At 43.0% G+C, this 60,948-nt stretch overlaps 4 protein-coding genes and 1 long non-coding RNA gene across 6 annotated transcripts in view; 2 read left to right on the top strand and 3 right to left on the bottom strand.

Moving 5' to 3' along the window:
* Positions 1-11,128: 11,128 nt before the first annotated feature.
* On the bottom strand, positions 11,129-13,228 carry LOC130125568 (uncharacterized). Its single transcript, XR_008811457.1, has 3 exons — positions 13,039-13,228; positions 12,202-12,381; positions 11,129-11,825 (listed from the first exon to the last, which is right to left on the bottom strand). It is a non-coding gene; the product is annotated as an uncharacterized LOC130125568 (long non-coding RNA).
* A 1,035-nt stretch (positions 13,229-14,263) lies between these two features.
* On the bottom strand, positions 14,264-29,479 carry LOC130125028 (jun dimerization protein 2-like). 2 transcript variants are annotated; one of them, XM_056294452.1, is made up of 5 exons: positions 29,335-29,479; positions 28,438-28,490; positions 19,089-19,306; positions 17,396-17,500; positions 14,264-15,834 (listed from the first exon to the last, which is right to left on the bottom strand). In XM_056294452.1, exons 3-5 carry the CDS (start codon positions 19,281-19,283, stop codon positions 15,643-15,645), a joined length of 492 nt encoding a protein of 163 aa, XP_056150427.1. In that variant the 5' UTR covers positions 19,284-19,306; positions 28,438-28,490; positions 29,335-29,479; the 3' UTR covers positions 14,264-15,642. The 2 variants fall into 2 exon arrangements, with proteins under 2 accessions (XP_056150427.1, XP_056150428.1); XM_056294453.1 differs by lacking the exon at positions 28,438-28,490.
* A 13,629-nt stretch (positions 29,480-43,108) lies between these two features.
* On the bottom strand, positions 43,109-45,441 carry LOC130125412 (protein c-Fos-like). The gene is made up of 4 exons (XM_056294981.1): positions 45,236-45,441; positions 44,446-44,658; positions 43,997-44,104; positions 43,109-43,804 (listed from the first exon to the last, which is right to left on the bottom strand). Exons 1-4 carry the CDS (start codon positions 45,371-45,373, stop codon positions 43,112-43,114), a joined length of 1,152 nt encoding a protein of 383 aa, XP_056150956.1. The 5' UTR covers positions 45,374-45,441; the 3' UTR covers positions 43,109-43,111.
* Positions 45,442-48,865: 3,424 nt separating this feature from the next.
* On the top strand, positions 48,866-51,329 carry fosab (v-fos FBJ murine osteosarcoma viral oncogene homolog Ab). Its single transcript, XM_056294402.1, has 4 exons — positions 48,866-49,162; positions 49,541-49,762; positions 49,905-50,012; positions 50,129-51,329. The coding sequence occupies exons 1-4, from the start codon at positions 49,028-49,030 to the stop codon at positions 50,795-50,797; spliced, it is 1,134 nt and encodes a 377-aa protein (XP_056150377.1). The 5' UTR covers positions 48,866-49,027; the 3' UTR covers positions 50,798-51,329.
* A 6,151-nt stretch (positions 51,330-57,480) lies between these two features.
* tmed10 (transmembrane p24 trafficking protein 10) overlaps positions 57,481-60,948 on the top strand; it is a 6,798-nt gene continuing 3,330 nt past the window's right edge. The window contains exons 1-3 of the mRNA XM_056294467.1: positions 57,481-57,699; positions 58,573-58,693; positions 59,507-59,580. Coding sequence (XP_056150442.1) covers positions 57,523-57,699; positions 58,573-58,693; positions 59,507-59,580 — 372 coding nt within the window. The 5' untranslated portion in view covers positions 57,481-57,522. The remainder of the gene's footprint in view (positions 57,700-58,572; positions 58,694-59,506; positions 59,581-60,948) is intronic.

Raw genomic sequence — 60,948 nt, 5'->3', positions numbered from 1 at the left:
CCCCTCAGTCATTCTGTCGATCTTTCTACAGGAGATAGGATATTTTCTCGGCTTCCTGGCTGGCCTTCACTGACCCATCTATAGCTCAAGAAAACGTCCTGGGCTTTGAGGACCAGATGGCACTATCAAACAGTCAATAACACATAGGCTCTAAGGATTCTTATACTTTTGGTCATAAACTACATAAATGAAGCAGCAGGACAACTGAAACGCTCTGACAGCTTGCAGTATGACGATTAACATGAGCATACTCGCTTCAAACTGACTTGTGGTTTTAAAAAGTGTTAAAGCTGTCAGTGTGCCAGGTCAACACTGTTTGAAATTGACAAATGACATAAGAAATGTTACTTTTGAAATCTGAAAACTATTTTCAGCAAGTTGTGACAGTGACATCAGCCAACTATGACAAAGATCAGAGGGCATAAAGGACATTTGGATCGGAAGAACTCCAGCATGACAATAGGACCCGGCTTGTCTCTGGCTCTGGAAGCATCTACTGATATAAAAAAAAAAGCTTGTCCTGTATGATATCATACCTTGAAAGACTGTTAATCAACACACCCATAATAATCCTACCTTGTGCATAAGTAATGTGCACATGCATATGCATGATGGTGCCATTTCCTTTACAGGCCATCTCATACAAAGCGAACCACTGTAGCAAAAAACAACTACCTTGCATCTGGCCCTATTCTTTCTCTCCTCCGGGTCCTTTGATATGGAGGCTGGCTCTCTTTTTCTTCTGCCTCTCGCTCTGTTGTCATACCAGAAGATTAATTTTGGATGGAGAGAATGGGGCAAGGGACCCCCTTGGCCTGGCTATGGGCGCAGCTGGCGGTGCTGATGTGGGTGCAGCTGGCTGAGGTCAGAGGTTAAAGTATTCACCGTGAAATGAATCGTGCAAAACCAAGAACTGCCATAGAACGAAAAGGGAAGGTGGAGTCATGGACATCATAGGAGAGTGCGCTAAAGGTGCGGCTCTCATTGGCCCATGACGGCGGTGGGGGTGTGGTGTCATTTTGCTTGTCCACTTGGCTTGAGGAAGCTGCTTCATTGTGTGCACTCAAAAAAGTTACCATTGGGGTGAAATATGCAGTTTATTTGTGTTCATGTTAAAAGGGAACGTTTAAGCTACACCAGTGAGGGACTGGTTAAAGCGTAATACAGTTATAATACAACACGTGGAGTGTCATACCAGTTTAATGCAAAAGCAAACTGACAGTGCTCATGTGGTCCTCAGTGTTATTCAAACGCCACTGCATGCAAGCAACAGACATCATTTGCCTTTATTCACCGGTTTCTCGTCTGTTGTCCTCATCCCCTTTGTCTTCTTTATTTGTGCAAAAAAAGAGACATGGTAAAATTGCAAAAAGATATATTTGGATTTCAGCCATAATGGTGATGGAGTTGTTCTCAAACTACCAGTTTCCGGTTGACTTAGGACAAATAAAATGTATTTTTACCACACTTGGTGAATTGGTTTATGCCTTAACTGGAACTAAACTGAATCAAAAATCCTTCAGATTGTATTCAGTAGGACACAATACCTAGGTCATTGTCCAGATGTTGTAAACAGGATTTTGTAAACAAACCAATCCCGGAAATGCACTCTTCAGTCGAGCATTTGCATTGAGGTGGTATATAAAGTAAGTTAACAACCACAACTTAAATTTTGATTCATATCAAAGATTAAAAACAAAAGAAAACTGCTCTCTTTTTGACAAGTCAAATGTCGTTGCAGTGCCTTTCAATGCCCCTACCTGGACGATTTGGGGGGACAGCCTCATGGTCCTGGTGGAGTCCAAAACACCGCGGTGTTCGGCATTCAGAGCCCAGCGGTGGACACAGGCTGCCAACAGCAGCTCCAGGTTAAGGCCTTGTTCACAAACACTCTACACCAGGGGTCTCAAACTCAACTTACCTGGGGGCCGCTGGAGGTAGAGTTTGTGTGAGGCTGGGCCGCAAGTATTCCAAAAAAAAAAGTACAACCGATCCAATGTTCTCAATCTTTTTTTAAATTTTTTTTAAATTTATATATACAGGTGATCAAAACAAGACAGGTAACAGTACAAGTGCAGGAACAAAAACGAACAGTGTGAGACAAAAAGGGGACACCAGGTTCTGTTATGACAAGATGGAATACTAATAAGCTAATAAGCTAAAAAAAAAAAAACAAAAAAAAAAAAAAACAAACAAGCTATCAAATAAGCTCATTGACCTGCAGGTCAATGAGCTCCATTTGAAGCACAGGAGGGGCATCTTGCACATCAAAGGAGAAGGGGTCAGCAAAAATTTGAAAAGTGGCTCTGTGTGTCTTGAACTCTGCAAACCTGTGATCAAATTGCTCCTGTAGCTTCACAATGGCATCAGCATACTTCTCACCACTGAATGGTGTGCCTGCATCCATGAGTGCCTTGCATGCTGGGAAATGGCAGAGGTTTGTCTGAGAGAGCTGGGCTTTCCACAACACAAGTTTTGTGGAAAATGATCTCACGTTGTCATAGGCAGCACTGACAAGCTGCCCCTGGTTTTGTAATTTCTTGTTCAGTACATTCAGCTCATGTGTGATGTCAACAAGGAAAGCTAAGTCCATGAGCCATTTTGGATCACTTAGCACAGGAACAGCCATCCCAGCCTTCTCCATGAAGGCTTTCACTTCTGCTCTCAACTCAAAAAACCTCTTCAAGACGTTTCCCCTGCTGAGCCAACGTACCCCAGTGAAGTAGAGCACATCCTCATATGCTGACTCTATTTCCTCCAAAAAGGCGCGGAACTCCCGGTGCTTTAAACCCCTGGATCTGATATGGTTGATGCATTTCACAACGACAGACATCACATTGTCAAACTTCAGGCATTTGCTGCAAAGGGCCTGCTGATGGATAATGCAGTGCAGAGCAATGGCCCCCTCCACACCCTCCTCTTCCAGTTTTTTTTTGAACAAGTGCAACCACTCCATTTCTCCTCCCTGTCATTGATGGCGCTCCGTCGGTTGTTATTCCAGCAAACCTCTTCCATGGCAAACCCGCATCCACAATGGCATCACACAGCTGGCGGAATATCTCCTGAGAGGTGGTCTGGCCATGCATTGGAATCACTGTGAGCAACTCCTCCATCACTTCAAAACTGTCGTCAACACCACGGACATAGGTTGCGAGCTGCGCAGTGTCAATGATGTCTGTGCTCTCATCAAGAGCGACTGAGTATGCACAGAAACGTTTGGCTTTCTCACGCAGTTGATCATATATGTTACCTGACAGGTCAGAAATGCGCTCTGCCACTGTGTTGGCTGAAAGGCCGATGTTGCTAAACTGACCCTTCTTTTCCGGACAGACTGTACTTGCAGCCTGTAACATGCACTTTTTAACAAACTCCCCTTCTTTGAATGGCTTTCCCGACTTAGCAATCATCTCCCTCTCCACGTAGCTAGCTTCGACTGCTGCATCATTATCTTTGCTAGCTTTCTTGAAGAAATCTTGTCGCTTCAGTAAACATGTTTTAAGATTGGCGACCCGTTTCTCTCTCTCATCTCCCTGGTATTTTGTATACTCATCAGCATGTCTAGTCGAGTAATGACGTCTGCTGTTGTATTCCTTGTGCACCGTAACTTTCTCGGTGCATATAAGACACGTCGGGCTGCCTCCTCTGTGCTCAACAAAAACATATGCCGTCTCCCACTTTTCCTGAAATTGTCTGTGCTCGTCACCAACTTTTCTCTTCACGGCAGGTTTTGAGAAAGACATAACTGGGGCTTGCTGACAGGATGTATTTTCCTTCCACTTGGTGTCGCTCCGGAATCAAGTTTCAACCAAGTTTCAACCGTTGCTACTTCGCGCTGCCCATTATGGTGCGTTCAAGTTGTGCTCGGAAGTAGGACTTTCTGAGCTCCGAGTTGGACATTTCAACTGGAAGTCTGAAATCCGAGTCGTTCCAATTTACAACTTCCAACGTAACGGGAACGCACCATGACTTGACAACAAACGCGACACCGGAAGCTGTCATGAGCCTGCGCTATGGTAGCTCATAAGTGAAAAATAAAAGCCCAGGGCAAGCGCGGGCCGCACTAACACTAAACTTTGATGTCAAGTAGGGGGCCACAAAATAACGCCCCGCGGGCCGCAAGTTTGAGACCCATGCTCTACACAAACACACACACACAGCACAGGAGTATCACTGCAGACAGACATAAATATAGCTTTGGATGTACAACACACATCAGTCATTCACAAAATGGTCACTATATTCTGGGGTAAAACATGATTTTGGTTTACTTAACAAATATTGATCTCCTCCAGTACTGACTTTGGGCTGTGTCTGAATGCGTTAAGCAGTGCCAGAACCCCGGTGTGCGTCAAGGGATTATGGGACAGCTGGGCAAGCCATACACACACACACACACACACACATTATATATATATATATATATATATATATATATAAGATAGATGTAGGATTTTTTCCCTTCCTATATCTGTCTTAATATTCCGCTCCTCATTTGTTGAGCACATTTATTAACACCATTGATGGGTCATATATACAGTTAGGTCTATAAGTATTTGAACAGTGACACAATATTTGTAATTTTGCCCCTGTGCACCACCACAGTGGATTTGAAATGAAGTAACCAATATGTGATTGAAGTGTGGACTTTCAGCTTTAATTTAAGGGGTTGGACAAAAATATTGCATTAACCGTTCAGGAATTACAGCCAGTTTTATATATGGTCACCCCATTTTGAGAGGATCAAAAGTAATTGGACACTTGACTAACAAGTGGTTTTATGGGCAAGTAAGACCTTTTCCAGCGTTATTCCATGACAAATTAAGCAGATAAAAGGTCTGGAGTTAATTCCAAGTATTTACATTTGCATTTGGTAGCTGTTCATCGGAACTCTCAACATGAAGTCCATAAAGGTGTCAATACAAGTGACGGAGGCCATCATTAGGCTGAAAAAGCAAAGGAAATCTATCAGATGGATAGTCAACATTTCAGGAGCGGCCAAATCAACATTTTGATACATTCTTAAAAAGAAAGAATGCACTGGCAAGCTCAGCAACACCAAAAGGCTTGGAAGACCACAGAACACATCTACAGTGGATGATCGCAGAATTCTTTCCCTAGTGAAGACAAACACATTCACAACATCTAGTGAAGTCAAAAACACTCTTGAGAGGTAGGGGTATCATTGTCCAAGTCTACAATCAAGAGATGTCTGCATGAAAATAAATACAGAGGGTTTACGACAAGGTGAAAACCACTGGTGTCACTTAAGAATAGGAAGGCCAGATTAGACTCTGTTTAAAAACATCTAAAAACCTACCCAGTTCTGAAACAAGGTTCTTTGGACAGATGAAGCAATGATTAACTTGTACCAGGAGGATGGGAAGAGAGAAGTGTGGAGAACAAAAGGAACAGCTCATGATTCTCAGCATACCATATCATCTGTCAAACATGGTGGAGGTGGTGTTATGAAATGGGCATGTATGGTTGCCAATGGAACTTGGTCATTGGTGTTTATTGATGATGTGACTACTGACAGAAGTAGCAGGATGGATTGTGATGTTTATAAGGATATACCATTTGCTCAGATTTAGCCAAATGTCACAAAACTGAGAGGACGGCGCTTCACACTGCAGATGGATAATGACACAAAAGCCAAGAAAGCAACCCAAGAGTCTCTCAAGGCAGAAAAGTGGAATATTCATCAGTGACCAAGTCAGTCACCTGACCTCAACCCAACTGAGCATGCTTTTCACTTGCTGAAGATCAAACTAATGGCCCAAAGACCCACAAACAACCAGCAACTGAAGGCAGCTGTCGTTAAGTGTTGGCAGAGCATTTCAAAGGAGGAAACTCAGAATCTGAAGATGTCGATGGGTTCCAGACTTCAGACAGTCATTGACTGCAAAGGATTTTCCTCCAAACATTAAATATAATTGTTATAATCATAGTTATGTTTGTTTGTCCAATTACTTTTGAGCCTCTGAAAATGGGGTGACCCTGTATATCCATGACTGTAGTTCCTGAACAGTTAATGCCATATTTTTATCCAACCCCTTAAATTAAAACTGAAAGTCTACTCTTCAATCACATCTCAAATACTTCATGTCAAATCCACTGTGGCGGGGTACAGGGTCAAAATTACAAATATTGTGTAACTGTCCAAATACTTATGGACTTAACTGTATATATATATATATATATATATATATATATATATATATATATATATAGTGTTGTTATAAGTGCTCAACTAATGAGGAGTAGAATATCAATACAGATACAGGGGAAAAAAGTTTTAATACATAGCAGTATAATTCAGGTGTTTCATTCAGACACATTGCCACAGATGTATAAAATCCAGCAGCTAGCTATACAGTCTGCATTTACAAACGTGTGAAAGAAGGGGTCGTCCTGAAGAGCTCAGTGAATTCAAGCGTGGTACTGTCATAGGATGCCACCTTTGCAATAAGTCAGTTTGTGAAATTTCGTCCCTGCTAGATAGTCCATGGTCAATTGTAGGTGGTATTATTGAAAGTGGAAGCGTTTAGGAACAACAGCAACTCAGCCACGGAGTGGCAGACCACGTAAAGTCACACAGCGGGGTCAACGAGTGCTGAGGCGCATCGTGCGTAAAAGTCTCCAACGCTCTGTTGACTCAGTAACTGCAGAGTTCCAGACTTCCTCTGGCATTAACATCAGGACAGAAACTGTGCACCGGGAGCTTCATGGAATGGGTTTCCATGGCCGAGCAGCCGCATGCAAGCCTTACATCACCAAGCACAATGCCAAGCATGGGATGGAGTGGTGTAAAGCACGCTGCCACTGGACTCTGGAGCAGTGGAAACGTGTTCTGTGGAGTGATGAATCACACTTCTCTGTCTGGCAGTCTGATGGACGAGTCTGGGTTTGGCGGATGCCAGGAGAACGTTACCTGCCTGACTGCATTGTGCCAACTGTAAAGTTTGGTGGAGGAGGGATAATGGTATGGGGTTGTTATTCAGGGGTTGGGCTAGGCCCCTTAGTTCCAGTGAAGGGAAATCTTAATGCTTCAGCATACCAAGACATATTGGACAATTCTATGCTTCCACCTTTGCGGAAACAGTTTGGGGAGGGCCGTTTTCTGTTCCAGCATGACTGTGTCCCAGTGCACAAAGCAAGGTTCATTAAGACATGGTTGGGTGAGTTTGGTGTGGAAGAAGTTGACTGGCCCACACAGAGCCCTGACCTCAACCCCGTCGAACACCTTTGGAATGAACTGGAACGGAGATGGCGAGCCAGGTTTTCTCATCCAACATCAGTGCCTGACCTCACAAATGCTCTTCTAGATGAATAGGCAAAGATTCCCACAGACACACTCCAAAATCTTGTGGAAAGCCTTCCCAGAAGAGTGCAAGCTATTATAGCTGCAAAGGGAGGACCAACTCCATGTTAATGTCTATGGATTTAAAATGGGATGTCATAAAAGCTGCTGTAGGTGGAATGGCTAGGTGCCCCAATACTTTTGTACATATAGTGTGTGTGTGTGTGTGTGTGTGTGTGTGTGTGTGTGTGTGTGTGTGTGTGTGTGTGTGTATGTATATATATATACATACACACACACCCCATACAACCGTACAAACAAACATTTCTTCAGTTTAACACAGTTTTTTCAGAGCAGTAACATGCCTCGGACTACCTTTTTTGACATGAACATGATGGATTACCAAACGGGCTTACTGGCTACGAGCCCAGAGACCCAAGAGGTCAGGGGGAGCCCTAAACCAGAGTCACAGTCTGAAGTCGCTGTTATTAATTTTCCATTTCTGTCTGCAGTGTTTGAGGATTTAGTCATTCATGTCAATAACATCTTGTTGTCAATGTTTTGTTTTTCTTTTTTTACAGTATGACTTTGGAGGGGGGCGGGGGGATCGGCATCTTTACCCATTAGGGTATCTGGGCCCATTATATACAGGTACAGTATTAGGTATACCATGGTATACCAAATGCTGTACTGTATGGTATAGTGTATTGTACCATAGTATACCATGTAGAGTATATATTATACCATAAACAATATATGGTTTGTGGTATAGTAAAACCATAAATATCTGACTGTATCTGTCCAGGCCCAATAAACATACTTGTCTATTGTGCAGAACGAGGAGCTGTTGTTGACAGCCCTGACCTACAGCAGCTATTGGAGGCCCTGTCTGACACTGAACCCACAACGATGACAAAACATCTACAAGGCTGCGACCACACTACCACCCATCTCTTACTAGGCTTGGGGGCAGATATCATGCCCGCTGCCCCAGCCCCCCCCCCTTACCTTGAGGGCCTTGAGGCTGTCATTTATGGCCAGGCCCTGACAGAGCAGGGCAGGGTGGCGGCCCCGTTGTCTATGCGGTTGTGGCTGAGGTCCAGCAGCAGCAGGCTGTTGTTGGGTTGCAGAGCTTCACCCATGGCTTGGGCCCCGACACCGCCAAAGTGATTCCATGACAGGTCCAGCTGTGTCAGAGTCACACTCAGCTGGAGGGACAGCAGGGGAGATCAGATGATATGAGAATCTAACAATCCTTTTTGGGCAAATAAATCTGGAAACGGTGGAAAATTTTGGATACGGATAAAACCATCAGAAACAACATGTGAACTGCGCATGAATATGCAGTCAAATAGATGGTTCTGCCCCGTGTTACCTCCGGCTTGGTCGGGCATCCCTACAGACACAATTGGCTGTGTCTGGGGGTGGGAAGCCGGATGTGGGTATGTGTCCTGGTCGCTGCACTAGCGCCTCCTCTGGCCGGTCAGGGCACCTGGTCGGGGGGATGGGGGAACTGGGGGGAATAGCATGATCCTCCCACATGCTATGATCCCCTGGTGAAACTCCTCACTGTCAGGTGAAAAGAAGCGGCTGGCGACTCCACATGTATCAGGAGGCATGTGGTAGTCTGCAGCCCTCGGATCGGCAGAGGGAGTGGCGCAGCGACCGGGATGGCTCAGGAGAGTGGGGTAATTGGCCGGATGCAATTGAGGAGAAAAAGGGGGAACAAATTTTTAAAAAAAGATAAAATAAGATAGATGGTTCTGAAGAAGATGAAAGCACTGGATGAATGTGTCGTGAAATGAAACAGACTTCCACATACTCAGATTGTGTGTGTATGTGTTTCAGCCCACCACACAGAGATGCTACGCCATTCATCCGAAGGTGATTCCAGCTCAGATTTAGGACCTCGATTCCTCTATTAGTGGCTTAGAGGAAAGAAAAAAGTAAAAATCTCCAACCTCAGTTCACCCAGATCGCCACTAGATAGGGCTACATGACAAACAACAAGTTTTTTTCCACACTGGCATAAAAGACTTTAACACTCTCAAATAACTAAATGAAGGAATTTGCAGCGGTGTGTTGTCTGCAATTGGTTCAAGCTTGTGAGATGAATTATTTGATTTAATTATGAAAGTTATGCTTCTTTGCCTTGACACAGTCCAAGGCGTTGAATGATGATTCAGGTCAGTTGTCTCCCTAGAAAAAGAATTGAACTACCTAGCAGCTGTCCCAGGTGCTCTCCACCCATCTCACTGAACTTGTGACTGAGGTCCAGCTCCTTCAGCACACTGTTACTCTGACAACGAGAGAAAGGAGCGCAGTTAAACCCTGCTAGAGAGCTTCAGACCTGCCTGCTTCCTACAAGAAAGGCCTAAAACGTTCCTTTTCCAGGCCTACGTTAAATCCTTAGTCTCTAAGCACGACTCAAACTTGATTTGTGGCATTAGTCCTGTATGAATTTCTTTTTTTGACCCCCCCCCTTTTTTTCCAATTGTACTTGGCCAATTACCCCACTCTTCCAAGCCGTCCCAATCTCTGCTCCACCCCCTCTGACGATCCGGGGAGGGCTGCAGACTACCACATGCTTCCGCCGATACATGTGGAGTCACCAGCTGCTTATTTTCACCTGACAGTGAGGAGTTTCGCCAGGGGGACGTAGCGTGTGGGAGGATCACACTATTGCCCCCAGTCCCCCCCGAACAGGTGCCCCGAACAGGTGCCCCGAATGACCAGAGGAGGCGCTAGTGCAGCGACCAGGACACACACCCACATCCGGCTTCCCACCCACAGACAGAGCCAATTGTGTCTGTAGGGATGCCCGACCAAGCCGGAGGTAACATGGGGATTCAAACCAGCGATCCCCATGTTGGTAGGCAACGGACTAGATTGCCACGCCACCCAGACGCCCCCTGCATGAGTATGTTACTACGGTTACTGGTGTCTGCTACCTGGACTTGTAATGATTTGCACTGTCAGCTGTGATAGTTATATGGGGCATTGTCCACCTGCTTTGTAATTTGAATCTCCTATCGTTCTTGATGATGTGAGACGCACACTAAACGCACTTGACATGACATGCACCCTTGGCAATGACATGATTGCTATTATGTGCCCTATGACGCCTGCTGAAGACCAACCCGAAGACACACAAATTCAACCCCTCATTTGTGACTCCCTTGCTTTGCATAAAATCATCCGTTAAATGTGTGAATGTAAATGTAACCCAGATGAAAGGGGCAGAGTGGAGAGCGGGTCAAAATAGTGAGAACTAAACCGCTGTTTTGACTGCTTTTTGACAGATTCACAGTGAAAACTTGGGCCTTACCGCTAAAGCATCTGCAAAGTATTTGGCAGCAGCATCGCCAAACTCATTTCCTGATGGACAACAAGGTAAAAAGTTTCTCATTTCATTAGGAATAAGGAACAGTCACAAAGAAAGCCTTGTTCTCTACCCAATCCAGGGCCATGAGAGGCTGAAATCTATCCTAATAGAAGCTGGGCGCGGGATGTGAAGACGACCTGGACAGAGCGCCATAGAATAGAAACAGGCGATTTAGTCTCCAGTTCGCCTAACCTGCATGTCAATGGTCTGTAGGAGGAAACTGGACTGTACAGAGGACACACATACATACGCATGCACACACTCACACAGGGGAGACATATGAGCCCCCCCCCACCCCGTCCATACATGTCAAATTAGGTTTCGTTTTATAGCCTTAAACCACGGACAAAATCTCACTAGATGATATATAAAGAGGCCTATTGTGCAGACTTTGCAAAGCATTCATCTGCTACTCTCTGTGTTAATGTATGTGTTAACTTTATTTCTCTTGTTTGTTTTCTCCTCAGTCATTCAGCAGGGTACCTGAGAGTTTGATGGATTTGAGGAAACTGTTGTGCAGAAGCATTTTGGAGACGCTGTCAGCTCCTGGCAGCCGCAGGTGATTGTCGGACAGATTCTGCAGCAAACTGATTCACACAGTCAACTAATGGGCACACACAGTCAACTAATGGGTAGAGATTGAAAAAAAACTGCTCAGGTTTTGGGATTTATCACCACTACTAAAAAAAAATTTTTATGACAAAATCCACATAAAGTGAAGCAATAGATGTTGAGATGAAAAATCATCAGTGTAGCCAGGATGTACTTCAATTAATAGTATAAGAAAGCATGTTGTTTGTATTGTTTATATCGTAATGTAAAATCAGAAATACTTTATTCATTCCCCAGGGGAAACTGAATAAAAATCAAAATTAAATAAATGAAAATATAAAATAATAATATTTAAAATAAAAGAAATAAAAGCTTTATGCATGAGCTGTCATAGACTAACTGGAATCATAAATACCACAAAGTTTCTGCAGCAACACAAATGTTACTGCGTTCTGCAAAATCATAGAAATATGGTGTTCCCAGGCTGATGATGCTACGGTTCTGTTTGAGCATCTGCATCAGGTGACGTGTCCCCTCCGCCAGAAGACAGCTATCTGCTAGCTCAAGGCTGGTGAGCCCATAGTTATTCTGCACAAAGGGAAGAAAAAGAACAAAAAAAACAAATGGCAAGAAATGCTGGATATATTTTGCACACAGAAGTATTAAATTTATTACCACGCTCTACTTCAAATTTAGCCACAATGACCTGAGAAAAAGGGGGGAAACTTCCTCAAACAGGAAGCAAGGCGGTTACTTTTTGGCCAGGTTGCAAAGCTATGCTATGGAATAATTAGCCCTAGAAATTTTGACTTTTAAACCTAACGGTCAACTTTACCCAAACTAAACTTAACCCAAACTATTATGTCTAACTCAGACCTTAGATGGTCGTGATGAATGATCAATCAACCAATCAACCGATTAATTAATCAGTCATTCATTCTAGAGAAAGAGTTTGGGCACCCACCTCCAGCGCCATGGCCATGGCCAAGGCTTTGGCACCGCGGGGTCCCAGGCCATAGTGGTTCACAGTGAGCGTGGCTTCGTCCAGCTGACATGGTGGAGGAGCAGGGGCCCACGGCCGTCTGGAGACACGCCTGGAGGCAAAGCTGTGGGGAGGAGGCACCACCACGTCGCTGCCTGTCGCCTGAAGGAGAGGAGACACAGAGGGAGGCAAACAGTCACACAGGACGAGGGGGATGGAAAGAAGTGATAGGGAGAAAAGTGAGAAAGAAGTGATATGACAGAATCAGAAATTCATGGGCAGAAAAGGTAAAAAAAAAAAAAAAGAAAAGAAAAAACTCATCTTGGCCTCCGTTGAACCTCTTATGAAAATAGCTTCCTTTTAACCACAGTCTAAGTTTGGTCACTTTTCACTTGACCGTTACGCTTCCTTTCAAAAAGGATAATTATTCCTCACTTTGTATTCATAACCGAGTTAATTTTATGCTTGTTAAGTCATTATCCGCCTCCTGTTTTCCATTTTGTAACCCATGTTGTTCACTTGGGAAACAACTTGTTCTATGTCGTAAGGGCTCGTGCAATTAACTTTTCCTTTATTCTGTTTTAGCTGTAGCGCTCTTTCTTTTTGACCTTGTGCAAAAGTCGACTCAAAACAAACCAAGTAGTATTTAAAGAGCCGAATAAATGTGCAATTATGTGGTAATAGATCAGTTTGAAGGTGCAACTTTAAGGTTATTTATGGTTGCGCTTTTCTTTTCACCAGGATAACTCACATTCGCTCCTTACTCCTTCCGTACACAATTCACATAATAGGCCATAATCTACTCTTGCTGAAACTCACCGTGGTTTTCCAGATCAGTCATATTCATCATCTCCGCTCTCCTCCTCTTGTCTCCCCCGGGTGGCCATCCTGCTCTCCTCCAGGTTCACATGGCTCTGTTGCAGAACGGATGGAGCAGATGACTCGCTCTGAGACGTCATTCGAGGAAAGCCCAAAGAGCGACACCTGATGCAAAGGCTGAGACAACGATAAGGTCTGAAGAGGGGAGGGGACGATACCTTCACAATGTACTCACAGAGGACTTAACATATGTCTGTATGTTCAGTACAGTGTGAGATCTGACATCTGAAAACAAACTCCTCCTATGTGTCAAAGCACACTCGGCCAGTAAAGCCTGATTCTGAATCTGATCCTGATTCTGAATCTGATCCTAATTCTGAATCTGATTCTGAATCTGATTCTGAATCTTGATTCTGATTTTTCTTTGGGAATGGCGTCTTTCAAATAGCTAACATATCATCATGAGTCTCGTATTGTGAAGAGCTTTAAGAGGGTTAGTTGTTTTTCCATTAACAATGACAACGGCCAGTTGGCAGCTGGGACACTGGCTTAAAGGTTTGCCAGTAGATTGAGGGCAGCGATGACTGAATCCATCAGCTATAATGTTCCTCATAGTCCAAAATAAAAAGAGTAAAATATTTAAGAAACCCAAACTGCCTTCCTCCCTGAGTCACAGAGAAGAGTAATCATTTGTGACAGACAAAACTATACAACATTTTGAATTTCCAAAGCCATCGGGAGACTTTGTTGCTTCTAATTTTACACTGTGGTCTTGTTCAACACTGTTGATAAAATAGTAAAACTCTATTTCGGTATTAACCTTGACAATAACCGAATGTTTGCTCATATACATCAGTAAGTTTCGAAGCCAGCTATCTCTATGGCCCGTGTATGCGCACTGTTGGTCATGAAGTTCTTCCAAGTCTCCACTAGATGGCAATGTTGGCTCTCAATACGGAACGTTGCACACTAGCTCTACATAGAAGTCTATAGGAGCGTTAATACGAGGTTGTTTCCTCGCTCGGAGTTGTATCCTCTCAACTGCAACAGTTTTATTTCAGTCATCAGCATTTTTCTTTCAGTCTATGCAATGAATTTTTTTTTTGTGGATTACACTCATTCTACCAATATTCTGTCTTTTTTTAGACAATCTGTGAAGTATTGTGTGGGATTATCTTAATTATCAATAATTAAAGAAAGGCTCTGGAAGGTAGGAAATGTGAAAGAGTTTGTTTATTGATTTGTTTAACCAAGCTGTCCAAATATTAGCTATGCTTATAAGTATGTGTATTTGTGCGTGTTACGTTTCGACAATGATGACATTCAAGGCACAAAACCCTAAACCAACAGTGAACAATAGGATGCTATAATGACAAAAAAAAAAACTGTTGACTATCTACAAAAAAAAATGCTCCAGCAGAAAAACATTACTTCAGAATGGCTGTTGTCATTGGAAAACAACAAAATACCACCAGAATCTGCTTTTCTTTTGTCTCCCTATCTCTGCCATTTTTCCCATCAGGACAAATCAAATGTGTGGGTAAAAAGAGGTTACAGCTTATTCTTCTGCCACCACCTCGAGTTGCATATCATGTTTATGTGGCGTGAATCAAGACATGCTAGTGCCGTAGTTAGAAAATAGAATTTAATCTACGCAGGGTACCGAAGTCGTACATGGTAGGTGCAGGTCCAAAAACAGGAAACAGAAATACTGCTAGGCTGAGAAGACCTCTGCTTATTTTCACAGCTCTTTGACAGCGCAAAATCGACAAAGTAGTAAGAGGAGACAGACTTAAGAAAGTTAAAACAAAATCACATCAAGTGATGAACAAGCATTTCATATATATATTTTATGTATAAAGCAGTATAAAAACCAGTACGATATTGGACAGACAACATGGCAAAAACAAACAAACAAACAAACAACAAGATTGTAAACATTTTCTGTATATGTGCTTTCATGACGCCAGCGTCACCACAGATCGGATCAACCGGTAATTGCCATCGTCGAGGCAGGGTATAAAAATCAACGTTACAAAAACTCTGGTGTACATGTGTCGAGTATCGAATCCTAACAAAAAAAAAACAAAAACCACTACACCTGTATATTTCGACTAGTAATACAAAGGAAAACACTACGAACAGGTGCCTTTGTGGCCCTCTACAAAACAATGCCACACAGCCTAGTCAGGGCCTTTGTAACAGCACCATATTGATACTAGCATGCTTCCTCAACATCGTTTTCCAGTCGCGTGTTACCTTTTCCAACGGTCCCTTTACGTCAAGATGGTCGCAGCAACGACGAGGCACAGTGGGTGTCAACGAAACATCAACAGTTTATGTAGCGATGAAACTGGGGTTCCCCCCCTCCTCCCCCAGTCTTACAACGGACAGAGCCAGCTCGTGTAGTAGAAGTAGTAGTAATAATAATAATAATAATACTGAGGATCCCTACAACCCCAGGTCTTTGGGCAGAGTCTCCGAAAGTCTCCAGCTCGGAGCTCAAGTGCTTTTTCAGAAATGTAACTGCCAAGTTTGTTGTTTTTCGAATGGCTGGTTTGGGTTCCAGAGTTTCTAGACTCCCGTTTTTTGTTTTGCTGGTTTTCACTTGGAGTCGGTGGCCAGCTCCTCCAGCAAGGGGTTGGCCTCGCTCTCCGGCGTCTTGACGCTGTCTGTCCTCACGATGCAGGTGGGCCGGTGGAGGTTGAGCATGACCATCAGCTGCTGCCTCTCCAAGCGGAGCTCCTCGATCTGGGCCTTCAGCTCGGAGTTCACCATTTCCAGACGCTCCGATTCCTGCAGAGAGTTAGTGTGGAGGGGTGAAAATCCTTCATCCGAACCAGTGGCATAGCAATAATAATTCAAATACAACCAAAACCACATCTTTGTTTGATTAGACTTCTGTTATATCCAGAGGGAAGAAACAAAGGACCACGGGTAGAGCAGGCAAGTTTGCAGGACGTGGAGGGGATCGGATAACATGAAGCTAGCAAATATCACTGGGAAGGGGGTGCGTTTGGTTTGTCTAAACAAGATCACTTTGCTGCATTTGCAGATTTACCCAAGAACTACTTTATTTAAGATGAAATCTGTGACTTTTCTCCATTAATAAGTGGTTATTTTATCCATCTGGAGCATGGAGCTAGGTTACATAATACTGACTGGCATCGTTACCATGGTTGGACACCCTCTCCAGTCTCCGTACACCGCTGTCGAAACTTTTTGACCGGGTCATATGAACACTGGTGCAAAGGCAAACATGTACATCTTGGAAAACAACTCCAGCGGGGGGGGGGGGGGGGACTGAAATGTGATGCTGATATGTCGATGTTGCTGTCGGACAACCAATCAATATTACTGTAGACCAATGTTGCGAAGTAGTTCGATGAAGTTTGTAATACTTTAGATTGCATGCGTTAGCTTTGGTCCAAGGATGCCATTTTTACAAGTGTGACCTGTTTACTGCTGAACTGATGGCACACAAGCGACAATGGCTGTTACACCTTGTTTGTTGTCTGAAAAAACTCAATTGCACCAGGTCTACTTCTCACAGCAAACCAGACCTCTGTTCTACTGTAATATTGATTGTCTGTCGAACAGAATTGCCACATCATCAGTTTTACATGGATACAATAACGACATTAATAGAGAAAAGTCACGGATTGCAGCTTTAACTTTTAACTAGAAAACGATTGGGAAATGTTGCAAGGAAAGTTTGTATTTCAAGCTATTTGGACGGAGACCAAACACGTCACAGCATTTACTTGATTTATTTTCTACAGTAGTGCTGAAGGGGTGAAACTTAAATCATCTTGGCTGATGGGAGAGTCCATTCTCAACAAAGTGAGACATTCACATCAAACAGAGTCAAGTGCAGGACACGCTACAAATGTACTGCAGTCACTGAGCCTCTTTGAGGAGATACTGGTCAAGTTCCTACTTGCGTGATATAGTCTGCAATAAATTTGCAAACAGTGCCCCCATCTCTCTTGCATGAGGCTATAGTTCTGTCAAAACAACTAAATTCCACAGTAGCAAGGAACAAATAATATTGTCACATGTTATTGTTACCTGGCTCTCTCCATCTGGCCACCTAATCATCCCCCCATGTAATTCGCTCAATGATTCCCCCCCTCTCCACCTCAAGCTGATGTGTGTTGTGAACGTTCTGGCGCAAAATGGTTGCTGTGCATGCATCACCCAGGTGGGTGCTACACATTGGTGGTGGTTGAGGTGAGTTTCCACCCTTCACTTGTGAAGCACTTTGGGTATCAAGATAAAGCGCTATATATATGTAATATATTATTATTATTATTATTATTATTATTATTATATGCTGGGCCTGCCATCAACCCACCCTTTGAAGGAAGTCGGTCCTCTCCTTCTTTTTGTTCCGGCACCGTGCAGCTGCCACTTTGTTTTTCTCTCTTCTTCGTTTCCTCCTCTCCTCATCCTCATCCATCTGCAAAGAGAAAACATTCTTAGCTACCTGAAGATAAAAAGACTGGTATAGGACTTTTTACAGCATGGACATCAACTACATGTAACAGATAACCTGTCCTGATCTGTACCTGGCAGATGTTACATACATGTACAATAATGGTCATTATAGAACACAGCTTGTTGTGCAGCTGTGTTTAAAAAAGAAATGAATGTAACTGTCATCTCAGCCATGTCAACCTGAAAATCAGTGGTAGTGATCAAACGAAGTTGGAAAGGCAAATCCTGCTACGGAAAGTCATGGTTTAACGCCTGAAGTGATTCCTTTATCCAACACTAGAGGTCGCTAAAGATAAATGGAATTTAAATTCAGCCCTTTTTTCAGGCGCTGACAAGAATCCCTGAAGAAATTCATACCCATGAGACCAAACTCAACAGTTGTAGCTCACGTAGTGTGACTTATTTACGTGAACTTAGAACACAGAAAAGATTTTAATAGTCAGGCCACAAGCTAACTGACTCATTACCTAAACTGAGCAGTGTATCCAGAATGACACTAGAGATGCACTGTGTTATCCTCCCCATAAGGGCTTTTTGGGGGTCATACTGATGTCTGATCCAACCCTCAGCAGAAGATTCAAGAAAGCTTTACTGCTTTTGTTTTGTTTTGTTTTTTGGCACCGGGGCAGTTTTTAATTTGTCGCCATGCAAGTCTGTTTCCCTCAGAATCACACAGAAGTCCTTCCCAAAAGATGTATTGCTCATTTATATTGATTTAGCCAATGGAATGAAATTGGATAAAGGTTGATTTTAAGACGAATGGAGTGAAACCCCAATGACGTACACTCGCCTCACTGGCAAATCGATGCAAACACCCCCCCCCCCCAAAAAAAACTTTCCATGCATGTCTTTAGAAGGGGCTTGTTAAAGACAACGTGAAACAGCATTTAGAGCATAACTCGGTGACGTAATGTGACGTGTTTCAAAGTAAAATAAGATATTAGGGCAGGAAAAACATATAGGGAGGGATGTGATTTGATCCTTCACAGGATTTGATTGGCTTATGAAAAAAATTTCATGATATTATTGGTTGGAATGTTGCTCGCCCACCCGCTCGGACTTGATGACACAATCATAAAAACTTCTCTGTTTTGGGGGAAATTGAGGAGATTAAATTTCGATGTAACAAGTAAAAAGTGGAATTTTTGTGATTTTTTTTTTTGCCTTAAGTTTTCAATAGGTACATAATATGACCGGGGAAATGAGCTGACAAGGTGAAAAAGTAAACTCTCATCTTCTCTCTCATGGCTGACTCAATGCCTACTTTTTTTCTGGACATTTTCTGCCTTTATTGGATAGTGATAGTCGAGAGAGAGAGACCAGAGGGGAGAGAAAGGGGATGACATGCAGCAAGGGGCCTGGGCTGGATTTGAACAGGCCGCTGCGGTAAGGACTCAGCCTTATGTGATGCACGCTCTACCAGGTGAGCCACTGGGGCACTCCTAAACCTCGATGCCTACTTTTAACAGATTTGTTTTTTACATCAAAACAACCACTCCCCCCACAAAAACCAGAGTTATACCTGTTTCCTCTGACCACCTCCTTCTCACCTCTGTCTTGATGGCCAGCGGTCTCTTCCCCAGCCTCCCCAGGAAGTGCAGCGGGGACAGCATGGCGCCAAGCTGCTGGAAGTCAGCCAGTTTGAGCTGGTCGGTGAGCGTGGTGGCCGAGATGCCCACCAGTGGGCCCAGGCCAGGCAGGGAGCCCGCCGCCAGCGATGGGTCAGGGATCTGTCCCGGCATCATGTCCGACACGGCATCCACCGCCGCTATGGGGAGAGGTGGAGGAAGAGAGGAGAAGAGAGGGAAAAGGGAGGAAGGAAGGCAGGAGACCAGGGAGAGAGGAAGAAAATGAAGGAGTAGGCAAGAGAGAATGATTAATAACAATGTGATGAAACTTAACAATGTGACTTTGCATGGTCATACTCAACCAATATCACATACAGTATATGTACAACTCATGCCTGTGTGTTTATGCTTTATTGTCTTTTAAAAAAAAGACTACAATCATTCTGTACAGTATCACATTGTAGAAATAAGGTGTATTCTGTACCCGTCTATCAGAATAGAAAAGAATAACCCTTAAAACAGTGATCAATTGATATAATCCATCTGTGTATAGCTGCTCTTTTGCAACCTCATATTTCACCTTAGATCAGCAATACACAAGTGATAGCACGAGATTCGCTCACTACCTGTTTTTCCAGTCGCCCCATATCATTTTAACCACCGCTTGTTAAATCAAATAGAGCAGTCAAGTTTTGACAGCTTTAACAGCTGTTATTTTCCTAAATTTGCAACCAAAACAAAATCCATACTATGCAGAGCCCGACACTTATTCCCGTGGCTTGAAATGCAGCGGGAGGCCATGAAAGTCTTCATAGGTCATTACCAACGTCCCCAGATTTTTCTGTGAGCTATTCATCATGACTATTCATTTATTTTTTTGTAAGCTAAATCTAAGAGACCAATTTAGATATCAAAAGCATTTATCTTCAAATGCAGAGAATTAGACTCATACGTTCCACCAACACCACCCTCTTTCAACAATTTTGGGCAGTTTGGACGAATTGACCGCAGTTCTCTTTAATGTAATCAGGGAGGAATGAGAGCGAGAGTGAGAGAGAGAGAGAGAGAGAGAGAGAGAGAGAGAGAGAGAGAGAGAGAGAGAGAGAGAGAGAGAGAGAGAGAGAGAGAGAGAGAGAGAGAGAGAGAGAGAGAGAGAGAGAGAGAGAGCAAAAAAAAAAAGAAAAGAAGGAGAGCTTGTGCAGGCCTAAAGGAAGTGGCGAGAGAATTAAGACGTCTCTCTAATTACTGTAAAACCGAGACTTGGAAAACTTCTGATGGCCAAATAAAAAACAAATGTTACAGATGGGAAGAGTGCAACTTGAGCCGTTTCTCTCCCCCTGCCCATCCCTGCGATCCGCGAGCAGAGACCACCGGCAGGCCACACGGTTACAGCACTGTTTACGAAAATACACACATTGAAACACGCACCATGCATGCGGAGTATTTAAAAAAAAAAAAAAGAGTTTTATAGAGGCAATCATCAGCAACCGCATCAAATTTCTGACATCGACAGAACTTGTTTTTGAGGAGACCCTCGTGTGTCCGATACAATAAAAACACTGATCCGGATAAAATGATGGCTAGGATTACCGGGGAAAATGCCTTTGGACATCACGATGGAGCATTTTTATAATAATAATAATAAAAATTTAAAAAAAAACAAAACAGATTGATAACATCAATTTGTCTGTTAGATTCATAGCACAACTTCTGCAGGTCGGGCACAAAGCCCCTCTCATGTGGGACCAACAAAGGCATCTATTGTGAGGTGGTGCAAGACAGCTGACTTTGCTGGTGGGTGACCAGCTGACAGGCCGACTGTATTACTGGACCGATTTTTGCTTCCTTCCTCGGCAATATTTTTTCTTAGGCACCAAAAGTCCTGATCTGTTACAAAAGACACAGAAGAGGTAATGACAAATGCAGGAGTTATGTAACTGCTTTCTAGTGTACTCCACCCTGCTTATGGCTAGTGTCGCAGTGTTTCTTCATGGCTCAGCACAAAAAACCACCCAGACAGTCCAGCTTTGGGGTTGAATCTCTCTTCTTTTTTTTTTTTTAAGTTGGGACGGTGTGATTCGGTAACTGCAACAGTCTCGGGATGAGGACAGCGCTGTCTGATTTGGTCTGAAATTTGTTCGTTTGTTGCACAAACATGGAATTTGACTCCGGTTTCGTGGCTCTCACGGTGTACTTAACATAGAATAACAACACAACAATCTTCAGATATAGACATAAGGATTGACTATATATGGATGGCGTGGTGGTCTATTCCATTGCCTACCAACACGAGGATCTCCAGTTCGAATCCCCGTGTTACCTCTGGCTTGGTCGGGCGCTTGGTCCCTACAGACACAATTGGCCGTGTCTGTGGCTAGGAAGCCGGATGTGGGTATATGTCCTGGTCGCTGCACTAGTGCCTCCTCCGGTTGGTCGGGCTGCCTGTTCAGGAGGGAGGAGGAACAGTGTGATCCTCCCATGCGCTACGTCCCCCTGGCGAAACTCCTCACTGTCAGGTGAAAAGACGCGGCTGGCGACTCCACATGTATCGGAGGAAGCATGTGGTAGTCTGCAGCCCTCCCTGGATCGGCAGGTGGAGGTGGAGCAGCAACTGGGACGGCTCGGAAGAGTGGGGTAATTGGCCGGGTACAACTGGGGAGAAAAACGGGGGGAAATCCAAAAAAAAAAAAAAAGGATTGACTATATACAGGTGAAATAAGGGGTGATAGAGTGAAGTGGTGCAGAGAATATATCAGAGATGCTGAAATAGATGTCAGCAGGTTACTTACATACATGCCTGAGGTAGATGGACATGACAGAGCATACCAGTATCCATACAATGTACAGTACAGTACATGCAAAATGATTGGATTTATTTGGCAGTGTTAAGCGTTCATTTGAATGACAGCCCGCGGAAAGAAACTTTTTTTTTTTGAGTGAAAGGAATGACAACATGAGATATCCACTTACTAAAAAAGGGATCATGCAGGAATGAGTGTTGGGAAAACTATATCGGCACAAAAGAGTACAGCTAAACCTCGAGATCGACGTTCAGCATTGAGACAGATGGTGTCAAGGCCATTGTGTTAGATGAGCAATTTTGCTAGCAATTTGGAGAGCCTTCGACATCAAATAACTAATATCATTGCTCACAGAGATTACAATGCCTCTAGATCGAAGATATTCGCATGAATCTATGGTCAAAGACCTCTCAGTTCATCTCCAGACCTGTCGTCTGCCACCTTCCACCGACATGATTTATTGGCTCCGAGGAGAGGCTGGTGTGTGGAGCCAGTCTCAAACGAGGCATTTTATTATTTAATTCCTCATCTCTCTCTCCCTCCCCCAACCCCCCCCCTCCTCCGCCCCCGGTCTCTTTCCTCCTCCGCCTCTCTCCATCTGTATGTATACTCCCATTTACACTGCACTTGGCAGCGGTCGGTTGTTTTTTCTGGAGAGGGGAAGAACAAGAGAGCCCTGGTGAAAATCTGTCTCGAAACTCCCTCAAAACTCAACTCCCGGGGGAGGTTTGCAATTGGAGAGTGCCAGCGTCTACCCATTCTCAAGAACAACTGTCTAAGAACAAGGCAAACCATATGTGGGCTAATGCCGGGCTGAGCAGACTGGAAAGCCATTAGATGAGTCGGACATGGCCACTGCAGTGCTGCTATTAGACGAGTGCAGTGGATTAGCCTGCAGACATTCTGGGGCACGCTGACCCTCAGGACTTCACTACAGACTTGACATGACCTCAATTAATTTACAGTTACCACACCAAATACATCACAACTGCAACGTAGTGTAAATTTCTGTACTCAGGATATGAGCAGATAATGGAGATGTTTGGCAACCTGTTTTTTTTGGGGTTTTTTTTTTGCAACCTCCTAAAGTGAGCGAGTGATTAAGTGCTTACTAGGTGCACTCAACTTTAATTCAAATGTGGAATTTCAAGTTTCATGTACATTTCAAAGAACTTCAGTGCACCCTGTCAGTGGATCCCATGCACGAACCACCCGGGCACACATACAAATAGTAATCAATTCGAATGCTGACAAAATGAGTCAGGAGTGTGCCATGCTCGCTCTTCCGTTGTTCTCTGGTGACCCAGAACTGCAGTGGAATTCAAAAGATGGAATCTAACCTTGCCTCTGAGCCAGAGGTACAGCCGCAAAAACTTAAAGCCCATTAGGAATGACTGAGAAGAAGGCTCCGGGAGCCAAAATGGAGTCTGATAACCGAGTTGGCCAGACACCGACCGCCGATTTACAGACATGGAATTGAATCTGCCTTGAACAAACACCATTTTTCAAAGGCAATTGACGTTAAGAAAACAAAGTAGTTGTGGACTAAGCTTATTTCATGTCTATTAATCTGGTCCATATGCATTATAACACAGCCCACAATGTTCTCAGTCAGGCATATTGCAAGGAAAGCCCCTGTTCATAGGTATGACTTGTTCCAACATGCTAGCTCATTTGAGCCCAACTCTGCTGCTATCACACACACACACACACACACACACACACACACACACACACACACACACACACACACACACACACACACACACACACACACAATGTACATAAACAGTGAAACCTGACATCTAGTATATCATCTCTCATGTGTCTGGTATCTGATGCGTGAGATGAGCTCACAAAACTAAAACTAAAATGCACAGAGCTTGCATGGAAGGGAACACACTAAGTATATAGCATCACTCCTTTCAATTATGAGACATAAAAGTGAAGCACACACACGCCATTTCAGGCAACTTATAATACTCTGGGCCCGCCGCTCCACACTGGCCTGTGACAAGGCTTGCTTTGGAGTCCAAATTGACTTTTTTTTTTATTTTTGTTTTCTATTTAGCGTGTAAATGTGCTTTCAACTTGCAATCAAAGTGTTTACGTATCCCAGCTGCACAGTTGCACAGCTTCAATATCCAATAGAAAGCAGTCAAGTATGAAGCCCCAAAGGACCCAGCTGACACATTTGCTGAACTTCAAAAGTGATACCCCAAACCATGAGTCAAAAAGAATTTACACTTTTCCAAAGGAAGGGGTATTTTTTTGCCCCCTTTTTCTCCTTTTTTTTTTGTCACTGGAAGTCTGCTGCACAGGATTAGTGGTCAGCGTTTGATGATGCAACACCACTACTGTGTTTTTGCAGTGAAGCATAAAAGCCAATGCCACAGCTTTGGTACAGTCTGCCTTTAAACAAAGACACCTTCTACAGTCCAGCAGTGGTGTGGGCACCGCTGCTCCTTAGAAAGACGGGGAGGGGAGGGGCTGGAGCCGTGAGCACCGAGGGTGGGGAGCGGAAACGTCATGTATTAGTTATGAAATATAGGATCGCCCTCAAAATCTGATCCTGGCTAGAGCCGAGGACCGATCTAATGCATGTTGAACTGAGGCTCATTGGTGGTGTGCTTTTATATATATGTGTGTGTGTGTGTGTGTGTGTGTGTGTGTGTGTGTGTGTGTGTGTGTGTGTGTGTTAGCATAGGTCAGTAAATATAATGTGAACGTAGACGTATGTGCCACTGTGACACACTGTGTGTGTGTGTGTGTGTGTGTATATCTATCTATATATACACACACACACACACACACACACACACACACACACACACACATATACAATCCTCTCCTTTCTCCACTCACATACTCGATCTGTCTTCAGTTCAACCAAATGGGTCCATTTCCTGAGCCATTCCTGAGAGCAATTAGCAGCTCCAGCGTTGTGGAATTCAGCCCCTTACCAATAGCCAACAGCACAAGTCTACTGGAGGCCCTATTATCCCCAACCCCTATAGAGAAGGTGCATGTGGGCATCTGTGTGCATGTGTGCGTGTGTGTGTATGTGTGCGTGTGTGTGTGTGTATATATATAAACTGAGAGACAGCCAGAAAAAAGGAAAAAAGAGAGGAGAGCCACCAAGGCTTGGCAGAAGCCAATAATTACCTTGTACACTTGTTTTTCAACAAGGGCCAAAGTGGTAACATAAAATGAGAAATTCACAGAAACCTCCACCAATGCATTTCTTACTGTGGCTAAAAGAAGGTGTCAAGGTTTTTTTTTGTTTTTTTTTTGCTGTCAGCATCCTAGCTAGCTAAATCTGGGGGTTAATTTTGCTGTGCTTTGGCAAACAAAGGGGATAAAATAAAGGCTCAGAGTTTAACTAAAGCTGTGTGCTCCCGTGCTGCCTCGTTTCATACTTTAAAGAGTCGCGGTGTTACAGGGAAGACACGAGATACACTTTCCAGAAGGCTTTCGGAGCACTTTATTTATTTTGGACTTCGCCACTGCTCACCTCACGCCCAAGCATCTTGCAAAACCCTCCATGACTTACGATGAACCTTTTGGGGCTCTATCTCAATGAGAGCGCTGAAAATGAACAATGAGAATGCAGCCCGGGCCAAGTCACGTTCTCTCAATCTCGGGCCAAGGTCTGAGCGATCATCATTACCGTCTGTACTCAGTCAGGCTATGTGTTGAGTTACAGCCTTTCGCAATTCTCAAAAGAGGCCAGGGAATTTGGCACAGTTTTTCCACAAGGACAGTACAGTCCAGCTATACAGTATCAGCATTCCTCCGAGCCCTCATTACATTTAAATGGAGGCACAAGATGAGACGCAGGCACGAGAAGAGACACCCCAAAATCAGGTTTTTGTTTTGATTACACTACGGTCATCTCTGGTCATTAAACTCAAGGCTTTCTGTGTGTGTGTGTGCATGTGTGTGTGTGTGACTTCGCATGCATGAGTGTGTGTGTGTGTGCGTGCAAGCAAGTCACATCACAAAACAGGATCTTTTTCACAGCTTTCATTTCTCGTTCATCCATTCTCATGGAATAAGCAGGCACTGCATGCATGCACCTATCAGCACAGGCGGAAACGGGAACCTTTTCCAATTCTGCTTGTGATGATGACTAAGCTCTAAACACCATTCAAGTGCAAACAAGAGTGTTTGATCTCCCAGTACCATCAAATGATGATAAGACCCCCCAGGTACAAATGTGATTAGAGAGCTTAATTCACCCCCTTAATTATGGTTATGGTGCTCCAGCAGCAGCCAAACTGAACTACAATAACTGGCTACATTATCTTTTTTTTACTGTGAAATTGCTCGAGGCTGCAAAGAGTTTAAATATTGCGTATGGACCTATTGTTGGCACTTTCCAAATCAGTGTATATTTTAGTCAAGGGCAAACACGGAAAACCTCCAGACGGGCACAAAGGCATGAGCACTGTGGTTACCTACATTCAAACAATGTCAAGTAATCATTGGCTATCTTCCTGCATGGCTTGTGCCGGTGCCATGCAAAAAAAGTCACACATTTAAAATTCCTCACTCACATGCACCATCCAGGTTAACTTTTAAAAGATTTTTTTCCCAAGCAGTAAATCAGGACTAACTTGTGTATGAAGCAGATATGGTTACACTTTGCAAGGGATTCAATGACTTGTGATACTAATACAGATGAAAAAAGGGGCATTTTGCAGTGTATGGAGTTTCACTCCATGACAAAGTCATGACAAAACTTTGTGCAATCATAGACATCAACAGATTGGTCAACCAAGGACAGAAAATGAAATTTAATGGCCGGTGTATGTTGAAGCAATCAGCATTGTTATGTAACATGTGGTTGTCGCTTCAGTGGTGTTTCATACTTTGTCCTCTGACGTTTCCTCATCTATCCCACGACAAACGAACATTTGCTCTGATTAAACAACTGCTGATAACTAGAACTAGAAGCCTTTTTTCCCCCCTCTATACTTAAGCAAACCAGAGGTGAAAATATAAGTTGACATTATGCAACATCATGTGTTCTTTGTGCGAGGACAGCAAATTGGTTTCACTTCCAACAAGTCAATACAACAAAGAGATTCAGTAAATCTGGAAGTCATGAATACTTCAATGCATTTTTTTTCTTAAAATGGAACCTTCTCTATGTCCTTTCATTTTTTCCAAAAACATGTTTTTCTAACATGGGGCCTACAAAATGTCTCTTCTCTGGGTTACACCCTGGGACTTCTGGGTGTTGACACCCACGATGTACGTCCAGGCTGCTTCAGTACGGTGTTTTTACATGCCATGTGGATCAGCTTATGGGGACTCTGAAACAACAATGTAATGGCCACAGAAGTGAATGGCTGCTCTTCCAGCATTAATATTAGTATCACTGTGCTAGCTGTTGCGTGGTTGGCTGGCCTGCCTGCAATGCGTCTACTGTCTATTCAACATACTGGGGTGCAGCTTGGCAATCCATGCTCTCCAGAGAGGCACTGGAAGGCATTTCTACTTAAAATAAACCCTGTGCGCCCACATCCACCCTCTCAGCCCTGACGGCCCTGTGCTGCCTGCCTCTCGGCTCGCCAGCCCTTCCCCATTAATCCATTGCAGCGTTCCATTTATGCGGAAACCATCCCACCGATGTGCCCGGGCAGGCGCTTGGGCATTTAAACCCCCTGCAACACACGCTTGTTTGCTTAGACACACACAAACACTCATCCAAACACAGACAAGGATACACATGGACATACAAACACACACATACACAGAGGCAAATGAATAAAAACACACTAGCGTCTGCGTTGTGTGGCTTGCACATCTAAAATGCAAACACTGCACCAGATGGAAAGCATGCAAATAGTCTATTGGAAGGCACTGAACATACCTACTCACCAGTTATCACAACAACATAACAACACATACAAACCCACATGACGCAAACTGCCTCTCCTAACATTATGCTTCCCATTCCATGACTGGTCTATAGCCTTTGGGCCACTAAGGGCAGAGAACTGAAGCTACCTTTGGCCTAGATAGAGTTACTGTTACAGCATGTGCAAGTCTTTCTGAAGCTCCTGATGTGGACATGATATTTACCAGCACTTTCATGGGGGAAGCAAATAAAATGTTACTGCAGAGATCTAGCAGATATGTTTGTAATAATATGTCTGGTTCTAATGTCCCTTATGAATAATAGAAATGCAAAAGCATGTATGCACCTGCACTGACATGCACACGCAATTTGCTTTCCATTGCTGAGGATATGCAGTGAAACATAGCTGAGTGTGTAGGCTGTGTGGCCAACACAAAAATTGTGAATATGCGCCAGTCCAGGCATATGTCCAGCAAGACTAGGTTGTACTCACATGTGCCAGAAAACCTTCAAGTTCACTTTTATTCAACGTTTCAAGATGAGCTAGCAAAGCCAGGGAAAGTTGTTTTCAGTGCAGAAGATGATCAATGCAAGACTATTTCTGCACTGGCATCTCAAAATAATCTTAACATGTACCAATTTCCAAAGTCATAATACTTACTCAGAAAATAGTTGGCAATCCTCTTCTAGCAATGGTGCAAATGTGTTTGGACGCTGTTGAGAAACATGAGCGTTTATTGCTATGATTGTGATTATCGTTATTATCATATATCTGTTGTAATTTGTCAAAATGGCAGTTCAAGGCAGTTCTAAAGACGGTTTTTATAAAATCATATTTACCAGTAGTTTACAAAAGAAGTTTTGTTTAAAGTACAAATGGTGCAACATGATCCGATCCAGACTATGAACTCATACAATTTGATGGATAGGACTAGACTGCACATTGCAGACTATCCAGCGTGTTTGCTGAAAAGCCATAATGTGGCGTTACATAACTGTTGAATGTGGGAAAATAACACTTGGCGTATTTAGTAACGTGAAGTTTCCCCGCCTCGAGCGTTAAGCGACTCGGACTTCTGTAACGTGTAACTTAGCGAGCGGTTAAATAGAGCCTTCTTGTAAGCCAACGGATGTTACAACAGTTGCAAAAACAACGCATAGTAAAGCTGTGACAGAGACATTTTGAACTCTACGTTAACGTGGAAGACTAACTAACAAACGGCTTAAATGTGTTTGAATCATTACGAATCATTCTATAGATAGATAGATATATAGATAGATAGATAGATAGCGTTTGTGTGTGTGTGTGTGTGTGTGTGTGTGTGTGTGTGTGTGATATCGGCTACGAATAGGTTCGCGCACTTTAACTGCACCACATCAGTTTTCAGCTACTGAATAATTCAACAATGACAAACGTGGTGGAAACGAAACAAACAACACGTACAATATATATCTACACTGTAGATATATATGCCACACAATGCCAGCGCCACCACTTACCGTCGCCAAAATACAACAGAGGGGGGTTAAGAATCGCATATCGAAGGTAGATTTTTACCTGTTAAGCGTCCAAATTCCGGCGTGTAGTGTGTGCGGAGGGGCTGACGACGGCGGCTCTGGATGCTGGTTGGGGGACTGGGACAGCGGTTGCATCAGCCCGCTTAAGTACCGCCGAACGCCTGGTAGAGCGCAGGAATGCGGAACCGTCCTGCCAGACGTGCAGTTAAAAAAAAAAGGAAAGAAAAAAAAGGTTTGTTTCGCTCCGCCCCTAGCAACCGGGAGAAAAAAAAACAACACACACACACACACACACACACACACACACACACACACACACACACACACACACACACACACACACACACACACACACACACACACACAAACACACGCAGAGAGGAAAGTTTCAAGAGAAAGACCTGGGAGGCAAAACAAGTTGATAATAATAAATAAACACACACGTTCTGCCGATGTGAACAATGAATTATATTCAGATGACAAAGCTTCATTCATACTCTGATGTTAATTCATCGTTGATTCCCCGCGCGCTCCCTAGCGTGTGTGTGTGTGTGCGTGTGCGTGTGCGTGTGTGTGTGTGTGTGTGTGTGTGTGTGTGTGTGTGTGTGTGTGTGTGTGTGTGTGTGTGTGTGTGTGTCCTAAATCAGTGGAATATACCAAGTGTCAGAGGGAGACCATGGAATAAAACATAGTATACCAGTGAAAGTATTGCCACCATGGTTTAATTTTACAGAAGTGACAGTAAAAGTATTTGACCGACAAAGGCATTTTTCATTGTCCTACTTGAGACAAAACAGCCTTTACATTAAAATGCAAGTTCACCTCCAAACATCAATCAACACAAGTTGACCGTCATTCATATCCTATTACTTGTAAACCTTCCATATACATATACATCCATACATTTAGACAAGGTTACATTGATACTATCAAATATATACAAATGTGTAAGACATATAATTAGACACGGGTACACATGGATCCTGCTAAAGCTCACCAAGTGTGACAATACTAAGGTTTTTTTTCCTCACAGCTTTGCGAAATACTCTGTACTTTCAAGTTATTGTGCATGTTACAGAAATATTTGGCATTACTATCCTAATACTATACATTACTATACTACTGTACAATACTATACTATACATTATTTTACTGTTATATTATACTATATATTACTATACTATTATATTATACTATATATTACTATGTTATTATACTATACTATATATTACTTTACTATACTATGCTGTACTATATTATACTATACTATACTGTACAACACTACTATACTATACTAAATATCTGGCATTACTATTATCAGGTTGTTAACTTTTAGTGGGTCCTTCAAACGGATCATATCAGTGCAGCATTTTAGAAGGATCTCCCTCATACCACCATATCACCATCACTTCTGAGAGGTGAGACTCACAATTATTTTACTTCTTTATTTTTGAAGTGCCTCATTCACGACTGTTGCAATAACTTACTTTAAATGGGTGAAACTGGAACTTGGGTGAAACTGGAAGTACACAAGTCTAAAAAAGAAGTGTGTAAAATAACCAAACTATCCTCTGGATATACCATCTCACACAAATTAGTCATTTAGAGTATGAATGTGATTTTAACTCCCTAAATTTGACTTTGGCACAGAAATAACTATGACAGAAGACTGTACCACTAGCTGGTTGCTCTTCCTGTTCTCAACACTGTGATGCATATGCACAATTTGGTGACAATGAAAATCCAGTACCATCGAAAAATATGTTTTTGTTCTCTCTTTACCTCATTTCATCCTGTGGATAATATCTCAGGCGAATTGATATGGGCCCCCTAGACTGCCCCCAAAAGTTGTCCATGTATGCACTCATACAATCGAGATTTTGAATATAATTATTATCAGTGTCCCTTCAAGACTAAGGTGGAAAACCAGTCATTGTTTTTTGTATTTTTTCCCCAATTCATTTCATGGGAATCCAAATCTCAAACCTCCAGGAATTTTAATGCCTAGATAATACAAGACATTTGTAAATTACTGAGGTAGTTTTTTTTTCTTTCGTGGAGGTTCCAGAAAATTCCAGAAAACAGGAAGTATGAATACTTGGTGGTGGTCTTACAGCTGTCTCCATCTAGTGTGGTGAAGTTGCAACTACGTGTATTTAGGGTTCCTCTCCAAGTATAACACGTCCTCCCAAAGCACTTTTATTATGAAGAACAGCATCAAGCGCCACCGAAGTGCACGCGATGAAAATGATCCAAAACCAGGAGGCCACGAAAAGATGCTTGTGGCAAAGCAGCTGATTGTTTCGGCTCCTCTCCTCGGTGGCTTATTGACAGTTAGTGAGTGGCAATCCCATTTGCATGAACGGCATGCTTCAAATTTTGAGCGACAACCTTCTTTTAAATGAAATAGATTGTTGTATTTTTTTTTAGATTGTTAGAGACTACAGGTGCTAACGTTTGAGCAGAATCCATTCCGTAGGGTTGCAGTACTTGTGTCTGGATTGAACTCGGTCTTGACCAGTCTGGAGTCCAGCGTTGGGGAGGTTACCTTTGGAATGCAATAGGTTACAAATTACTGGATACTCTTTTAAAATGTAACATGTAATGTAACTATTTTAATTACTTCATCAAAGTAATGTAACTCATTACATTTCATTACTTTTTGATTACTTTTCTAATAAATGTTATAAACTGGGCAATAAAGCTGAAAAGTCCTAAAAGCGGAAGTTTAAACCGGACAGTGTAGACCTTGCAACAGCTATCAACACTGATTACTGTCAAACTTATATTTAAAGTTTTTCAATATAACGGCGTCCGGGTGGCATGGTGGTCTATTCTGTCGCTTACCAACATGGGGATCGCCGGTTCGAATCCCCGTGTTACCTCCGGCTTGGTCGGGCGTCCCTACAGACACAATTGGCTGTGTCTGTGGGTGGGAAGCCGGATGTGGTGGACTAACGCCTCCTCTGGTCGGTCGGGGCGCCTGTTCGGGGGGGGGGGAATAGTGTGATCGTCCCATGCGCCATGTCCCCCTGGCGAAACTCCTCACTGTCAGGTGAAAATAAGCGTCTGGCAACTCCACATGTATCGGAGGAGGCATGTGGTAGTCTGCAGCCCTCCCCGCATCGGCAGAGGGGGTGGAGCAGTGACTGGGACAGCTCGGAAGAGTGGAGTAATTGGCCGGGTACAATAGGGGAGAAAAGGGGGGGTACGTTTTTCAATATAAATTGAATTAAGTTTGGAAGTTTTCATTTTAAAAGCACAACCACCAAACCAAATAAGCTTTCTACCGAAAAGAATAAATTCAGATGCAAACTTCTTTGTAATCACCAACATTCTGATTAATAACTGTAATGTAATTACATATGTTTTATCAGTAACTGTAACAGATTACAATTACATTTATTTTGTAATTTAATTACATAACACCATTACATGTAACTAGTTACTCCCCAACACTCCTGGGGTCCACATAGCAAAGGTCTCGGTTCTTGTCTTGGACTTCACAGCATAATGACTCAGACTTGAACTGGTCACGGAGAGTGTGGACTCGTCATAATTTTTCAAGACCGGTCAAGTGCTAGACTTTGATTTACTTTTTTTTTAAATGAATATCAAACCTCCCCTGAGGAGATCAACAAAGTTCAATCTAATCTAATTTGTTTATTTTTTTATAAATCATTATTAAACTATGTCTTTGAAACACTGGAAAATTGGAATCTGAAACATAGCAGAGGGAAAAAAAGCCGAAATAAATACCGAAGTGTGGTGAAATTTTGACTTTTATGACTAACAGTGGACTGTCATGGTGTTCAGTTGGACGTGCACTGTTCTGGTGTCAGTCTTTACAGAAGTTTTGGCCCCATTGGTCTTGAGTTGGACTCACCACCTTAAAATCCTGGAATTGACTCGGACTTGAAAAGCTTGGGTCTCTGACTTGACATGGACTCGCCCGCCCTCTAAAGATTTGGTCTGGACTTGAATACAAGGCTGCCATGCAGCGTCACTTCTATTTTCTGATGCATTTCAGTTTGATCCCATGGAAATCTTTAATCTCTGGCAGGTTCAAGGATCAATAGCAAACCTATGAGTCAACCGTTTCGCGTGATGCCACCTCAACCCTTCCACCTGGCTCAAACAGCTGAGCTATCAGAAGCCCACCAAAATACTCCCCTTCCTTTTTTTAGATTCTAATTTAGTTCTTCTGTGATTTATGTCCTGCATCTGAGATGTGGTAGTGGTGCTGGTGCTGGTGATGGTGTGTGTGTGTGTGTGGGGGGGGGGGAGTATATGCGTCACAATCTCTTAACATAGATGACAAGTCTCAGGGTGGCACTTCAGGATATCATGGGGGGAAAAAAGCAGAACCAAAGCTGCTAGCCGACAAATTTCAAATTAAAAAAGGGGCGCTTCTGAACATTAATATCTGAGACAAGACAAAGACGTTGACTTTTAAATAAAGCCGCCCTGCACTCCTTACTGCCTGTCAAGGGAGAGATGCCAGAGACGTCACTCAGTACAGGAGCACACATGGGGCCAGCCCGGTTGGATCTCTCGGGCTTTAAAGGAAAGTGGGCCTGCCAAGAAAAATAAACTTTTAGTGAAAGACGACCGGTATGGATGTGAAATCCACACACACACACACACACACACACACACACACACACACACACACACACACACACACACACACACACACACACACACACATATATATATATGGACTTCAAATGGCAGATGAAGACGTACCTGGCCAGCAGCAGATTCGTGGGGACGTAGGACTGAGGGAGGCAGTGGTGAGATGTAGGGATCGGAGCGAAAGTGTTGGCACCGTCCCGGGCCACAGCCCGATGAGAAGCTACAGACCAGGGGGCCACGGAATCCGGGAGAAACTCCCCCGGGACACGCAGCGACTGGCCGTAAACCAGCTCGGCAGACAAGGACTGGAGGTCTTCCTTGGGGGCGGAGCAAAAGCCGAGCATGACCCACGGGAGGCGGTTGACCCAGTTGCTGTCCGTGAGGCTGGCATGAAGAGTGGCCTTCATAGACCGATGAAACTGCTCACAAAGTCCACTGCCCTGCGGGTTGTATGCCGTGGAGTGGTGGAGCTTCACCCCCAGCCCCTTCGCGACTGCAGTCCAGAGCTTGGACATGAACTGCAGGCCCCTGTCGGAGGTGAGGTCAGCAAGCGTGCCAAAACGGGCCACCCAGGGCCCGATGAACACCCAGGCCACCTCAGTATATGTGGTCGATGACAGGGGAACAGCTTCCGGCCACCTGGTGGTCCTGTCCACCATGGTGATAAGGTGAGTGAACCCGTGGGAGGGGGGCAGGGGGCCCACCAGGTCCACATTCTCATGGTCAAAACGCCTCTCGGGCACCAGGAATGGTGCCAAGGGGGCTTTGGTATGACAGTGTACCTTGGAACGCTGGCGCGACATGCAGGAGTCAGCCCAGGCCTTGTCGTCCTTCCTGACATCAAGACCTGGGCTGACATTAGCAGCTGATGAGTGCATGACGCACGAAACAGGCCTGTACTGCAATGTATTTAAACTTTTTTCCTGTATCTGTGTTGATATTCCACTCCTCATTAGCTGAGCACTTATAACACCATTGACGGTTTCGGAATATATATATATATATACACACGTATATACTGCATATTAATTCATCATACAGGCGACATGGTGGCGCGTGGTCGCCTCACAGCAAGAAGGTCCTGGGTTTGAGCCCTGGGATAGTCCAACCTTGGGGGTCATCCCAGGTCGTCCTCTGTGTGGAGTTTGCATGTTCTCCCCGTGTCTGCATGGGTTTTCTCTGGGTGCTCCGGTTCCCTCCCACAGTCCAAAGACATGTAGGTCAGGTGAATCGGCTGTACTAAATTGTCCCCCTGTGTGTGTGTGTGTGTGTGTGTGTGTGTGTGTGTGTGTGTGTGTGTGTGTGTGTGTGTGTGTGTGTGTTGGCCCTGTGATGGACTGGCGGCCTGTCCAGGGTGTCTCCCCACCTGCCGCCCAATGACTGCTGGGATAGGCTCCAGCATCCTCGTGACCCAAAGCAAGGATATGCAGTTGAATAATGAATGAATGAATGTATTCATCATACATAGGCAAATTAAAGTAATGAGGCCATGTGGTCTTTTACATTGTCTTGTTTTTGTTGAGTATCTCCCATGCCAGAAGAATAGGTTTGGCCATTGGATTTCAGGAAATCAATGAGAAGATAGCATCTGAGTGGAGCAGGCACTGAACAATGAAAAATGATTGTTTATAGACGTATTTCCCGACATGACAATTCTCCACATTCACTTTGGGGCGAGGCCTTTACTGCACTCCACGTCAGTGGTCCAACATAAGTCCTGTAGTTTAAACATGAGGTTAGATGCACTTGCCAACAGCTGCCCAAATGATGAATGGAGGGGGAGTGCAGTTAGTGGTTATGCAGCTTTGCCAAATTCACAGTTTTCTCTCTGAGTAGCTGTCAACACTCAAGGCAAGAGCAATTAAATGGCCATTTTTTTCAGGGCAAGCTTTGCATTGTGCTATAGTTATATCTAAATATACTCATTCTCCAGACACATGTTAACAAATCTTGATGCTAAAAAAAAAAAGCGAACTTCTAGACATGCAATAAGCCGCATTCCTAAACACTGAAACCTAAACCAGTGAGAATTTTTGGTGTGTTTTCAGCTATTTCAAAGGGTCAACCTAAATGATTTCCTTAATCAGTGATGGATTGTCTTCGCTAAGTCAACGGGTATCTACAGTGTCATGACACGATCCACCATCTCGTCAAGGGGGAAGTACTCAGACACGTCCCCCCAGACACTGTTCTGACTCATCGTCCATCAGCATACTGCAGACGTTATAGACGGCCTTTATTTTTACAACCAGTCCACTTATTTTTCCTTCTTCCTTTTTTTTTCATTCAAAATAATCTCAGACAGTTGTAAAGCACGTCAATGTATGTCTACAATGTGCAACGAGGAACATTTTCAGAGAGGTTATTTTAAAACTGCAAAACAGAAGTTCTACATTTCACGATTTTGGAAACCACATCTGGAAAAAAAGGCATTACCGCAGAACAATAGCTTGCATTTGATGACAAGGAGACATACTCAACTGAAGTATGTTTAAGGGAAGTTACCAAATTAAGTAATAATCATGTCAATGTATATCGAGTTGGCGTCAAAATGCCAACAAACCCATCATTTTACTTTTCTCCCAGCTGTTTATGTGTGCTTATATGCACAAAACCAAATACACACAAATCCTGCATGCATGTACATATACCCTCACTCATTCACTCACATACACATATATGCATACACACACACACACACACACACACACACACACACACACACACACACACACATGCATCATGTACAATACAGACACATGTACATACAGTTTCAACATCTGAAAAGATCTGTTTCTTTGTAACGTTGCACCAATTTATGGATTATGCAACATCCTCCTTCCCAACATGTGATAAAACACAGTCACACTAACATGCACTCAAATGCACCAGCACACCAAAGGCATGCAAGCACCCAGGTCTAGACCCTCCTTGTCCATCTTCCCAAACACAATGGCTGTCATCACTGAAGCCCACATAATAGTTTTCCCACTCAGTAAATACTTAACGTTCCTATTGCGCTCCTGAGAAAAAAGACTTACAACAACGTATTTGCATGTGTGCCTATACCATCCATCCATCCATCCATCCATCCATTATCCAAGCCGCTTATTCCAATCAGGGTCACAGGGATGCTGAATTCTATCCCAGAGGTCATTGGGTGGCAGGCGGGGAGACACCCTGGACAGGCCGCCAGTCCAGCATAGGGCCCACACACACACACACACACACACACACACACACACACACACACACACACACACACACACACACACACACACACACACACACACACACACACACACACACACCTAGGGACAATTTAGCATGGCCGATTCACCTGACCTACATGTCTTTGGACTGTGGGAGGAAACCGGAGCACCCGGAGAAAACCCACGCAGACACGGGGAGAACATGCAAACTCCACACAGAGGATGCCCCGGGATGACCCCCCAAGGATGGACAACCCCAGGGCTCGAACCCAGGACCTTCTTGCTGTGAGGCAACCGCGCTAACCACTGTGCCACCGTGCCGTGCCTATACCTACAGTATCATTTACAGCATCAACGTGCATTCATAGCACAATGCTTTGCAAGAAGAACTGCAACGTTTAGGTTCCTCAGCTATGCTAGTTTACAGGTACAAAATGTTATCTAGTGAAGGAATAGCATTTAAGTAAAACAAGGATACAGAACAGTCAGAAATCATCTGATTTCATATACAAGAGCCCCCTCCCCTTTGTGTGTGTGTATGCGTGTGTGTGTGTGTGTGTGTGTGTGTGTGTGTGTGTGTGTGTGTGTGTGTGTGTGTGTCAGTGCCGGCATAGTCTTAAATTAGAACTGGACAATGTTATGATTATTAATTTCCATATAGGCTACATGTTGATTCCAGCATCGGCAGCAGTACAAGTTCACTCTCTCCATGGCATCACCCTCGTCAGACAACCCAGTCTTGCCAAGTCCATATGACTCTGATTTATCCATGTAAATATAGCACGTCCTTGAGGATATCACAGGGAGGAGAAAACCAGGTGATCATGAGGCATATAAAGATGAGAGATGATATTTTGGAAAAAAAAAAGCATGCACAAAATACCTGATAGATAATGATATGTAAGTCAGCAATGTGAGAAATATTGCAGAGTGCTGTAAGAGTAAATCACATGCTGTGCTCATAGGGTAGCAGGTAGTAATTAAGGGGAATAACCCGTCAACTGTAAGAAATAGCTTCAAGCCCCTGACTAGGCAAGCATCTGTACTGATGAAGTTTACTTGAGTTAACGTGTGTGTGTGTGTGTGTGTGTGTGTGTGTGTGTGTGTGTGTGTGTGTGTGTGTGTGTGTGTGTGTGTGTGTGTGTGTGTGTGTGTGTGTGTGTGTGTGGGAAACCTCAGCTCACATGCTCAGAAAGTCAGGCTGTGGCTTGATGATTGGTTGTTAATAAAAGTATGAGAAGAATTTAGTTTTCCTGCTGAAATTTGAGCAGGCAAAATCTGAATCTGAGTTTGAGTTATTTATAGGCCTATCCCAGCCATGCTAAAATATACATTTATGACAACCATGTTTGCTTGTTTTTTTTATTGCCATTCCCTCCAGCCTCATTGACCATTCTGTAGCTCCCTCTACTGATGACGAATGAGGGGTTTATGGAAGGAACCAACAGAAATATATTGTTTTTATTTCCCCAATTTCCCAAAGTATTTCTGATTTCTGATTTATATATACCGTGGCTTCAGAAAGTATTCAGGCTCCCTCACTTTTTGCAAACTTTGTGTTGTAGATTTAATTTAGATGGATAAAATTGCCATTTTTACCCATCAATCTGCACTCAATATCCCATAATGACAAAGTGAAAATGTGTTTTTAGAAGTTTTTGCATATGTATTAGAAATAAAAAAAACTAAAATCCCTCATTTATATAAGTTCAGATCCTTAATTCAATACTTTGTAGAAGCTCCTTTGGCAGCAATTACAGTTTCGAGTCTTCTCGGGTAAGTCTCTACAAGCTTTGCACACCTGGATTTGGGCAGTTTATCCCCATTCTTCCTGGCAGATCCTCCCAACCGCTTTCAGATTGGATGGGAAACATCTGTGCCATCTTCAGCTCAATCAGGAGAGACAGTGAAAGAAGTAAAGATTATTGTTTATTATAACAGATGATTTAGTGGAAATTAATTCATGTCGAGAAAGTCTTTGGCACATAGACTCAAAAGGGAGATTTTAATCAGCCCTGAGCAGCAGCATAATAAATCCCCCCATGGAGTCCAGACACTGGAGGTGGTGGCTGATGACTTCTGCTGACATTGGTGAGGCTGATGAAGAGATGAAACTTATGAATCTGTGAGGACTAGGCAGTGACAGGGAGTTGGAGGGGTGCACATAACAGCAACACAAACACACTAAATGCAGAGAGAAACATATTTGAAAAGACAGCAGCAAGATGATAGGCTAACAATGCAGGTGTGTCGCTGTGCTATTGGATAGATGCAAAACAAGTGATGTGAACAGCTGGTTGCTCAACTAACAGCCCCAGAAAATGACAGCAAGGGAAAATATGAGTGAGCATGCATGAGCGATGACAATGGCAGGATAAAATAAGAAATATAACTACAGCCCTATGCATGCAAATCTAGTCTTCCTGACTGAACTTTCGCTTAAGCTCCATGTCTCTTCCTAGATGTTCTACGGAATTTAAGTTTGGGCCACTCAAGAAGTCAGACTTGTCCCAAAGCCACTCCAGCATTGTCTTGGCTGTATGCTTCGGGTTATTGTCATGCACAAAGGTGAACCATTGCCCCAGTCTGAGGTTGCATGCACTCTGGAGCAAGTTTTCTTCAAGGACCTCTCTGGATTTGGCTGCATTCATCCTTCCCCCAATTCTGAACAGTCTCCCTGTCTCTGCCGCTGAGAAGCACCCCGATAGCATGATGCTGCCACCACCATGTTTGACCCTAGGGATAGTATTAGCCATGTGATGAGCATTATTTGTGTTCATCAGACATAAGGCTTTAGAGTTCTGCCTAAAGAGTTCAATTTTTGTCTCATCAGACCAGAGAATCTCTACCATAAAGGCTTGATTGATGGACTGCTGTTGAGATGGTCATCCTTCCAGTAGGTTCTCCCAGCTCTGAGGAGGACTTCTGAAGCTCAGCTAGAATGACTTTTGGGTTCTTAGTCACCTCCCTATCAATGGCCCTTCTTGCCCAGTTACTCTGTTTGGCCTGATGGTCAACTCTAGGAAAAATCCTGGTGGGTCCAAACTTGTTCCATTTCACAATTATCGAGGCCACTGTGCTCCTGGGAACACTCAAATCTTTAGAAATAGTTTTATACCCTTGCCCTAAGCTATGCCTCGACACAATTTCATTGCATGGTCAATAGAGAGTTCCTTGAACTTCATGGCTTAGTTTTTGGCCTGACATGCAATGTGAATTGTGGGACTTTATATACTCTGGAGTGTGCCTTTCTAAACTATGTCCAGCAGCACCCTGGCCCAGTGGTTAGCACTGTTGCCTCACAGCAAGAAGGTCCCGGGTTCGAACCTCAGGCTGTTCCAGGTCCTTTCTGTGTGGAGTTTGCATGTTCACTCCATATCTGTGTGGGTTTCCTCCCACTATCAAAGACATGCATGTTAGGGTTAATACTCCTGTCTGTGTCCCTAACCAAGGCAATGGAAAGAAGAACTAGAGTTGGTCCCTGGGCACTGCACCGTGGCTGCTCACTGTCCTAGCATAGGATGGGTTAAATGCAGAGAATTAATTTTGTTGTATGTATGCATAATGACAAAATAGTTTCTTCTTCAATCAATTCAATTTACCACAGGTGGACTTCAGTCAAGTTCTAGACACATCCCAAGGACAATTAAAGCAAACAGGATGCGCCTGACCACAATTCGGAGTGCCACAGCAAAGGGCCTGAATACTTACGTATGTAAATGAGAGATTTCAGTTTTTGATTTTTAGTAAATTTGCAAAAACATGTTTTTATTTTGTCATTATGGGTTATTGAGTGAAGATTGGTGGGGGAAAATGGCACTTTTATCCATTTAAATTAAATCTACAACAAAATAAAGTGTGCAAAAAGCGGAGGGGTCTGAATACTTTCTGATAGATAGATAGATAGATAGATAGATAGATAGATAGATAGATAGATAGATAGATAGATAGATAGATAGATAGATAGATAGATAGATAGATAGATATGCGTCTTCCATTTCTTATAGGCAATATATCTTCCATATATATGTGTGTCTTCCGTTTTTTATGTGCAAAGTGATAATTGTCACATATTTTACAGCAATTTAGTAACATTGATAGTTGGATAAAATTCCTCAGTGGGATTTTATTCAGTGCACACCCTCTTAACTGCTTTTGGCTGTTCGTAATGAAATGCTGCAGATCCTTTGGATAATTATTTCATTTCTAATGAGCACAACTCAATAGAATGCCATTAGACCATGGCGTTTTCAGACCATTGCCGTGATTAGATTACGTAACAGGCCTATTATCGTTCTTGGCAGACACTGGACGGTTTCGTCCATTTGACTGTAACAATGCGGCATTTGAGGGCTCACTTTGCCTCTCGCTCTTTTTTCCGGTAAAATCTTCAGGCTGAAAATATGACACTGTCTCCATAGAAACAAAACAACCGAACTTTCCAAATATGGTTATAGGAAACGAAACGTCCTGACGTACGCAAAGGCGTCATGCACGTACGGTACGTGCAACCGTTTTTTCCCACCCGCATTTAGCGAAGACCCGCCCTACTCTGTATCTGATTGGCTACTACCCGCTGCCTCTGTTGGTTAGGTTGGTTAAGGTCAGGGTAGGGTGGGGTTAGGGTTAACCAACCAGAGGCAGAGTAGAGGCAGGTCTTCCCGGATTGCGGATGGGAAAAAAAAAAAAAAAAAAAAACCTTGAGCCGGATTCCCTAGGCCGTGAGAATCAACCTGGTGGAAAACTGAACTATAGATAAATGTTTAACTTACAAGCGTTTCTTCACCCGATCTTTACAGCTCTTGATGACACTATTTTATATGTTTATGTAAAGCGCTTTGCAACTTGATTGATTGATTGATATTTTAAAGCATATCATGCAAGTCCACTTCTACAAAGTCATAGTTTGAATACAAATCACAGAAAGGTGAATCAGTTCATCTGGACACAACGTTTAGTGGGAGAAACGTTTCACTTTCATCACTCACGGTTGAGACTTCGTCAGTCTCAACTGACTGCAGGTAGCAGTCTGTGAACTGAAGATAGCAGTTCACAGACGCTTCCCATCCAGTCTGATAAGAGTTTGGGAGGATCTGCCAGGAAGAATAGGATAAACTGCCCAAATCCAGGCGTGCGAAGCTTGTAGAGACTTACTAATGGTCACGCCTATTTGCATAAGAAACCAATCGTTGGTTTCGGGCGTTATGCAACTGTGCTGTTTATAAGGTTTGGGGATACCAAGTCAGTTGGATGAGTGATGAAACGTTTCTCTCCCAATAAACGTCGTGTCCAGATGAACTGATTCAACTTTCTGTGATTTCCTTATTGAGCATGCATAAAGATACTTGAATACAAATGTTCCTGATTTAATAATGACAGAAGGAGTTAGCATGTGGTTGATATCTCTTTATTTTCACCGTTATATTTTTGGCATCTGCTCAACAACTTGTTTTAAAAAAATAAACTATGTCATAAAATACATCATAATAAAATTCATAACACGATGTTTTCATGGAAAACTTTAAAAGAAATGTTAAGTCCGTGGACACCACACAGTAAAATGATACTATGTATGCTACACATTTAATAAACCTCTTATTTTCACTTGCTGCAACATAACATCTTAACATTATTCACATATTAAGCAGTTTATTTTCACATTACATTTAGGGATAAACATACTGAACGATACAGCATCCTTACATCTGTATGCATGCATTTTAATACCGCCACAAAGTCTCATTTCAGAAAATTGAACAGCACTCACTGCTATTGCACCATAATTGTGGAAGAGTTCAACCCTCTTACAGTCACAGAAAACATGTTTATCTACATAATCCTTGATGTTAAGATTGACACAACATCAAAACTTACACAACAAAACACCATTGGAAATAGACCATAGCTTGTTGGCTGGTTATGAACCATAAACAGTTATGTCCAATCAGCTGCATAACTCGTCAGTATTCACAAGGCCAAGAGTGTTGGAGAATTAAGACTATCTTTCATGAACTCCGATGCACCCATGCCTCCTTTGAGGCTCTCACAACTGTCAGCAAAGGAATCAATCTCAGAGCAACTGAAGGAAAACACTGAGCGGTGATTGCTACATGTGGGGCTGGAAGACATGACGGGTGTGCTCAAAGACTCAAGGTCATTTGCCACTGACTTGTACAAGGTCTCCCAGTCTGAGAGACAGAAGGGGCCATCAAGATCTATGTCAGGGACTGATGCAGCCGTTTCATCAGTCACTGCCATCTCTAGGCTAGGGACCAAATCATCCAGGTCGTCTCCTTTTAAGTCCTCCAGAGGCTCCTCTTCTACATTTGAACACAGAAGGATGTTGGAGTTCCCCAAAATGGCTGCTGCTGAAATGCATGGCATGTTGTCTATGTCTTGTTGTCCATGGCCATCTGCGATTGCCAAGCTGCTCTCATGGGTTTTGCCATTTTCTATCATGGAGAGGAGCTGGGGGGAGGCTGGGGAGACCTGTAACATACTGTTCACATCATCTTCATCCTCATCCTCGTTGTCACCTTCAGGTAGTTTGCAGGTTGGTTTGTGGGAGGCTAAGATCTGCTCAAGCCTCTCTTTCTCTTTAAGCAGATCGGCTATCTCAGTCTGTAGAGCTGTCTTCTCTTCTTCAAGCGTGTCAGTTTCCTGGAGTGAGGAAGTAAACCCATGAAATTAAAGACTTGGCATAAGGAGGCGTTAAAATACTTTTTGTCATGCCCTGTTTTATGACATTCTCAGCTAAACGTACTATAGCCTAATTTTCAACAGAATTGCTTTGGATGAGACCGGTCAAGGGGGAGCACTCAAGTGGGAATCATTACATTCAACAGTACTCACAGCTTGCAGGGTGTCTGTGAGCTCCCTCCGTCTGTTACGACACTTTGCTGCAGCTATTTTATTCCTTTCCCTTCTGATCCTTCTCCTTTCCTCTTCCTCTTTGGAGGGCTAAAATCAATCACAAAAGAAAGCTATTTAAAAAGCGCATCCTATAGAGATTCTTGTAACATCAGCATCTGGCTTTAGAAGACTAATTCGCTTGCCAAGAAAACAATCTTCCTTCCGTTGCAGTGTGCTGAGTGTACTTATCTGCTCGGTGCAGACCACCCTCAATTTATAATCGAGTACGTGAGCTCAACGCCAAGTCGTTCAATGCATGCGTAAAAATGCTGCACCACTGGCACCGTCTCACTGACTAGTCACGTGTGAACGATGTTTTTTTTTTCGTGCATTGATCAGAGACGCTACTGAAGACATAAAAATGGACAAAAACAGACGTTGCATAATACCTGGTCTTTCTGCCCTTTCCTGTTGGAGGGTTGGGCCTTGTTTGCACTGGCTGTGGAAGACGATTGGACTGCGCCTCGAGTTTTAGCTTTAGCTCGGCCGGGGGAGGGGGAGACAGATGTGATGACTGTCGGCTGCACCATCCACTTCAGATCCGGGGAGGTAGAGACTGCAGTCACAGTCGGAACAAAGGAGTCTGGCGCATTTGTTTCAGCCTCCTGCAATAAACCCAGCATACAAAAAATGCACGCTTCGGCCACTGAGCAATCTCTCAGTTCATATGAATGAGCAACGCCGATGTAGGGTCTGACCGTGAATGAGCAAAACGTTCTCAGCCATTTTCGAGAGAGAAATTCCAAAAAGACAAGATCAACACTGAAGTCTGCGCATTCATGAAAATCCCCCCCCACACTCATAACTCATTTTCATCATTAGCAGCGGCATTATCGTCTTCATCATCTTCATCATCATCATCATAATCATCATGCATTTAAAGGTCACGTCCAAGACATCTATCTGGAAATGGGGACAAAAAGAGGTTGAAAGACACTGCACTTACAGCTTCACTTCCAAATTGCAATATCAGGGCTTCAGTTCTGCCCAATTCTCTCCAAATGGAGCCACGCAGAGTGAGGGGCAAAATGATGTCAAGGTAGCTACATCTAAAGCAAGTGTCTCCTCCGTATGTGTCGAGAATTTTGCAAATAATAGCACTAAATGAGTTAGTCTTGCTAGAGTTGCCGTCACATTGGTTACCTGTGTTTTTCTATTACGCAAAGTCTCCGTTTATACCTTGGTGGTGCTGTCCATTGATGATGAGCTACAAAGCGAGGCAGGAGAATGCTGGCTGCATGCGGGGGTGTCCCCGCCAGGCGATGCTGTGCTACAGCTGGACGACGAGTCGTATTCAGAGCTGCAATCTGGATGCATGTTTTTACAACAACAAAAAAAGAACTACAACATAAAAAGGCAGAATAATATATCTATGAAAAATTGAACGCCTATATCAGCCACTTGCACATCCCATTTACTGCGTTCATAAATGGTAACTGTGCAGAAAGTGGAGAGGCCCTCCTTTTATAGTGAGCTGAAATTTTATGAATGAAATCTGTGTGGTAAGACCAAACCATCTCAGGAAACGAGAGGTTGTAAAAGGGGTAAAAGGAGAAGGCAGATGTTTGTCTGGTTTTGTTTTATTTTTATTTAACACTTAAAATGATTTACACCTTTAAACAAATATTATATTGAGCAGGCTCGAGATACGCTTCTTCTCTGTAATATGACAAAAATCCTATGCATGTATATACGAAGTGCACTCCCTCCCCTTCAAGAGGTGCCCACTACCACATGAATGAACAACGTCATTTCATGTATGCAGCATCTGCATCATGGATTACATTCCTTTGTGTCGACATAGTTTCATAATATGTGGCCTATCATATTTTAATTGATATCCATCTCAATCAATGTCGCTATAAATGTGCAGCTAAAAACAGAGATAGCTAGTGCATTTGTTGTGACAGAAGATAGGCTAGCTATATCTTTATACCTCATGTCCTCTCTGAAAAGCCCAGTCTAATAATATTGCTGTTGTAAAAGCAAAACACAAATATGTTCAATTTTGGGCTACGGTTTATTTATTAGCCCTATGATTGTCCCAGAATTATGATTTCACTGATTCGCACGAGCTGCATGACGAAACCCATACATGCATATTCCGTTATGTCATCTGACATCACACAATAGTTTGTGAGCAGATAGAAATGCTTTTAATGCGTGATATGATTTATCGCCTGGTTGTCTCCGCTCATATGGACAGCGCTTCGGTAACGGTCCCCGCCGTAAATCGCCGAGTAGACTGCTCGAGCCATTTATGGTGTTTCCGGTTAACATGGGCTCAATTTGCCGCACATAGTGCAGACAGTCTCCGCAGCACACTCCATATGGCCCCTCCAACACAAAAGGATACATGCGGTAAAAGAATACCCCTCCCTGTATTATATCTATTGATAGCGCCCACGGTGTCGCCCGGATTGCTGACGTTTATGTGGACACGTTAATCAATTTGGTTCATGTATAATTCCTCGGACGTGGGACTGTAGGCAGGGGCTATTGTCGAAGGTTTATTCCCACGCCCATGTCGGCTTCTTGGATAAGGACTATTCTAAATTTAGCGTTCAGATGACCTCACATATCCTCTCAAGTGAAAGTGATGGAATGTGAATGGAGGGGCCTGCCTCCCTTTAGAGTGAGAGGAGGAGGAGGGGGGCTGTTATTTCACTGTTTACCGGCAGTGCCCCCTAGAAGTTACTTACTGGCAGACCACTAGATGGTCGTTTGTTTATTCAGTCGCGCTGCTCGGCACCCCTAACTTCAAAGGTTGGATGGACATCCCTGATTTCAGTATACAGTTATGTCGTCATCAAAACAAGCTGGGCGTGAATGTGGGGGAAAGTGGCGTGGTTTTAGTTATTTATTTATTTATTTTTGGATGAGACGAAATCAGCGTCAAAAACTTGTGCAAACTGGTAGATAACGGCAGGGCATTTGACAGTGACTATCACCACTTAATAGCCCCTCTTTCACTGTCAAATGACTTTTCCGCACTTGTATGAAGGTTACGCAAAATGGACAACCACACGTTTCTCTGGGCATTTAAATGACGGAAAGAAAACACGCTTTGAACTCAGCAACTTGCTGTGTAAAGCACACGGACATTTGCCCGTTTTCCAGGGCGCGCCCGCACACAGCCTACGGCTATGTAGCACAGCCGGCGTAGCTTGAAATACAGCAAGCAATATGCAAACAAACTTTGGTCGGACAGGTTTCTGAGTAAACACACTAGCGGAGGATTACAGGATCTGGTTCTATTCCACTGCTCCGCCGAGGAACCCGGGCGAACGGCGTGCTATGCAAAGCGAAAGCGTCATTGACGCGAATGGGCGGAGCGTTGCCCGGACAACCAGGAATGTTCAACAAAACACCAACGGGGCCAGCAAGACACGATCCCTCTCCCTAAACCGAAGCCTCTAAACCTGCTGAGATGGCAAACCCGTTTGACCTTTAACCCTCTTTTACCTTTATTACGATTAAAATTACAATTACGGATGATAATAACCTACTGTAAAACTAAAACGCAGGATAGCTTTTTTTTAACTGCTCATTCCCCCATAATAATGAGGCAATTCCTGCCTAAAAGATTCAGTTCGTACTCAAGTTGAGGATAAAGCATTACTAATTAAGGTATTTGTTGATTATAAGGCTACATATGAAATCTGCGTAGGTGATGAACCAATTAGCCCATAATGCAAAACATAGCGGGGGACTCACCGGGATTCCCACATAGCTACTCTACTAGCATGGCTAATCTAACCAACCACAGGAAAGCCCTTTAATGACCTTGTGGGCGTGTATTTGAAGAAGTAAGCAAGTAAGGTACACAAAGCACTTTGAACTGAAAAAAAGGGATCGTGTTATGACACGAACCTCCAGCTCCGTGAACGTGTCTGCGTAGGCAACACTTTCTAAGGATATACGCTCTCCAAGTTTATTACAATCTCGGCGGTGATCAATCAGTGCTCACAGCCAACAAAAACTTCCACTCATTTCAGCCAAAGGAAACCCGCTGTTCTAGTATTATTATGCTGTATAATCGCGTGTGGGATATTAAATAACTACACAATGCAGAGTTTTTGACTGAGCCTCCAAATGCAGTTTCTCAAGACAGTGACAAAGCTCATGAAGTTTTCGTACGACCTCTAGACGTATCAGATTAAGTCACCATGTAATGTCTATGTCCATATGTCCATATCTATCTTCCCACTGGACTGGATTACCATTTGCTGTACCATTTTTCAACAGACCTATTGACCTATCAATTTATGGAACACCTTTAAAAAAAATCAACTGATATCATTTCTTCAATACCTGTATGAGCGTATTTACTTCTGATATAGTTCGGTCTTTGGCCCACTTTTGCTGACCATTATCCCCAGTGTTAAGTTTTCACAACAGTCTCTGTGTTTGTTGTCTTGCATAACGTCATGCCGATGTCGGCCAATCCTCGGATGGTGCATTTCCCATCAAGGTCCGCCCATTTCACAGGATGCACCATATTTGGCAAATGACGTGTCGGGGATCCCGTTTCTGGAATATTCCATTTCTTGACAGCGGGTGTCGTTTAATTTGTCAAATGATTACTTCTGTTGTGAAAACATCGCAACGGATCGTTTAGAGTATACTATTTAGCCCTTATTAATATTCTGCACGCGATGCTTGTCACAGTTAGAGATCCGGCGTGTTGATTCGGATGTTTTCCTCTCTGAAGTTCCGGGTGAGGCTCACTACTCTTGCCGACGTCATTCCCCCAGCCTTTAAATAGGCGGGGAGCTGCCGGAGTTGGCATATCAGGTTTTTCAGACAATACAGAGCAACTGTGAGAGAGGGAAAGCAGCAAACCGGGGACAAAATTCAGGAGTCACTCGCAAACTTACTTACAGGGGATTTTCCACAGCTGAAGTTTACACAGTACTTCTTCAGTGGTTTCTTCGGACTTGGCGAGTTTCTCCTTGTTCTGTCGTAACGATGATGCATACCGCTTTCAACACGGAATGCGACTCTTCCTCCCGTTGCAGCACCGCTTCACCGGCCGGTGATAATGTGGGATACTACCCGTCACCAGCAGGATCATACTCGAGCATGGGGTCTCCTCAGTCTCAGGTATGTCAAGTTAAAACCCATTGTTTGTTCGTTAGACTGCATAACTGCACAGAACGTTGTCTATTTGTTGCACGACATGCAGAGAGAACATGTGCACGTAGCCTACTACATTACACTCGCTGATGCAAACGCGTCCTTTAAAGACAAACATTTCAAATCCTTGAATGCAACGTTAATGCAGCGGTTGAGACAACTCCGCTGCTCTGAGTCCAATCGCCTCGAAAACTCCAAAATCAAAGCGTGGCGTCATGGCTGACATCACATACAGATATTTATAAACCCTCCAGCTTTTTATAGATCTCCTACTTCGTTCATATTTATCGTGCAGTGCTTTCTCTCCGGAATATAATGATGACCTTCTCTTTTTATTCTTTACAGGACTTCACCGACCTGACGGTATCAAGTGCCTCTTTCATTCCCACTGTCACTGCCATCTCCACAAGCCCAGATCTGCAGTGGATGGTCCAGCCTGTGATCTCCTCAGTGGCCCCTTCTCACAGAGCTCACCCTTACAGCACCAGCCCATCTTTTTCTACACTTGCTATGAGGTCCCCAGCATCCAAGGCGCACAGCACTTCCAAGAGGGGGCGAGTGGAACAGGTAATTTCTCACTTGATTGAATTGTCAAAGATCAGACAACTGTGTTGCATAAGAAGTAGCAGCTCTTGCATTTCAACGTATTCATTATTCAATGGCTAGTCAAAGTGCTTTAAGATTAAAATTCTTCTTGTGGTCTTTGCAGATTTCACCTGAGGAGGAGGAAAAGAAAAGAATTCGCAGAGAGAGGAACAAGCAGGCGGCGGCAAAATGCCGCAACAGAAGACGGGAGCTTACTGACACGTTGCAAGCTGTAAGTATTTCACAAATATGAATATATCTTGCATCTTCATCCTGACATTTTGTGTTCATGACAGTGTTGACCAAAGGTGAAATAACTCCATTCCCCTTCTTTCTTTCTCATAACAGGAAACCGATAATCTGGAGGATGAGAAGTCTAACCTTCAGAATGACATTGCTGACCTTCTGAAGGAGAAAGAGCGGCTAGAGTTCATCCTGGCTGCCCACAGGCCCATCTGCAAAATTCCCTCAGAGCTGGACACAACTTTTCCCATTGCCTCGGTTTCTCCTGTTCATTCCTGCTCCACTGAGGTGACCCCTCAGCCTCAGAGCTCCATCTCAGTAGCTACCACCACCGCTCCCAGCCAGTCAGTCTTCACCTCAATCTCCAATTCAATCTTCTCCTGCAGCCCTGTTCTCTCCACATCCACGGTCTCTGACAGCACAGTCAAAATGATCGACCTGGACACCTCAGCCTTGGAGGAATCCCTGGATCTGCTGGCGAAGACAGAGATGGAGACTGCAAGGTCAGTGCCAGAGGTAGACCTGTCCAGTTCCCTGTACACTACTCAGGACTGGGAGCCCCTCTACACCTCAGCTGGCAACAATGACTTTGAGTCCCTTTGCACGCCTGTGGTGACCTGCACACCATCGTGCGGCACTTACACGTCATCATTTGTGTTCACTTATCCCGAGTCTGACGCCTCTCCCACCTGCGGCGTGGCTCACAGAAGGGGAAGCAACAGCAACGATCAATCCTCTGATTCTCTAAGCTCACCAACCCTTCTTGCCCTCTAAGGACACTTTAAAACAACAGTATTTCCTGTCAAGCACATTAATACACAATGGTAAAAGAAATAAAAACAAAAAAAACAATGTAAAAAAAAGAAATACAGATCATAGGGCTATGGAATAGATTTGTACAACTACCCTCAAGCAAATATTTTTAAAAAAAAAGCCTAACCTATGCCTATTTCAACTTTGTAGCAAGGCAAAGCATGTTTAAAGTTTCTGAGTTTACAACTAGTTAGTATTTGATTTAATGGTGCTGGATAACACATTCATTGTAGTGTTCCTGTGTTCAGAGCAATAGTTACTTTGACCAGTTTTTTTTCCCCTGGATTTTGAGAGTTGTGTATCCAATGTGTGTGATGTTTGAAACTGATGTACCTCTGTCTAACCCTGGTCTGAATGGTCTTAGCGAGGCGTTTTCTGTGAAAACACTAGTGTTTTTAATTTATGAGAGTTAAATTTATTTTTTTACATAGCGTAACGAGAAAAATGAATGTTCTTTGTAAAAAAGTGTAAATAAATCACAGTAATATTTAAATTCAGTTTTTGTTTTTTTGCATCCTGCCGTTCTTTCTCCGAAACCCACATGAACCTTGCGTGTTGCTGGCAACCTGCTTATCGGAACAGATGGAAACTAACACGGAGATGCGAGTTGCGCAGTTAATTAAACGTATTAAAGGGTGGTGGTCTTCTTCCCGCGCCTCCGCCGCCTCTATTTATTGTTCCGTCTGTTGCTAAGGTTCACTCTACGTCAGCACTTTACGTCACTGCGTTCTTTTCCGCTTTTTTTTAACAACGACGCGATGACGTTTCAGTTCCGTGCCCATATATAGGTTTGTCAAGTTCTCGCTACTTTCCGCCAGCAAGAAGGTCAACGATGTTGCTCAATCAGCCATCCGTGCTGAACTATCCACCATTTTTATATATACCGATGCATGGATCTTTGCAAATCGATTAGGTGTCTCTAAATGACCACGAAAAAACAAACTTTGCTCGCCACAGAGTAGCAAAGAAGTTTTTCTTTTTCTTTGCATGATTGTTTCTGCACGTGGTGATTGAAAGCGGGCCAAGAACATTTGAAAAGACTGGATGGCAACTACGGACCCAGTGGTTGAAGATTCTACTTCATGCATTGTGGGCATGACAATAACTATTAATAACTTCCACTTATTTAGTAGGCTTATTGGCTGAGAAATATCTATATAAAAGCCATGCATTGAGGTACAGATGAGATGAATAAACAACATATTCAAGTTGATCATAAAATCTGAACATCTTAAAATGGGGTTGATAGCAAAATAGCTTTATGTAAAATCTTTTGTACAAATTAATCAATCTTCTGCCACATTCCCAAGTTCAGCATGGTCGGGGCTGTAATGTGCAAACATCAAATTAAAACGTGTTGTTTTGAGAAAGAATACGCAGAAAAAGCATGGTAAACATCTGGTTTGAAATATGACGATGTGACAGTACAGCTCATCAAATCAGAACCTTTTCTGATCATTTTCTCTGTAGACTTATGATAATGATTTTAACTGCTCTGTAAGCCAAGTCCGGGATATGGGCACAAATGGTGAACCTGGTCAAAATGTATTTTTTTGAATGACAAGGTACTTTCAGCAGTTTGTAATATAATATAGGAAGGGAATCCTGTCACAAGTTAGTTAGTTCTGTGACTCTGGAAATGACTCCATAAAATAGGTTTTTGGATATGAGATAAAGCAAATTAGACCATTTGCTTTTGCAAGGTTTGTTTGCCCAAAATATACATTGGTGTGTAGATATTATCCAATACTGGCCCTTGAGACATAGCCTACATTGCAAGAGTCTAATGCTATACACAACATGGGGTTTCCATTTAGGCAATAATACCAGCCACAATAGTGAAAACAAAATCATCATTTTACTCCAATCTTGAGATCAGTATGATAAAGATAGTTTTGTGGTATGATATTTCAGAATATTTTGGTTCAGGTGCATGTCACAATTGTCCCCCCCCCCCTTTGGAAAATGTCCCCCGCCACTCAGAATCAGAATCATGTTTATTGGCCATGTAGGTTTGCACATACATGGAATTTGACTCCGGCTTCGTGGCTCTTTCAGTGTACTTAACGTAGAATAACAACACTACAACACAACAATCTTCAGATACATACACAAGGGTTGATTTATACAGGCAATGCACTTATACATGCCATTCTATTCATCATAACTCCAAGGTCTCTTTCTCATTTCCTCCTGCAAAATTATTTCACTATTTGCAGCTTCATGTGTAGATAGTTTGCTCAATGACTTCGAGCCCTGGAAATTCAATGGGTGTGCATGTGGAATTGCAGGGTGGATGCCTAACATTGCACATTGAGATTACTTTCCACATTCTGACAGCTCCCATCCCTCTAGTGCACGCACCCTTTTACGCAACATTCTCACAATCTCTACAGCTGTTACTCCTTCGGTTATTGGTCTGTTCCTCCACAGCACATCTGAAAAAAGGGACAGCTTAAATAGTAAGTGGCTTACTCTAAAGGGTTAAAATTGCACCAGTACAGTGCTACATCTCTCTCTCCTTCCTTGCATTAGTGGGCTAAAATGTTCAGATCAAATGGTTAAAACCGTTCATTCTGTGAGCGGTGAACTGTTTCGTAACCACTGAATCATCAGTACCTGTCTGCGTTCCCTATACTCTGAAGCAGAGCCTCACTTTCCCCAAATGAAGCCTCGCTGTGCAATCATGCAGCATCTATTAACTCGCTCTATTAATACGTCGTTGTCGGCCCCTGGGAGTTGGCAGAAATAGCAGGTGCCCATTGCTGCTTTTAACACCAGCATCAACAGCTGTAAAATTAGAACACTATGACGCCAACCTGCGTCGGTGCTGCAACCCAGGGGAGGAAGCAGGCAGCGTGCTCCTCAGAGGAAGGTGGAGGATGAGAGTGAGAAGGGGGTGTGGGGGTGCCTGCACGGCAGACGGGCGCAAGGAGAGCTAGACAGATAGGCAGAGAACCCTGGCTGGATGCATGTGGATGACGAAATAGCCGAGTTCACTGGCGTGTCACGGCAACAAGCAATTAATTTTGATCAGCGCCTTATTCATGCAAACCCCCATCTACTCCGCTCTTCAGAGAGAGAGAGAGAGAGAGAGAGAGAGAGAGAGAGAGAGAGAGAGAGAGAGAGAGAGAGAGAGAGAGAGAGAGAGAGAGAGAGAGGGGATGTGGATTCTCAAGAAATCCACGAATATCTCTTGTCTGTGATTGATTTTAAGCAACAAAGTAAGTCAGAGTCCAGATAACACAAGGTATATGTTCAACGAGGCAACTAAAGCCCGTGGATCGATTCATCAATGTCATTTGACATTTGCTTCCGACATTTCAACGTTTTATTTTGTTTGTTTAATGTATCCATGCATGTTATCTTTCCGACGACAATCCGCCTGCATACTCTTGCCTGTGGAAAGTGTCCATAAAGTGCCTACAACGCTGCACAACCAGTCAAACGCAGGGTAAAAACTGCCTTCAGACACAAACATGTATCAAAGGAAGAGGCGACACATAAGCACCGACATGTATGCCTGCTCAGGAAGTGTTCTGCAACCTACTTGGTGACGTGCACAAGCGAAATTGTGCCAAAAGAGCACTAAAAGGGTGTGTCCCATTTATTGAGATTTGTTATCATAAGGTAGATCAGTGTTGATCTGTTCAGAGTGGCTCGAAGGAAACAATACTGTGACAAGGTTGAGGAACTCTGCTGAAGGAACACGCTGACAGGAGTGGAACCATCAGAACAAACTAATGCACTATCAGTTCGTCAGTGGGCCAGACAGTAAAATTTCCCCTTACATTAGCAGAAATGATTTTCTTGCGGATGGAACTCAATATTCCTCTTTCAGCTTGAACTCACATGCAGTCGAGGGCATCATCGTGGAGTCCAAAGTTTCTCTCCTTTCTGATAACACACACACACACACCCACACACACACACCCACACACACACACACACACACACACACACACACACACACACACACCCTCTGCTTCATTGACCAGATGAGCAACAAATGATTTTCCAAGCCTGTCATACTCTTTCTCCCTTGGAAGATCTGGTGAAGGCAAGTCACTTTATTTATAAAGCACATTTTAAAACATACATGTTCATCAAAGTGCAATAGAAAATGATACAAAGTGACAAGTGGTGTACACGTCCTCAAGTACAGCAAAAAAAGTGCTGTCAGTCAAGAGAAAAAAAACCCATAGGCATGGGGAAACAGCAAATACACAGTCAGCAATACCCCAACACACAAACATAGGCACACACAAGCAGGTCATATGGATTCAAATGGTGAAGACTCAAAATGGGTAGGCCATAAGGGAGGCTAATCCAAAGTTTAGGGGCTGCAACAGCAAATCCCCAATCCCCTTTCACCTTCAACCTCCACCGTGGAACAGCCGATAGGGTTAGGTCAGATGGCCTAAGGGACCTAGAGGCAGAGTGGAGGGATAAGAAATTGGAAATATAGGAAGGGAAGTCATTAAAAGTAAATAGAAGAACCTAAAAATCAATTCTTGTGCATTCGGGGAGCCAGCAGAGAGAGGGAGTCGGCCTGAAACTGAGTTGAAACCGGTAAAAAAAAAAAAGTAAGAACAAGCTCCTCAGGACTGAATCGATGCATACTGAAAAGAGGAACAATTTCTTAAAATTACCTACCAAGGCACGCACGCATGCACACACACACACCCCCATCTCAAAGCGTAATCGAAACATGACACACCTTGAAAAAGAACGAGAATTCAAATCAATCATTGAAAGACAGAATGACACGTCAGCCCTGTAACTCTTTATTTAAATGTCTAATCACTCTCTATTGTGTGGACACATATCATGCTGACTGTAGAGGCCAGGCTTCCACAACAGTGGGATTTCTCTATGCAGTACTTACTGTTGTAATAGTGACTCTAAACTCAGCATCGGCCCTGGCCTCATCTGCTGGGAGCGGGAAGAAAGATATTTCCCTGGAAACCGGATTGCTCCATCATGTGTAATTGGGTAATCCCTGAGCCGGTGGGTGACAGAAAAATAATAGCTGTTGGAAACTTTAAAGTACCCCAGACAACACTGAGCAGAGTCCTCCTGCTCATTAATCCAGATTCAGAATTTACTGGTAAACATGTGATAAATATTGAAGTATGTATTTGTAAAAACTGTCATCACCAGTAAGATAATTATTTATGACAGCAAAAAAAAAACAACTCACAAAAGTACTGTTAATACTGCTACTCCACCTACTATGTGTAAAATGATACTAATACTAACACTACTACTAATAATAATAATAGTAATAATAAAAACTACCAGATTGAAAAAAAAATGTATATCTCAGAATCAGAATCATGTTTATTGGCCATGTAGGTTTGCACATACATGGAATTTGACTCCGGTTTTGTGGCTCTGTCAGTGTACTTAACATAGAATAACAACACTACAACACAACAATCTTCAGATATATACACAAGGATTGACTATATACAGGCAAGGCAAAATAAAAGGCGATAATCTAAGCTCATAATAAAAATATATCACATTTATAATGAACTTTCAGTCTTCTTTATTCACCTTCATTCATGAAAAGAGAATATTGTATTCACATCCATAAAGTCAGAATGACTTCAGGATCATTAAAAATAGGAAAATGTGAGGGAAAACCCCATAAAATCAGCAAGGGTAATAAGAATGCAAAGCAAGTGGCAATAATTAAAATGGATTACATGATTAAAAGCAAAGAACATGGACCTATTCTGTAAAAAGGGGCTTATCGGAAATGGATTGAAATAGGTCACTGATGTGGCCAGCTTTTTAGGTAGGTCAGGTCGAAGTCTAGCAGCCCTAATATCAAAGGTGTGATCACTCTTTTTTTGGCAGTCTAGACAATAAGGAGTGCCCTGCCCCATGTGCTCTTTTGCAATATCAGCAGAGGGCACACCTAGCCATACCTATAGAGCAATCATCAAATTCTACAAGATCATATCCAAAACTAACCAGCAGCCAGTATGTAAAAACAGGGATTATGTCTTGGGTTTTCTTTTTTTGGCATTAACTTTGACTGTCATATGGTGTTGACTGAGGTAGAAACCAAAGTAGGAGCCTAAAAGAACACAGATATGCACATGGGTAGTTTTTTTTCCCCAGTTCTCTGATATAGATATTAGGTAGGTAGGTAGGTCTTTATTTCAAACATAGAAAACAAGCAAATGTTATTATTTCAAACACAGCAAACAAGCAAACGTTACATGTTTGGAAAGCAGCAGGAGGAAGTTTCTACTTATAATATCATGCCCCCTCTCTGATGCTCAATCTATACAATCTCGTTATTAATAAACTTGTTTTTTTTTACACATCAGAGTATGCCTTGCTTATGTACCTTATCAATATTACCGCCCCCCCCCCCAAAAAATCCCAACTAGAATAACCAAGACGGCATAACTATCTTTACCTTTTTTATATCAGCATCAAAAAGTATACCAAAACTTTTTGAGCAAATTGTACAAAAAAAGTGTGTGGGTTTTATTTGTTTATTTATCTATCGCGGAGCATGAACATGACGCGTGTATTGCAGCGGCGTTCTCCCTCCTCGCCAGTAGGAGCGCTGGAGGGAGATAGTGAGCTAATAACGACAGCGAGTACAGCAGCTGGCCGGACGCTTAGCCTAGCTGGCTCCCTCGGGTTGGTTGAGAGTAGCCATGGCTCGACTTGCTGCGCTACTGCTCTTATCGGTTTTCATAGAATCGGTGTTTTCAATTTCTTTCTTTTTACCCGTCAACTCAAGGAAGTGTCTACGGGAGGAGATCCATAAAGACGTTCTCGTCACGGGGGAATACGAAATAAGTGAACAATCAAACACGAAAACTAATCTGAAGGTGAGCCGCAGCTAAGCTAACGTCACCCAATGTGAACGTCAGGTAGCTTAGCTCACTTTCGCGTCTGCTTCAATTTGTGAGGAGGCCGTGGTGGGTTTTAACGTCTTAACGTGCCCCTTTCGCGACGCAAATCCACCTTATGAATAAGGGGACAAGAAAGGCTCGTCTCAAACATGCTTCAGGTTCAGTACTGTTCTCGTAGCGGATGAATGGCTTTAGTAACAGGGACTGACAGCTGTTGATTTCGGGCTAGCTGGCAAGCTAGCGTTAGCTCAGCGGGCCCCTGGCATGCCCGTCTTCCTGATTTAAACTACCACGATTCTTTATTTTCCTCCTTTCAAGTTAACCAACTGTTACGCTGGTATCGTTGAAATCGTTTTCTTTCGTTATTGTCGAGTATTTGATGACAAGACTAGGTTAGCTTATACCGGTAACCCACTTTGGCTAATGGACAATTTGACGCATTCAGCTCCGCTGCTCCTTCGGGATGTTACACGTCAGTCTTAGCGTCCATTCAATTTCCAACCACTAGCACACTTGGTCACACAATTGTCCGTTGGAGGTTTGCTATTTAATTTGCAATGATAACACGCACTTCTTTATATAACACATACACAGGTTTTCATGATCACATTTTATTCTCCTTAACTCTTCTGTTTGTCTTGTAATACTCCTGTCGGGATTGTTTTAACTAACTACATGGTTTAGCCCATGTTCTAACAGCTGTGAAGTAAACATGATGATTTGTTTTTTGTTTTGGGTATTAGTTAGCCTTTCGAGTTTGAGGCAATAATTCTGATCGACCAGTAGCAATTTCCAATGCATGTTTTCCCTATAATGTAGTCTGACTTTATTCTTGCTTTTACTTTACAGATCACAGATTCCTCTAGCCACACTCTTTACTCAAAGGAAGATGCAACAAAGGGGAAGTTTGCATTCACTACAGAGGACTATGACATGTTTGAGGTGTGCTTTGAGAGCAAATCTCCTATGGGTGAGTATAATATAGAAGGACATTTAAATTATTCATTATATTTTCTCTCCATGCGGATATAATATAGATCTATATATGAGGATATAATGACTCAATGATTTAGTGTATTGACCAGACAAAGAACCTTGAAGATTTAATCGATTAAAGAAAGAAATCATCAGTATTAATCCATCATCAGACATTTCTCAGGCAGAAAGATTTGGTTTTGGCTCTTTTGAGATTTTATTTGCAAATTGGTACAGCTGTTTCTTTTTTTTTGCTTGTGAAGAGAAATAAAAAGAATCGAGTAGCCAAAAGTGGAAACATCTGCATTTTATATGAAGTTAAGACTCACTGTGTTGCCTGTATGTGTTAATTTAGGCTATGCTGGAGCCTTTTTCTGCCTGTGATTATGTTTGCAAAAGGATTTTCCAAAGCAGTCTCACAACCACCAAAAAGGCATCGATTTGAATGGAACTAATGATTCTTAAAAAATGATTTTAGAAAACACCTTGCTGAACTATGTTGTGAGGAGCACTTGACCTAGATGACATCACCGTCCTTAACCATATTGCAAGGGCAGTCTTTAGGGAACTACAATTGCAGTTTTCATTCCGATTTAATAAATCTCACCATCAGCAGAAAAATGAGCGTTGTGTGTCACGTTCAGCATTAAAGATAGACTGAAGTATATATATAGTATATCATTTTGGCATATAACTCGTCGCATAGAATTGTAATTTTTAGGGTAGACTGGGTGTTAGTGTCGCCATTGTGAGTCACCAATTTCTCTTGTATAGACATGATGAAAAATATATTGTTATTGCCATCCAGGAACTGGGAGGGTCCCTGACCAGCTGGTCAATCTGGACATGAAGCATGGTGTAGAGGCCAAAAACTATGAAGAGGTGAGTAGATGGTTTTAGTAAACATTAAATGTATTAAGGGCTGTTGAATTCAGTTTTGGCCCATAGAGCTTAAGGTGAATCAAGAAAAGTGTAAGCAAGTAAACAATTGTCCTTAAGACTGCAAAATAGGTTTATTTGGGTGTCATGTAGAATGTTAGCCTTGCTGTAGGGGCTTTAGGCCTTCCTCATACATTTATTTAAAATACCAGAGAGCACACCAACCTTCTTTTATTTGACTGCCGGATTTTTTGACACTGTTCAGAACATTCCAAGGGACCCAGGCATCTCTAGTTTAAAACAATCCTTTGAAAGGTTCCTGAAACCTAAGCTTTGACTCAACACCCCATATAGATTCAAATTTGCTAGTTTTTTATTGTTCAACTCCTAGAAAAATGACTTTAAAAGCGCTTAAGACTCCCCAAAGTAGGATCTTTATCTTCTGCATGGAGGAAATAAGTACAGCTTTAAAATTGGCAGTGGACTTTATTTAAGCATGAATGAGTGAATTGTATTTTTAGGGGTCTAATTATTCTATTTGCTATGAAAATGCTTATTTTAATATAAATGGAAGCATTTTTGTAGAGGAAATTTGCAACATTTCAGGACATCAGAAACAACTTATGTACAACAAGAATGAATAGTTTATCCCGATGAAAGTTTATCCCACAGTCATGCCAAGAGTACGTCAGTGCTTATTAGGGCTGTCAATGAATATTCCAAATTCGAATATATAACCGAATTGTAGAAAAAAACCAAAAACAAAACAGACATTCAATTGTGAAAATTTAATATTTGTTTGTGAAAGAGAAAGCAGCACTACCGCGGCTGTCTGCCTCACGAGGGCCTTGGTCGCTGCACTGAATACGCTGCATGATGGACAGGAGTCACACAACATAACTTTCATTGGTTGAAAATTAAATTTAGGTCAAGCTGAAACGAGCGAATAAATCAAAAACAACATGCGGTAAAGATGGCAGAGAGTTCACAACACAACTCGGCCGCAGAGAGTGATTTTTCACGCCAAACAATTTAAAATTCTTGCTCAGCAAAGATTGAAAAACTGTCAAATTGTTTTATTAAAACCAGTATGAATATTACCTAATCTGTATAAAAATGAGGTCATCGAATAACACATCAATTACGAATCATTCATCTCTCCAAGAGACAGCCCGTTCTCATTCTCACTCTAGCACCAACCATGGTGCAGAGAGAGCGAGAGGTCTATGGTCTTTGAATGAAGTTTTACGGAATAGGACATCGTTTTATTTGTATATTTTATGATGTGCAGGTATGTAGATCACTTAAAAGACATGTTTATGTTAGAATGTTGCAATAAATATACCTATACAAGTAGTTATGTCTCGTTGT

Source organism: Lampris incognitus, chromosome 15 (genome assembly GCF_029633865.1).
Source record: "Lampris incognitus isolate fLamInc1 chromosome 15, fLamInc1.hap2, whole genome shotgun sequence".
Lineage (NCBI taxonomy): Eukaryota > Metazoa > Chordata > Actinopteri > Lampriformes > Lampridae > Lampris > Lampris incognitus.
The sequence above is the reverse complement of the archived record's forward strand: the minus strand, read 5'-3'. Positions and strand labels throughout refer to the sequence as shown.

Coding starts and splice junctions, on each gene's coding strand:
- LOC130125028 (XM_056294452.1), bottom strand. CDS start 19,283: ATGATGCCGGGACAGATCCCTGACCCATCGCTGGCGGCGGGCTCCCTG. Junction 17,501..19,088: donor CGCTGGCCATCAAGACAGAG/GTGAGAAGGAGG, acceptor TTCTCTTTGCAG/ATGGATGAGGATGAGGAGAG. Junction 15,835..17,395: donor GGACCGACTTCCTTCAAAGG/GTGGGTTGATGG, acceptor AACTCTCTGCAG/GAATCGGAGCGTCTGGAAAT.
- LOC130125412 (XM_056294981.1), bottom strand. CDS start 45,373: ATGCATCCAGATTGCAGCTCTGAATACGACTCGTCGTCCAGCTGTAGC. Junction 44,659..45,235: donor CAATGGACAGCACCACCAAG/GTATAAACGGAG, acceptor TTATTGCAGGAG/GCTGAAACAAATGCGCCAGA. Junction 43,805..43,996: donor TCACAGACACCCTGCAAGCT/GTGAGTACTGTT, acceptor TCCTCACTCCAG/GAAACTGACACGCTTGAAGA.
- fosab (XM_056294402.1), top strand. CDS start 49,028: ATGATGCATACCGCTTTCAACACGGAATGCGACTCTTCCTCCCGTTGC. Junction 49,163..49,540: donor TGGGGTCTCCTCAGTCTCAG/GTATGTCAAGTT, acceptor TATTCTTTACAG/GACTTCACCGACCTGACGGT. Junction 49,763..49,904: donor AGAGGGGGCGAGTGGAACAG/GTAATTTCTCAC, acceptor TGGTCTTTGCAG/ATTTCACCTGAGGAGGAGGA.